The sequence below is a fragment of the Canis lupus genome, chromosome 8 (genome assembly GCF_048164855.1).
Source record: "Canis lupus baileyi chromosome 8, mCanLup2.hap1, whole genome shotgun sequence".
NCBI lineage: Eukaryota > Metazoa > Chordata > Mammalia > Carnivora > Canidae > Canis > Canis lupus.
Genome location: NC_132845.1, coordinates 35,520,378 through 35,589,195, shown reverse-complemented (window position 1 = coordinate 35,589,195; position 68,818 = coordinate 35,520,378). Strand labels below are relative to the sequence as shown.

General features: G+C 49.0%; 1 protein-coding gene across 7 annotated transcripts; it reads right to left on the bottom strand.

Moving 5' to 3' along the window:
* Positions 1–33,691: 33,691 nt before the first annotated feature.
* CSF1 (colony stimulating factor 1) lies at positions 33,692–52,962 on the bottom strand. Of its 7 annotated transcripts, none has more exons than XR_012035321.1 (9): positions 52,755–52,960; positions 49,493–49,615; positions 48,211–48,273; positions 46,513–46,683; positions 42,642–42,789; positions 40,400–41,433; positions 39,777–39,829; positions 39,390–39,490; positions 33,692–35,569 (listed from the first exon to the last, which is right to left on the bottom strand). XR_012035321.1 is itself a non-coding variant. In XM_072834901.1 (9 exons), the coding sequence occupies exons 1-8, from the start codon at positions 52,791–52,793 to the stop codon at positions 39,403–39,405; spliced, it is 774 nt and encodes a 257-aa protein (XP_072691002.1). In that variant the 5' UTR covers positions 52,794–52,959; the 3' UTR covers positions 33,692–35,569; positions 39,390–39,402. The 7 variants fall into 7 exon arrangements, 6 of the variants coding, with proteins under 6 accessions (XP_072691002.1, XP_072690998.1, XP_072690999.1 ...); XM_072834901.1 differs by having other exon boundaries at positions 39,390–39,448; positions 40,400–40,530; positions 52,755–52,959; XM_072834897.1 differs by having other exon boundaries at positions 39,390–39,448; positions 52,755–52,952.
* Positions 52,963–68,818: the final 15,856 nt, after the last annotated feature.

Genomic DNA, 68,818 nt, shown 5'->3' with positions numbered 1-68,818 from the left:
CACCTAACACGCTTAACCATCCAGGCACCCTTAAACATGTAAGTTTATTTATTTATTTATTTTTAAACATGTAAGTTTAAATGATAAAAGTAATGTATACTCGTAAAAAGAAATCTAAGCAAACAGATGAATGTGCAACAAAAATGAAAATCTTCTTTCCCTATGCATGCAAGCACTCCGGGCTTTGTATTTGTTGTATTTTCATAGGTGGGCTTTTTTATTGCATTAAAAAGCTATTCATATTATTCTATAACCCCTCTTGTGACAGCTACCTAGTAAAGTTGAGATTATAATGATACCTACTACCTTGTTGGTGGTTTTGTCACAACTAAATGAGCTCATATATGTAAAAGAGTTAGAGCCAAGAGCCATGCCTGGTATAGAAAAAGCACTACCTGGTGGCACCCGGGTGACTCAGTCGGTTGGGTGTCTGCCTTCAGCTCAGGTCAGGATTCCAGGGTCCTGGGATCAAGCCCTGCATCGGGCTCCTTGCTCAGAGAGGAGCCTGCTTCTCCCTCTCCCTCTTCTTGCTGCTCCCTCAGCTTGTGCTCACTCTCTCTCTGTCAAATAAATAAATAAATCTTTTTTAAAAAGCACTGCCTGAATCTCAACTATTTTATTATGTTTTTTATTTGATTTTCCACACTATTTCATAGATATCCATCCACATTAAGACTATCAACTTAATAGGAAAAAATTAAGAATTGTGGTTTTTTAAAAAAAATTAAAACAAATGAATAGCTGACTTCTCATCTATTCCTTTCATCACTTGGAGAGGGGCTGCATGGTGGAAAGTTGCCCCTTTACCTACTTTCATGTTGATGACCTGGCCGGTCTTCACCTCAGTGATCATGAGCCCTTAGATGGGCAATATATTCAGCTAAATGCATGCTACCTACAGGCCTGGGGTTATCTGAACTATTGTATCTTTCTGGAGAGAAGGAAGCAGAAACTCCCTAAGCCCTCAGGAAATCAATGTATAGATCATCTTCCACTAATGATGGGGTCGTGTCTCAATAAACCCATAATAAGTCAAAAATACCTAAGTTGAAAATGCATTTAATACACCTAAACCACTGAATGTCATAGCTTAGGCAAGCCTACCTTAAACATGCTTGGAACACTTACATTACCTAGAGTTGGACACAATCATCTAACATAAGCCTATTTTATAGCAAAGTGTCAAATATCTCTTGTAATTTAGTGAATAACGTACTGAAAGTGAGAAAAAGAATAGCTGTATGGACACAGAATGGTTTTAAGTGTAAGGCTTGTTTACCCTTCATGATCACGTGGCTGACCAGGAGCTGTGGCTGGCTGCTAGTGCCCAGCACCATGAGAGAAGATTGTAAGGTCTCTAGCTAGCCCTAGAAAAGATAAAAATTCAAAGTACAGTTTCTACTGAATATTGCTTTTGCATCACCGTAAAGTTGAAAGGTTGTAAGTCAGTCAAATCATAGAGTCAGGGACTGTCTGTGGTTATAAATTGTACAGAGCTTACCTGAGCTTACCTGGGCTTACCTGGCTAGTAGATTTTGTACAGTTCCAGGTCTGACTGCAAAAGAGAAGGGAAAAAGAGATCAGGTTGGTAGTGCAGCTGTAAAAAGATATAAACATCTGTTACATCAATCACTAAAAATATGTCAGCAGGGAAAACTAGCTTTAATAATTGGCAATGAGATATTAAGATTACAGAAGTCCCTTATCCCTGAAGATAACATGACTACCATCTGTATTTTGAATTCAGGAGCAAAACATAAAAGAAATTATATCCAATTCACACAGCACAGCAAATGGTACTGATTCAGAATCCAGTAATTGTCTTCTCTGGAATGTTTGCAGAATCCTTGTCATTTCTCAGGTTTTATCCTTTTTAAAATAAAGGATTGGTCCATTATTAGAATAGCATTATACCCAAACCAGAAAAAAGACATCGCAAGAAAAGAAAATAAAAAACAAATTCACATGAACATAGACTCAAATCCTCATCAGAATATTAGAAAATCAAATCCAACAATATAGTAAAAAAAATATACCATGCCCAAATGGGATTTATCCAAGGAATGCAGGGATTGTTCATTATTTGAAAACCAATCAATATAATTCCCACATTTACCATTTCATGAAAAAAAAACCCCACATGATTATTATAGCAATTGATGCATAAAAAGCACCTGACAAAATTCACATCTATTTATGGTTTTAGAATAAAGAAATAAAAGTCAGGGATCCCTGGGTGGCGCAGTGGTTTAGCGCCTGCCTTTGGCCCAGGGCGTGATCCTGGAGACCCGGAATCGAATCCCACATCGGGCTCCTGGTGCATGGAGCCTGCTTCTCCCTCTGCCTGTGTCTCTGCCTGTCTCTCTCTCTCTCTGTGTGACTATCATAAAAAAAAAGAAAGAGAATAAAATGGTTTCTCTTTATAAAAAAAAAATGTCTCTGTTCAGAGATACTCCCAAAAAATTCATGTACACATGCAAAACATCATCTAGCACTGAGTTTAGCAAGATTGCAAAACTTAAGATCAACACATTAAAAATCAATCCTATATCTATATACTAGCAATAAAAATTGGAAACCAAAACGTAAAAAAACCGATATCGACTTGCAATAGCTAAGAAAATCAAATACTTAGATACAAATCTCCTAAAACACATACAGGATCTATATGCTTAAAAGTATGAAAGACTGATGAGAGAAATCAAAGAGGGTCTAAAAAATAGAAAGTCATGCCATGTTTAAATATATTTGATTCTCTCTAACTTGATAAATTTAACTCAATTCCTATCAAAACCTCAGCAGCTTTCTGGTGGATATACACATGCTGATTCTAAAATTTATACAGAGGAGCGCCTGGGTGGCTCAGTTGGTTAAGCATCTGCCTTAGACTCAGATCATGATCCCAACATCCTGGGATCAGCCTGAGTCCTGCTCCCTGCTCAGCAGGGAGTCTGTTCCTCCCTCTCCCTCTGCAGCTCCCCCTCCCTGTGCTCCCTCATTCTCTCTCTCTCTCTTTCTCTCTCTGTCAAATAAATAAAATCTTTAAAAAATAAAATAAGATTTCTACAGAAAGGCAAAGGAACTAGAAGAGCTAAAATAATTTTGCAAATGAACAAAGCTGGGAGAATCACGCTCCCTGATTTGAAACTTACTACAAAGCTAGTAACCAAAACAGTGTACTAGCAACAGGAGAGACACATACATCAGTGAAACAGGATAGAGAATCTGGAAAAAGACACACCAATATTGCTAATTGATATCTCACTAAGATGCAAAGGCAATCCAAGGGAGAAAAGGACAGTTTTTATCAACAAATTGTGCTGAAACAGTTGGACATCCCTAAGAAGAAAAACAAACTTCACACACACCATGTACAAAAATGAATTCAAGATGGATGCTTAGGGGCACCTGGGTGGCTCATCTGGTTGAGTGTCTGCTTTTGGCGAGGGTCATGGGATTAAGCCTCTAGTCAGGCTCTCTGCTCAGCAGGGAGTCTGCTTCTCCTTCTCCCTCTGTTCCTCTCCCCATTTATGGGCTCACTCTCTCTCTCTCTCTCAAATAAATAAATAAAATCTGTAAAAAAATTAAAAACTTTGGTAATAAATGAAACAAGAAGAATGAAATGACAAGCCACAGACTGGGAGAAAATATCTATACATCATTATGTCCAACAAAGGATTTGTAGCAAAAATATGCAAAGAACTCTAAAAACTTGATAGTGAGAATGCAAACAATTTAATCAAGAATGAGTAAAAGACTTAAATATTTTACTAAAGAAGATAAAACAAGTAAGTACATGAAAGGATGTCCAACATCATTAGCCATTAGGAAAATAGTTATTAAAACTTCAATGAGATAACACAACACCGGGATGCCTGCATGGCTCAGCAGTTGAGCATCTGCCTTTGGCTCAGGGTGTGATCCTGGGGTCCTAGGATGGAGTCCCATAGCAGGCTCCCCATGGGGAGCCTGCTTCTCCCTCTGTCTATGTCTCTGCCTCTCTCTGTGTCTCTCATGAATAAATAAATAAAATCTTTTTAAAAAAATGGGAGAGCATAACATATGTTGGAATGGCTAAAATAAAACCCCTGACAATACCAAGTGCTGATGAGAATGCTGTCATACATTGGTAACATGGTTCCAATTCATTGCTGGTCAGAATGTAAAGGGTACAATCACACTACAAACAAATGGATAAATTATTATAAAATGAAACACAAATTACCATATGACCCACCACTTGTGCTCATGGGTGGTTACTCTAGAGAAATGACAATTTATGTTTTCACAAAAACCTGTACAGGAATATTTGTAGCAGCACTATTCATGATTGCCAAAACCCGAAATAATCCAAATATATTAATGGAATAAATGGATTTAAAAAAACGGTGGTTCATCTATACAATGGACTAAAAAGGAATAAACTATTGATACATATATCAACTTTGATGACCGTCAAAGGTATTATGCTGAGTGAAAGCTACTCTCACTCTCTTTTGGTGTATTGGCATGGTATATCTTTCTCCATCCCTTTGCTTTTAATCATATTTACTTGTATACATTATCTACATGATGTTTAAAATGGGTTTCTTACAGACAGCATTTAATTGGGTCTTGTTTTTTGATCCATTCTGAAATGTCTTTCAATTGGCATGATAGATTATGGACATTTATTTTTTTTTTATTTATTTTTTTTTTTAATTTTTTTTTTTTTAATTTATTTATGATAGGCACACAGTGAGAGAGAGAGAGGCAGAGACACAGGCAGAGGGAGAAGCAGGCTCCATGCACCGGGAGCCCGATGTGGGATTCGATCCCGGGTCTCCAGGATCGCGCCCTGGGCCAAAGGCAGGCGCCAAACCGCTGCGCCACCCAGGGATCCCGATTATGGACATTTAAAGTGATTATGGCTATAGTTGTTTTAGTGTCTACCATATTTGTTGCCATTCTCCATTCATTACCCTTGGTCTTTGTTCCAGTTTTTGTCTTCCACTCTTTTTCTGGCTTTCGAAGTTTTAATCGAGTATTTTATATGATTCCATTTTCTTAGTCTGTAAATTATATTTCCTTTTTTTTTTTTTAAGATTTTATTTATTTATTTATTCATGAGACACAGAGAGAGAGAGAGGCAGAGACACAGGCAGAGGGAGAAGCAGGCTCCATGCAGGGAGCCCGACGTGGGACTCGATCCCGGAACTCCAGGATCACGCCCTCGGCTGAAGGCAGGCGCTAAACTGCTGAGCTACCCAGGGATCCCAGCTTCAAATATTTCTTCTGTTCTTTCTCTTTTTCATCCTGTGGTAGTCCCATTATATAAATGTTACCCCTTCTGTAGTTTTTTCAGTCTTTTTTCCCTTTGATTTTTAGCTTTGGAAATTTCTATTGACATATCCTCAAGCTCAGAGATTCTTCCCTCAGCTGTCTCCAGTCTACTAATGAGCCCATCAAAGGCATTCTTTATTTCTGTTACTGTGTTGTTGTGTTTTTTTTTTAATCTCTAGCATTTCTTTTTGATTTTTTTTTAAGATCTTCCATCTCTCTGTTTACATTACCCATCTGTTCTTGCACGTTGTCTACTTTTTCCATTGGAGCCATTAGCATATTAATTGTAGTTGTTTTAAATTCCCAAGCTGAGAATACAACACCCTTGCCATATCTGAATCTGGTTCTGATGCTTGCTTTGCCTCTTCAAACTGATTTTTTTTTTTCCCTTTTAGCGTGCCTTGCAAAGGTTTTTTGGTTGTTGAAAGTCTGACATGATGTACTGAGTAAAAGGAACTCTGGAAAATAGGCCTTTAATGGTGTGGTGGTCAGGTGTGGGGGGAGAAGAAGCACTCTGTAGCCTGATGCTTTGATTGAGGCTGTACTCCTGTGTCTTTTAGTGAAACTTTCTCCAGGGCTGTGAACTTCACATAGGCTTCTCAATTCTTAAAGACTTTTTTTTTTTTTTTTTTTTTTTTAATGATAGTCACACAGAGAGAGAGAGAGAGAGAGAGGCAGAGATACAGGGAGAGGGAGAAGCAGGCTCCATGCACCAGGAACCTGACGTGGGATTTGATCCCGGGTCTCCAGGATCGCACCCTGGGCCAAAGGCAGGCACTAAACCGTTGCGCCACCCAGGGATCCCAGGCTTCTCAATTCTTTCTCCCTTTAGGTGGAATAGGGGGCTGGAGTTGGGTACTTCTTTTCCTCCAGTTAAGGATTAACCTCTGGGAAAGCCCCAATAGGTTAGGCTCTGGTAAAAGAGTTTCTCTTGGGAGCAGGCCTTTGTTAAGCAGAATGGAATGCTCTGGCATAATTCAAAATGGTCACTTTTCCCCTTCTGCCAGAAGGAGACACAAGGGGATTTTTCTCTGCTATTCTCAGCAATAACCTGATGAGGTTATGGCTGATATGGTTTCTAGAGCTAAAACTCCTCAAAGCATGGGCATCCCCCATGATTACCCCCCTGGAATTTTAAACTCTCAGACTTGTCCACACTGAGCCTCCAGCAACTTGTCAGCTACAGCTTCGGGTTTCCTCCCCCTGGACTGAGTCCCACAGAGGTTTCTGCTCCACAAAGTAGTGATTCTTTGTGTCTACCTGTCTGTCTCTCCATTCTGGAGGGCGGCAGTTTGCTCTGTGACCTCACTTTTCTGATAGATCTTAAAAGAGCTGATTTTTCACTTTGTTCAGCTTTTTACTTGGTTGGATGGAGTGATGACTTCCAAGCTCCTCCCATACGGAGTGGAAGCCCAAAGCCAACTTACATTAACTTAAAAAACAAGACTCTGAACATGGTTCAAAGTAACTTTTATGTTAGGTATATTTTATCACCATACTTTTTTTTATTTTTCAGAAAATAACAGTTAAAAAAGAAATGAATGAGACATTTAAGAATGAGACATTATAAATGAGGAACGAAGTGTAAGGGATAAGGTGAGTATTCCAAATGCTTGCAAAAAAATCTCTATGTGATATTGCCATCAATACATCAAACTCAACATAGTTTGAATTTCTTTAACTTACTTTACCTCCTCTGTTCTTCACTTTCATTATAGTGCTACCTTTCCCTTGGTCACCCGTACTCCAAACCTTGGGCCATCTTTGGCCACTCTGTCACTCAATTGCTATGTCGTATCTGTTATGTATCTGGAATTCAGTTGTACATCTGTTTCTCTTTTCCTTCCCTCCTGCCCCTCTTCTAGTTCATCACCACTTGTCAGGATTTTTCAATTACTTCCTAACATCTCCCTCCCTTAAGAGTCCACTTTAGACCAACCTGAGTTTAAACCCTGGCTCTGCCATTTAACACTTTTTTTTTTAAGGTTTATTTATTTATTTGAGAGAGACAAAGAGAGAGCATGTGCATGAGAGAGGCACAATGGAGAGGGGCAGAGGAAGAGGGAGAGAAGAGAATCTCAAGCCGACTTGGTGCAGAGCCCGGATGTGGGGCTCCATCTCATGGCCCTGAAATCATGACCTAAGCTGAAACCAAGAGTTGGACGCTCAACTGACTGTACCACCAAGGCACCACTGCCACTTAACACTTCGATCTTGAACATCATATACTTAACCTCTTTGCACCTCAGGCATTCTCTGTAAAATTAATAATAATATTCGACTCACAGGGTGATTGTGGAGATTGGAAAACTAGGACCCAGGCACTAAGTCTTAAATGCATTATCTGTTACTTTTATTGAATGAGACAATGTGTATAAAGGGCTTGGCATGGTGCGGGGCGCATAGTAAGTACTCAGTCACTACTGGCTGCTCTGTATGATTATTCTTCATAAAATTAATTTTCCTAATGAACAGTTTTGATTACATTCACCTTGCTCAGAATCTTTCTTTGACTCCCTCCTGCCTGTTGAAATAAGCCCAAACTCCTGTGCCAAACATTCAAGGCTCTTGATCTGTTCCTTCCTACCTTTCAAATGTTCCCTTCTGAATTTCAGTACTCACTGGACCCCATGCTTGGTTTCCCCTCTCTTTAGCTTTGTTCAAGCTGTTCTCTCTCCCTGGAATGTCCTTCCTCCTCCTATCTTGCTCAGTAAATATTTGCTGAGTAAATAGATAGCGTCCTTTGGAAAAGCTCCCCCAGAGAAGACAGTTCTAATCCGTGCTGTATGCCCCTCCTGTGGTAGAGACACACAGGGCAGGCTATGTTTATTTTCAGCAGGACTCTGTGGGAGAGACATATATACAAACAAAGAGGTTTTAAACAAGTCAACCCTGTTCTGTGTCTCCTAAACCCCTCCTGAATACTGATGACACATAAAAGTAATGCCAAGAGGTGGTATATTGCTCGCTCTTGCTCAGCTAACCTCTCCATTTGGGGCATATTTATTGAATACCTGCGAGGTGCAACTTATTGGAGATGGTGGCGGGGGTGGGGTGGGGAAGTCAGAACACAGTTAAGACCATCTGGTTGACAGAGAGAAGGCTGGCACAACAATGGCCAACAGGGCCTAGGAATTCAGAATCAGGTTCTACACTCTGTGATGCCCAAGAGAACTCTCTACAGGATGAGCCTGTGCACTAGAGAAGGGGTTACAGAGGCTACGGCCAGAGGAAGCTTTGTGACAGCTGCGCCTAGGGAGAGTCTTCACGACCCCTGTGCTTGGAGAATGTACGGTATGCTAAGGCAAACATCTGGTGTGTGCTGGGGAAATGCAAACCAATGACATTTTCTATTAGGTGAAGAGCCAGGCCCAGGGCAGTTTCCAAAAAGGTGGCTGTCCTCAAACCACGTGACTTGCTGCTGCTGGAGGGATAGGTGCAAGGGGAGTTTTTTTCCCCCCAAAGTCCACTTCCCCACACCCAGTGCAGTCCATGTGGTCCAGGCGAACTCAGTTGTTTAAATACTAAGACATCATTAATGATAAGCATGAGTTCATGAAAAAAATGAGTGTATCTGTTCTTGTAATTTTACATAAATTAACTCAATATCCAGGTTCTTGACAGGTTTCTTACCTAGGTTTTACTCCCAGAATATTCTTACCTCCTGGGTTACTCAGGATAGGGTAGGAGCTCAAACCTAAAGCAAAGCTTTCTTTTTTTTTTTTTTAAGATTTTATTTATTTATTCATAGACACACAGAGAGAGAGGCAGAGACACAGGCAGAGGGAGAAGCAGGCTCTACGCAGGGAGCAGGATGCGGACCGGATCCCGGGTCTCCAGGATCACACCCCAGGCTACAGGCGGCGCCAAACCGCTGCACCACTGGGGCTGCCCTAAAGCAAAGCTTTCAAGATGGATTTGCATTGAACTCGGCTTAATCACCTACTACCTCTGTGATCTTGAACCTTAGAGAAGCCTTTGTGACTTCTCATTTGACAAGAGGGGTGATACCAGTGATACCACCAGTGTTAAGGGGTTTATTGTGAGGATTTAAGGAAAGGATGTGTGTGGAATGCCTGACAGAGTCAGTGCTCGGTATCTGCTGGGTATGATCACCACAGCAATTATCGGAGGTCTCCCCACTATCTGTCCCACCCCCAAACTCTCCTCCAAAGCTACCTAAACTATATATGTAACAGCTTCCTCCATGCTTCCCTCACAACTCTAAATAACCATAGTAGTAAATAATAAATAATAACAGCAGCAGCAACATGGCTATTAGAGAGGGCCTAAGACACACCATGCCCTGGGTCTGGGGGGGGGGGGGTACTTGGCAAATCTCATCTCCAATCCTTTTATATCTACTCTACAGTGCAAGACACCGAAGCTCAGAAAAGGGAAGTGACTTCTTCAAAGAAAGTGGCAGAGTTGGAATCAGAACTCAGCTGTGTTCTCTGTCCAAAGCCTATGCTCTTTCTGCATTTTTCTCTTCCAGAAAAATAATCTCCTTTCTAGAAATGAAGATCAGAGACACCAGCTAACCCTTAGTAACATTCAGAACTTTTCTAACAGTCTTCCTACAGACCATGTGTTCATTCACTCACTCCTTCACTCCGCAAATGTTTATTCAATGTTTACTAGGTGCTAGGGATATAAAATTGATTAAGATAGTTCATGTGTCTAAAGAGTTCACACTGTCATGGAAAAGAGGGATGCATAAATGGATAAATGGGGAAGCCAGCAGTTAAATAAAAGAGCATGGTGGGCCGCCAGTCTAGGTAGGGTTGAAGGGAGCAGTGATGGTGTCAGGAAAAGCATCACAGGAGGTGATCTGAGTTGATTCATTATTCTGCTCTTTATTTCATTCATCCCAGAAACACATTTTAAGTGACAACTATGTTTCAGGCTTTAGGCTAAATCCTGGCATTAAGTATAGCCAGGGCTTGGTTCAGTCTACGCCCCTAAGAAATTTATGTCTAGCCAGGAGGGATGGATCGTAAATCAATCAATGTCACTAAAATTGCATTGAGGGGCACAGGGTCATGGTTAATGCTCTAGGCCAAGGGTGGCCTCAGAGGCCTAGTTTCTTTTAAAAGAACTGTTTTTTCCCCCTTTTTCCTGTCTTATTGGTGTTTAGGCACTTTAAACACCTTTGAGGATATCCCACAGATACGCCAACTAAAAATAGCATATCCAAAACTAAATTTATATTGTACGATATTCTCCAGGGAAGGAAGCCATAATTCAAAGTTCCATCTCCTTCATTTCTCCAAGATGTTGTTAGTTATAGAGATATCACCCCATCTTGACGTATTGTAGTTCAAATCTTTACACAAAATGCAGTATTATGTTAAAAAATAACACAATAAGAAAATAACTGCCCACAATTGCCCTCTCTGGAGTGAACCACAGTACCGGACAAAGTGGAGCTCTGTTAACTGCGTGACTCTCCTCTCGTAAATCATCCCTTCCATTGAGTGAGTCTCAGACCCAGTAAGTGAAAGCAGGTTCAACAAAAAGTCTTCAAAAGTGTGGAAACTTAATATATGATAAAGGTGTCCTTGCTCAACTGTGTGGTCATTTGGAACAAAAATAAAGTTGGATCCAGACTATATGCCTTTATACCAAAAAACAAAACAAAACAAAACAAGACGAATACAGGATATTTAAACTTTGAAAAATGAAATCTAGAAGCACCAGAAGGAAACATAGGAAGGTATTTTTCCTCTTCATAATCTCAGAGTAGGAAATGGTTAAAGCCATAAGAGAAAGTATTGATAAATTCAGTCACATAAAAATAAAATTTTTCTGCATAGCAAAAAAATCACCATAAGTAGTCAAAATCAAATAACAAACTGGGCAGAGGGGAGTATGTGAAATTTAGAATATAGCAAAAATAATATATAACATCATTGATATGTAATATATATAATATATATAATAAAATATGTCCTTATCCTATAGATATATATTATATATCCTATATATATATAATTACATTATATATATATATATATATAAAATTATCCTTTATCCTTTTTGGATATTGCAGGTATATCTAAGCAATTGTAGGGGAACTATATGTATAAGATTTATAATTTTACATAAAATGTATATATAAAATTTTCTTCAGAATTGCTTGGAGCTGCTTGGCTCTCCAAGACCTCAGTTGCTTGCTTGGTGGAGTCCCCTGGCCACTGCCTTCATTGCTTTGTCCCCAACACACTGCCTGGCTTGTCCTCCACCAGCATGAAGGCCGGGCAAAGGCCACAGTTGCACTGGTGTCCAGATCTGGGAGATATGCCTCTGCCCTTTTCTGCACTCAGAGAAACACCAGGCCACAGGATGTGAGATCTGGCTTCCCCACCAGATGTGCTGGGCCAGCAGAGCAATTATCACCCTGTGGGGCAAATATTGACCCCAGAGAGAGACTGCAAAGGGGGGGGGGGACTGACAGGGGATATCCTTTTCTCCTCATTCTCACCAGCTGTGGCCCCTGATATTCACATAACTGTGCAATGGTCTGTTTCCTCGTGAAGCTGTGACCAACTTGGTAATGTGCCACCTTGTATTTCCTTTCCTTCCTTCATTTTTGCTGTCCTGGGATTGCACTCCCCCAGGAAAGTGTTAGCATGTAAGCTTTGTCTCAGCCTGTTTCCTAGGGAATCTGAGCCAAGATCATGTATAAAGAACTATTAGAAGGCAATGCAAAAAATCCCAATGCTACAGAAAAATAGGCAGATATGAATAACTAGTACACAGAAAAGTAACTGCAAAGGCAACTGTAAATAACTCTTTAAAAACATGGAAAGACCCTCAACTCTACTCACAATAAGAGAAACACAAAATAAAATGATAATGACCTATATTTTTTTATCTATCACACTGAACAGTCTGATAACATAGTATGCCAGCAAGACTGTGGAAACCATAGGCACTCTTGCTGCTGGTGGAGATAGATATTACCATGACCTCTATGGAGAGTAATTTAGTAATACCTTTAAAAATAAAAAAAAAAATTCACATGCTCTTTAACTTACCAATTTAAGCTCATGGTTGTTTTCTTTGTAAAAAGATTGGGAATAACCTAATGTCCATCACTTAGAAACCAGTTCAGTAAATTATGGTACAGCCATAATGGGACAATTATACAGCTATTAAAAAGAAGAAAGAGGAGAATTTTTTAAAAAGTGCACTGATATGTAAAGATCATCACTTTTTATTATGTAAAAATACCTCCAGAAGGGTACACAGGAAATTGGTAACAGTGGCAACCACTTGGCACCTTTTGTACCAAATGAATCTATTTTTCCTTGCCTAATTTATTGAGCTTGTTGTACAGCCAAACCACATCCATTTAAAATGCACAATGCGATGAGTTTTGAAAATTGTATATGCTGTGACATCACCACCATAATCTGGATACAGAACATTTACCTCATCCCCCAAAGATACCTCATGCCCTTTTGCTGATGTCCATCACTCTCTCCACCCTGGTCCCCTACAACCACTGACCTACTTCCTGTCATCAGAGGCCAGTTTGCGTTTTACATAAATGGAATCAAACAGTATCTCTTTTGTATCTGGCTCCTGTACACTGTGTAATAGCTTAGGGATTTATTCATGTTATTTTGTGCATTCAATAGACTGTTCCTGAATAGTATTTTCTTGTATGATTTTTACCACATTTTGTTTATCCAGCCAACTGTTGATGAATATTTGGGTTGTTTACAGATTTGGGCCATGCAAATAAGGCTGCTGTGAACCCTTGTGACTAAGTCCTTGGATGGAAATATGTTTTCATTTCTTTTGAGTAAATACCTAGAAGTGGAAATGCTAAATTGTAGGTGTGTGTATGTTCACTTCTTAAGAAATGCCAGTTTTCCAAAGTGATTGGACGCTTCTCCATCTTACCAGCAGTGCATGAGAATTCCACATCCTTGCCAATACTTGATGTTGTTGGTCTCTTAAATTTTATAATGAATGTGTAATGGTATATTACCTATTTTATTTGTTTATTTTTTTTTTTTAAATTAGAGAGATTGGGAGTGGTAGAGGTAGAGGAGAGAGAGAATCCCAAGCAGACTCCATGCGCAGTGCAGAGCGTGATGCGGGGCTCGACCTCATGACATGGAAATCATGACCTGAGCCAAAATTAAGAGTCAGATATTTAACTGAGTGAGCCACCCAGGTGTCCCTTACCTATTTTAAAAGATATAGTTAAGCTCAAAATAAATAAATAAATAATAACTGATAGCCTCTACCCTCGAGTCTGTAAATAATGTGATAAGAAAAGTAGGTGTTGAAATTTTGAGAAGGGAGGTGTATTATTTTTCTATTGCTGTGTAACCAATTACTGTAACGTAGCAGCTTAAAACAACCTGCATTTATTATTTCACAGTTTCTGTGGGTCAGGAGTCCAGGCCTGGCTTTGCTGGGTCTTCTGCTCAGGGTCACACAAGGCTACAATCAAGGTTTTGGCCAGGGCTACATTCTTTTATGGAGCCCAGAGTCCTCTTCCAGCTGACATGGCTATTGGCAGAATTCAGTTCCTTGGTTGTACGACAGAGCTCCCTGTTTTCTCGCTGGCTGTCATCTGGGGCCTGCTTTGAGCATCCAGAAGCCACTCACATTTTCTGGCATGTGGCCCTTTCATAGGCTTCCACGACATGGTGGCTTACTTTGAAGGCCAGTGGGAGACTCTCTCTCCAGTCCTCTAAGAACTTGGGCCATGGTTCTCAGATTTGGGTGTGCTTGAGAACCACCTGAGGGGAACCATTCAATTAAGATGAAGTTAAGATTCCTGGGATATATTGCCAGAGTTTCTGACTCAGTAAGTCTGAACTGGGGCTTAGAAATTTGTTTTCTTAGTGAGCAGTTCCTGTCTCAGATGTGTCTGAAGCAGGTGGCCCCAGGCCACATCTATAGAAACACTGTCAAGGAGGTTACTTCATGGCTTTGGAGAGGGGCACTCTTGGCTCTGAGCTTCCTCTTTGCCAATTAGCAAGTGAGATTGACCGGTTCCATCTTTTCTTCTTGAAGACCGAAGGAGAGGCTGGGTACAATTTACCAGCAGAACCCTACAGAGGAAAAGACCACAACCACAGACAAAGGAGACCAGGAAGCAGAGAAATCCTGAGGACAAGGTAATCTAGTAGGCCATTGCTGAAAGACAAAGACAAGGCTAATGAATCAAAGTAAAGTCAACTGGTAATATAGTAAAATTGGTTACTATGGTTCTATCACTTATTAGATGTAAAACGTTGACGAGTCACTTAACCTCCCGGAGTCTCAACATCTGCAATATGAGGATAATAATACCTGCTTCCTAGATCTGTTACCACATATCAGTGAGATACTGCTGGGGGAGAAAGAAAAAAGGCTGCATTCAAATATCTGTCAAATCTTACCTGAAAAACTAGAAACTCAAAAAGGATTCCAGACTGTCAAAATATTATCACAAAGGTTGGTGCTTCCATTTCTCCACAGAGACAAAGTAAAGAAAATAGTAAAGTCAAAATAAAAAGCAATAAAGATAAATGTAAAGGGCAAGGAAAGATTATACAAGTATATCATTTATATTACATGTCAAGGAGATAAGCCTTCCTATGAGAAGAAAATAAATTTAAAGTCTACGTTACAAATAAATACAACTATTCATTACCTATAAAAGAACTAATTAAAACCAAAAGACTTTTTTAAAAAGTGGACTAAAATGATGGCATATTCTAAGTTCTGCTATGAGTGCATAAAAAACTAGGTGTCAAATAAAGTAGATTTACAGGCACAAATATTAAGGATAATAACATACATCCAACAATGAGTGCCTAACGGTTCTCAAGTTTTAGGTCCTAAATGATGCAATAATAAACACAAGCCCAAAGCTGGTAAAAATTAAAGAGAAAGAAAGAAAAATATGATTGCATTTGAATCCCTTGGCATTTCATTAACTAGTTAATTTCCATTTTAGCAAGAGAGAAAATTGAACAAATTAAATCAGGAGTGAAAAAGAAAAGCAATTTTTATGTACTCGTTTATTAAACAATTGGTGAAAAGACAGTAAGTGAAGGCTAATATTTATTCCTCATTTGGGCTTTGAAATAAGATGTGGAGATTTTTATTCTTCAATGAGAAGAACAATGTACTTCTGAAGAGCCAATGTCACACTTACTGGAGATTGCGGACAGTTCCTTCCTTTGAAAGCAGGAGCAGAAGTTTCACCCAGCACTACTCTTTCAACATGGTATTGGAAATGCTGGTAATAGCTATTTGGGCAGGACATAAAAATATAAGGATAAAAAAGTACTACTTTTTGTAGTTGACATGTCAACTACAAGTTCCAAGAAAAGCAACCCCTAAATTACTAGAAATAATAAATGAATCCAGCAAAGATGTAGCCAAAAGAAACCACATAGAACAATTGCATTTCTAGCTTAATGAAATACAGCCACATATTAATAAAAATATAAAATAAAAAAGAGAAAAAGATTCCATTTATAACCACAAACTAAAAATAAACTTGGTTGAGGATTTTCTTTGAGCCACAGTATTTATTCCAAGATGATTATTAAACCATAACAGGAAAAGGAAAGGAGGATGTGAACAAATGGAGAGATATAATGGATCATTACTGAAAAACAAAGTCTAGTAAACCTAACAGTGTTTTCAAAGTTGATAGATTTAATGCAATATTAGCTTAAGGCCTTATAAAATACTTATAGAAGCTGAATAATCAATATCAATCTTAGAGAACAGTGGGAAAAAATAAGGACTCTCTCAGAGGATTGAAAATGCATTATAAAAAGCACATTTATCAAAACAATAGGTCCCCAGGAGAGAAAAAACAAACAAACAAACAAACAAACCAGAAGAACATCTCCACTTGGTATGTAGCATCTTAAGCTTAAAATAGAACCAATTTCTTTTCTCTTTTCTTCCTTTCTCTTTCTTTCTTTCTCTCTTTCTTTCTTTTTCTTTCAAGATTTTATTTATTTATTCATGACAGACTCAGAGAGAGGTAGAGACACAGGCAGAGGGAGAAGCAGGCTCCCTGAGGAAAGCCGGATACAGGACTCTATCCCAGGACCCCAGGATCAAGCCCTGAGCCAAAGGCAGATGCTCAACCACTGAGCCACCCAGGCGCCCCCAAACAGAACCAGTTTCAAATTCCAACTGTTCCTCCTTCAGTCTGTTTCATCACAGTAAATGCAAAACCACCCTTCCAATGGTCTGGCCAAACTATGTGGAGTCATCTTTGACTTTCTTTATTTCAGGTGAAAACTAGATCGAGAACCAACCACTGCTGGGCCTCCCCTCCCCGCGGCCCAGGCCCCTGGGCCCCGGGTCTGTGCCGCAGTGGGAGCTCCTTTCTCGCCCCGCAGCTGAGCTCTTAAGCATCTTCCTCCGCGCTCTTCTCTTCTGGAACCTGCTTTCCCCCACATATTTGTGTGTTGTGTGTGTGCTTGTGTGTGTTTTAAAGATTTATTTATTTACTTGAAGGAGGGGGTAGAAGGGGAGAGTGAGCCCGCGCCTGAATGGGGAAGGGGCAGAGAGGGTGAGAATCCCCAAGCACAGAGCCTGGCTCGGGGCTCCATCCCACGACCCTGAGATCAGGACCCCAGCAAAAACCAAGAGTCAGTTGCTCAACAGACTGAGCCCCCCAGGACCACCCCCCCCGCCCCATATTTCCATGCTTACTCTCTCCTTTTCTTCAGGTCTCTGCTCAAATATCATATTCTCAGCGAGGTCCTTACGTTTGTCATTGAAAATTTAAACTTTTCAACCCCATGCCAGGCTCCTTAACATTTTTCTTACCTTACTTGTTATTTATCCATCTCTCATTTTTTTCCCTTTTAATTTGTTTCCCTCCGTCCACTCCTGCACCAGAATGTTAGTTCTGTGAGGGCAGAAATGCTTGTTTTGTTCACAGCTGCATCCTTAGTACCTAGAACAATGCCTGGCATATAGTAAGTGCTCAAAAAAAATTTTTTTTTAAGTGGACAAAACAAAATAGAAATTCCTATAGCTCCTATATCGCTATAGGAGAAGCGATATAACAATGCAGAAAGATTTCATTGCTTACTAATTGTTCAGACAATGGAATGATAGGATGATTTATTTATTTATTTATTTATTTATTTATTTATTTATTTGACTTTATTCATTTATCTGACAGAGAGGCACAAGCAGGGAGAGGAGTAAGTAGAGGGAGAGGGAGAAGCAGGCTCCCTGCTCAGCAGGGAGCCTGACCAGGAGCTTGATTCCAGGACCCTAAGATTATGACCTGAGCCTAAGGAAGACGCTTCATCGACTCAACCACCCAGGCCCCCTGCCATGTATTACTTTAGAGTAATACATTATATCATATTCCATAATAAATTTCAGAGTAAAACATACACTAATGTTTTTAAAAATAGGAAAAAATCTTGTGTTTGAAGGGGTGATAAAGGTCTGACTACTGAAGAAATGACAAATATTGAGGATAAGATAGAGAAATACAAATATATAAACATTATTCTTTTTTTTTAAGGATTTTATTTATTTATTCATGAGACACACAGAGAGAGAGAGAGAGAGGCAGAGACACAGGCAGAAGGAGAAGCAGGCTCCATGCAGGGAGCCCAATGTGGGACTCGATCCCAGGACCCTGGGACCTGACCTGAGCTGAAGGCAGATGCTCAACCTCTGAGCCACCCAGGTGTCCCTATAAACATTATTCTTAAGAAATAAAGATTATTTTAAAACTTATGGTAGACACAGGCTATAGAAAAGATATATGTGAAGAACAGAATTTTGGAAGCTTATTCCAAAATAGGAAAGAACTGCCATAATAGATAGTTGTGTCCGATTCCAGTCTGTAAATTGCCATAGGAGATGAGTAGTTTATTAACAAATAAAAAGGAAGAATAAATATCACATAGAAAAATATCACATAGAAAAATACACAGCCTTGATAGTAATAAAGAAAAACATATTTAAACAACTTTAAGATACCACTCTGGAACTATTAAACTAGTAAAAATAAGTAAAAATGATAAATCTCATATTAACAGAATTGTGGGGTAATATGTACTTTCATATTGCTGATGATGATATGTTTGTATAATTCTTTAAACAATCAAATGATATGCACCAAAAGCTATAACAATTTTCATATGGTCCAGTCATATCTTCTGGACTATTTATTCCATTGTAGGAAACTTACCCACAAGGAAGTAAATAAAACATTAAGACTCTTGTCATTATTATGCCCTTGGAGAGACCTGTCCACACAACAAAGTGCCTACAAGCAGAGTTTGGAGTGTCAGGACGGGCTGGATCATGTCAGAGCACCAAGAATTATAGCCAAGAGTTACTAAGCCAACTGAGATTTTACTCAGACACATCTTTTTGGTGTTTGACCTTAATCTGGAGGGAGGAAGAGGGAAGACCTTCAAGGTGTTCATACTGGGGATGCTGGACTGCCTTGGGGAGGTTGCATGTTCCAGGATCCTGGGGCCAGACAGGCTGCCAAGCAGCTCAGCTCCCCTCACCTCTCAGAGTCAGCCTCAGGGCTCTGGCTGGAGGCAGTTCTTCTTGAATTGCTTCCTGGGACAGAAGGCTGGTCCTAAATATGGTCCAAATGGAATGTCTGGGAACTAGACACAATGCCTTGCAGAACCTGCTGTGTGGCAGATAGATCCAGGAACACACCCAGAATTTAGGAAGTGGATAGTGCTTCTTTTCTTCTTCTCTTAGTGAGAGCCTGCCTATTGGTTGAGAATGGGTATTGTCGAAATTGAATCCTGATGGTCCCGGGAACAATGACAAATCTGGCTGCAGTGGATGCGCAGAAGAAGGGAGAGACTGAGTGAAGGGATCCAGAGGGAAGGGAGGCATATCTCCTGGGCATTTTTAGGAAGCTTTGCAATGTACTGTGCTGTGTGACCTCCTCCTCTATGTCCCCAAGAGAATTTTGCTAAAGACTGACTCATCTTTTAAGGCTTTTTGAAGTCAGATTTAGATTTCTTTGGAATGTTGTACTATGATGATCCTAGGGCAGAAGCAATCCACAAATCTGGGATTATTTATTCACATAGTCATTTATGAAGCCTTTACTGTATGTGAAGCCACATGTATGTGGAGCAGAAAATATCAAGGTAAATAAGACACAGTCCTTGCTCTCAAATTGCTCACAGTGTTCTAGAAAGACAGACACACAAAAAACGAAAAGGTAAACTGTCAGTATAATAAGGATAAATGTGGTAGGCTGTATAATGCTTCCTAAAAATATGTGAATCCTCCTCCCTGCGGATGTCCTCTGATCCAGGTGAACTTACATGGAATTGCAGGTGTCCTTACAAGAAAGAGGCAGGCGGAAATTTGACCCCAGAAGAGAAGGCCATGTGAGGGAAGAAGCAGAGGCCCAGGGATACGCTGCGAATGCAGAGGCAGGGCCACAGGGCCAGGGATGTGGGTGGTGTCCCGGCGTTGAAAAGGGCCAGGAAAGAGATTGTCTCTTTGGAGCCAGTAAGGGGCACAGAATGGAATGGATGCTCTGTTGCCCTGTTGACACACAGCGCATAGGCGACTGAGGGGAACTTAGGGGGGCGCCTGGGCGACTCAGTCAGTTAAGCATCTGTCTTTGGCTCAGGTCATGATCGCAGGTCCTGGGATAAGCCCTGCATTGGCTCCCTGCTCAGTGGGGAGTCTGCTCCTCCCTCTTCCTCTGCCTCCTCCCCTCTCCCCTACCCCCTACCCTCCCACTTGTGCTCACTCTCTTGCTCTCTCTCTCTCTCTCTCTCTCTCTCTCTCGAATAAATAAAATCTGAAAAAAATAGTAAGAAGGGAATTCGAGAAGAGAGGTGTTACCATTGACTCTTCTCCCAGCACCCTGAGGTGGGGAGTGATGAAAGCATCGTCCAAGCCCATACACATGCATTCTCCAGGCAAACATTTATTATCTGCTCTGAGCTGGGTCCTCTCTTGAGTTCGATGGGGATCTGAAGATGAATAGACCAGAGTTCTTGTCCTCAAGGAGTTTCCGGTCCAGCAAGGGAGAGTCTGGCATTAAAAGCCCTGGGGTGTCCTTACGTTGAATCAGTTCCTTAACTTCTTTGGGTTCAGTTCTTTCTGTGTAAATCATAAAAAGAGCTGCTTCACCAGATGTTGTGAGGACCAAGCAATAAAATGTGTGCAAAGCTGTTTTGTAACTTATGAATCATATTCTAGGGCTGAATACCAATCTTTCCATAAACCCTTCTAAATCTGGAGATCTCCCCGCTTCCACCACCTTCACCTTAAGGAGGCTCCCAGGTCCTCCTGAGGGTGTCGGGAGTTGAACCCAGGCTGTGTGTCTGCAATCAGGGCTCACCTCACCATCAGCGCTGTCTCCACAGCAGGCACAGTGAGGGGTTGGGCTTCGTTCATCCTTTTTTTCCTTTTCTTTAAAAAAATACGGCTTAGGTGAAAACTTTTTTTTTTTTTTTAAATGAGGAAGTTGCTTATTGTCAAATCATGTGAAGGATGAAGAGAATAGTTCCTGGGAAAGATGATCTGTTATTGTAAGCTAGAAAATCAAATGCTGTGTAAAGTATGCTCCCTTTGGCCCTCTGCTAATATTCCCTTATCAGATGACCTGGTGCTGAAAAATTGATGGTGAATGTTTGCAGTGGAACAAAAGTCCCAGCTCAGAGTTTGGCTCCTGGTGAACAGTAAAGAGGAAAATCATTGGTTTACAAACTGTATTTGCCTGTCTTTCTGTTTTGTTCCTTTCGCCTCCACGGAGGTGAAATGAGTGCCTCCTCCATCCCGTGGTGTGCGGCGCGGTGGGCGGGCTCTGAGGATGGAGTTCAAACCCAGGGAGGCTATGTGTCATATGTGCTTCCTCTACATCGGTGATTGAACTTTTAAATCAAAGGGCTATAATTTTTTTTAAAGATTTTATTCGTGAAAGACACACACAGAGAGAGGCAGAGACAGAGGCAGAGGGAGAAGAAGGCTCCCGGGACTCTATACCAGGACCCCGGGATCACACCCTGAGCCCAAGGCAGACGCTCAACCACTGAGCTACCCAGGCGTCCCAAAGGGCTATAATTTTTAAGGAAGATTCTAAAGAACATCCCAAATCTTCTTCCTCTGTGTATCTTCACTGATCCTTAGCTAGAACAACTCTGTCTCTTTTTCTCTGCCTCTGTTTCTTTAGGTCTCTCTTGCTTCCTCCTTTCCCATCACCCCTTCCTCCAACGGAGGCCTTTACCCTGTATCTCCCTGGACACTTCATATTTCAAATATTTTGCTCCACAATTCCTACATTAGAATGTACTAGAAATGCAAATATTTTGACAACCAAGCAACAACTTCTGAAATACTTTTGCATCCCCCAAATAATAAAAACAGCAAACACTTGCATAGTGTTATTTTCCAGGACACTTGAGAAATAAGTACCATTATCATCCCTACTTTACAGATGAGGAGACAGAGGCAGGGGGCTATTCGATGACTTGCCTGAGTCTCCTTGGTCAGATCTTGTGGACCAATTTCCAGCTCAGAAAATATGGTCTCCACAGTCACCTGTCCTGTCTCTTCCACTCCTCCTTGGCCTTGTCTGAAAGCTTTGCACATCTGTGTTTTCATCTGCTCATTGGGCAGAAACACTATTGTGGTCTCATCCCTCTGAATTCTCCACCGTGTTTATCTTGTCTATAGTGGAAGTTCAAATAATTGTGGATTAGGTGAATCAGCTGAGGAAAAATATAGAAGCCAAAAGAATAAAAGAATGTCTGGGGGCGCCTGGGTGGCTCAGTGGTTGGTCTCCCTTCGGCTCGGGGCGTGATCCCGGAGTCCTGGGATCGAGTCCCACATTGGGCTCTCTGCATGGAGCCTGCTTCTGCCTCTGCCTGTGTCTCTGTCTCTCTCTCTCTCTGTCTCTCATGAATAAATAAACTCTTTAAAAACAATAAAAAAAAGAATATCTGTAAAAGTTATAATGATGTGGGAAACATTTCATGATGACACTATTAAGTATAAAATTGATATAAAACTGAATATACATTATGATATTAACTATATAAAAATATAAATATAGTACTATTAATATTCTGGAAGAAAATACAAGAAAAGGTTGGCAGTAGTTGTCACTGAATGGTGTGGTTAAGAGTAATTTTTAATTTTCTTATTTATACTTTTTATATCTTCCTATTTATGTATATTTGGCTTAGGCTAACTTCATAAACAGAAAAATGAAAGTTTTCAAGTATATCATACACTCAAAGGAAAGCAAGGAGAGCATGACTGGAAGTTTGCTCTAGTGATTTGTGGTCTCCCCAGGGGATTGAGTGGAATTTGGGTTGTGGTGTGGATTTCACAGCTTCGGTGCATGTGTGTCTGTGACATCTGTGTTGCAATCTGATGGTATTCATGTCAGGACATAGTTTAAATGATTACTTATGAATGAGGAAGTGAAAGATCTCTCTCTTTAATATAGTTCAAATGGCCTATAGGCTTTGGAAGAAACAGGTCCTAGAAAAGACTGGAATGACAGAGCTGGAAAAAGGCCACAGAGTTCCTAAAATCTAATTTCCTTCTTTTATACATCAATATCTAATGCCTACTTTGTTCAGGGAATGGATCTGGGTTAACTAGATTGGAAAAAGGAGATTGAAATCATAAATGGAATTCTCACTTCTTGCTCTGTGTGGGTCAAACCTGCAGCCTGGTCCTGCTGTCCTGGCAGAGGTCCCCTCAGGCATGCCTCCAGCGGTGGGCTGCTGCCCTGGTCCAGCCCTGCTCCGAGCACCTGTAGCTGTCCCCAGTTGTCTCTGTTGCTGGGGGCACTGTGTCTCTGTGGCTGTGCGTGAGAGGTCTTGTAATGAGTAATTTGGAGAAGTGCACAGAGCAGTGGGACTGGGCTCTCTGAAAACCCAGGCCCACCGGCCCAGTTGGCTAAGCTAAAGAGTCTGCTCAGTTGGCCTTTCTGATTAAATGTTCTCTACTCTTTTTAGGCCCATGTACACCAGCAGTCTGCTGTTTGTGACCAAAATGACCATTTGGAGACATCAAACAACCAGTCCTCAACCAGCAACTGACCAGTAATTTGTCCTATTGGTCAAATTACTTTTGCATGTTTAGATCTTGCCTCAGAAGATTTTGTGGTCTAGCAGATGGCTTCAGGAAAATCACGTCTACTTTACACACGGAAGTAGACGTTTTACAAAATATTTTAATTATATTTTCTTATCATAAAAATAATATGAGAATTTTATTAGAAATTAGAAAATGTAGGGGTGCCTGGGTGGCTCAGCCGGTTGAGTGTCTGCCTTTGGCTCAGGTCATGATCCCAGGGTCCTGAGATTGAGCCCCGCATCAGGCTCTCTGCTCAGCAGGGAGTCTACTTCTTCCTCTCATTCTCCCTCTGCTCTGTCTCTCAACTAAATAAATAAAATCTTTAAAAAAAAATTAAAGACTAGAAAATACAAAGAAAAGAAAGAAAATAAATCCCTCATAATCCTTACCTTTAGTAATATCCCTTATTAACATAATTGTTTTTCCTTGCAATTAGTGGTTTCTTCTAATCTTCTCCCTCTGTACAGATATATAGCATACGGTATGTATTTTTTATTCCTGCTTTTTTCCCATAAAATTATATGATAAGCTTTCCCATGTCACTCAATATCCTTTGAAAACTACGCTAAGGACTGCATAAAATTCCATTCTGACAATGAACCATCATTATGTAACTGTTCTCCTGGTATCAGACATTTAAGCTGTTTCTATGTTTCAAAAATAAAAATGTCATGAAAAAAAAAGAGACAATCAGCCCTAGATATCTCCTGATCAAAGCACACATCAGCACCTATGAAGAATGCCTGTCAAAAAATTGAACTTGAATCTGATAAGGTCTCTAGATCTAACCTCCAATTTATTAGAAATGAGTGACAGAGGAACACATGAGTGACATTATGACACCAGAAAAATCTGGGTTCCAGGAAACTACAGGACAAATTAACCAGATTTTTCAGGAGGGAAACTGCCTGGGGGAAGAGATAAGGGAAGGGGAATCTATGATGCCAAGAGGCTTAGAGACATGGCAACCAAATGCAGTATATGAATGATATTTGGGTTCATAGTCAAATTCTACAAAAATATTTATGAGACAAAATTGAAACGCTTACTTCGATATTTGATAATAATAAGGAATTATTAATCTTTCAGGAGTGATAAGAGTATTCCTGGTTATATTTTAAAAACAAATCCTTGGGGCACCTGGGTGACTCAGTGGTTGAGCATCTGCCTTTGGCTCAGGTCATGATCCTGGGGTCCTGGGATCGAGTCCCGCATCAGGCTCCCCAGAAGCCTGTTTCTCCCTCTGCCTGTGTCTCTGCCTCTCTCTCTGTGTCTCTCATGAATAAATAAATAATATCTTAGAAAGAAAGAAAGAAAGAAAGAAAGAAAGAAAGAAAGAAAGGAAGGAAGGAAGGAAGGAAGAAAAAAGAAAGAAAGAAAGAGAAAGAAAGAAGAAAGAAAGAAAGAAAAGAAAGAAAGAAAGAAAGAAAGAAAGAAAGAAAGAAAGAAAGAAAGAAAGAAAGAAAGAAAGAAAGAAAGAAAAGAAAAGGGGCAAAGGAAAAGGAAGCCAGCATCTCTGATGGCCAAGGGCTGAGCTGAGCTCTGGAGGAAAGAATCCTACACTTGAATAGGAAGGACCTCATTTTAGTCCCACCTTTCATACACTGGCTCTGTATCCCTGGACTGTTTACCTAACCTCTCTGAGCCCTAGAGCCCTCATTTATAAAATTGATATTATAATGTCTGCCAAAAAGTTGCTGTAAGGAGGAAACATGATCTTATCTGGGAAAGTGCTTGGAAAACTAAGTAACATTGGGTATTTTATCTCAAGAGATAAGTAGGACCTGAAGTCCTGGAGAATGTACCCCTTTCCTTCCTCAGGAAGTTAGGAATCCTCAGTTTTTTTTTTCTTCCTTTTTTTTAAAGATTTTAAAAATTTACTTATTCATGAGAGACACACTGAGAGAGACAGAGGGAGAGGCAGGCTCCCTGTGGGAAGCCTGATGCAGGACTCGATCCCAGGACCCTGGGATCATGACCTGAGCCCAAGACAGAAGTTCAACCACTGAGCCACCCAGGTTGTCCTGGATCCCCAGTTTTTCATTGACAGCTAAGAGTGAGCTTTTCACAGAAAAACACTGGTACACCATTTTAATTCCCTTTTAAAAAATTATTATGGGGATCCCTGGGTGGCGCAGTGGTTTGGCGCCTGTCTTTGGCCCAGGGCACGATCCTGGAGACCCGGGATCGAATCCCACGTCGGGCTTCCGGTGCATGGAGCCTGCTTCTCCATCTGCCTATGTCTCTGCCTCTCTCTCCTCTCTCTCTCTGTGACTATCATAAATAAATAAAAATTAATAAAAAAAAATTATTATGTTTTTGCATTATTTTCTTTTTGGTTTTGGGGGGAGGGATGGTTGAATTTTTTTGCTTTGTTTTTGTTTTGTGTTGTGTGTGTATGCTGTGTGTGTGTGTTTTGAATTGTTTTCTTAATGGTTGTCCTGGGGATTACTGTTAGCATTTTAGAACAATCTGGCTTAGATTACACCAACTTAATTTTTTAAATATTTGTGATGTTTGACTTTTCTCAAGCATTATGATGTGAACAGTGAATTGAATGTACTATATATATTAAAATATTATTCTGAAAATTTTCAAAAATCTGCAAAAGCAGGGATTAGAGAAAACCAGTTCCTATCTGGTTTTCTGGCATCTGTCATTTTACCTTAAAAATTGTCAACTCATAAATGATTTGGGTCCTACTCGCATGGAATGAACCTACAGCAGATTCCAGAGAGTGCATGGTGTTTTTAAAAAGATATTTTAAAATTTATTTATTTACTTATTTAAAGAGCAAGTGTGGGGAAAGGCAGAGGGAGAGGGAGAGAATCTCAAACAGACTCTGTGCTGAGCATAGATGTCCATGCCAGGCTAGATCTTACAACCCCAAGATCATGACCTGAGCTGAAATCAAGAGTTGGATACTCAACCGACTGAGCCACCCCAATGCCCCATGTATGTGAAGTCTCTTTCAATCTCTGTAGCTCATCCATGCTGGGTCTTTACAGGACATTAAATATTTATAGATAAATTCATGCACTCTCAGTGGGCACCAGGGTGGCTCAGTTGGTTAAGTGTCTGACTCTTGATTTCGGCTCAGGTCATGTCAGGGTCCTGAAATGGAGCCCTGCATTGAAATTCTCTCTCTCTCTCTCCCTCTGACCCTCCCCCCACTTGTGTGTGTGCTCTCTCTAAAATAATAGAAAGAAAGAAAGAAAGAAAGAAAGAAAGAAAGAAAGAAAGAAGAAGAAGAAGAAGAAGAAGAAGAAGAAGAAGAAGAAGAAAGGAAGGAAGGAAGGAAGGAAGGAAGGAAGGAAGGAAGGAAGGAAGGAAGGAAGGAAGTTTTCAAGAAATAAAGAGACTTCACATACAGATCAATCACTTGTGAATTATGGAGCTTATAAAAATCTTGAATCAAATGAAATGGCAAACCAGGAAACAAACAAATGAAATAATTGGGGAAATTAACTTAATTTTGATAGTACACCAGAATTTTGCTCCTATACTGCTCCCATACTCCCCCTCCTTAATGCTGTTATTTTCACAAATGACATTTTTACACATTTTTTGCCCATTGACATAGATTTATAATTATTACTTTATGCAGTTTTCTTTTAAATCAGGTAGGAAAAAAATACTGTCTTTTGTATCTACCTATATATTTACCTTTACACACCACTTCTTCATGTGGATTCAGGTTACAATGTATATTTTCTTTTTTTTTTTTAAGATTTTGTTTATTTGAGAGAGAGAGTGTGCACACACATGCACGAGAGTGAGAGAGAGCACGCATGAGTGCACGAGTGGAGTAAAGGAGCAGAGGGGAAGGAAGAAGCAGACTCTGCTGAGCAAGGAGCCCAACATGGGTGCTAGATCCCAGGACCGCAGGGTCATGACCTGAGCAGAAGGCAGAACACTTAATTGACTGAGCCACCCAGGTGCCCCATTATGTAGCATATTTTCATTTCAGCCCAAAAACTCCCTTGGTATTTCTTGTAGGTCACATCTGCTTGGTGGAAAACTTTCAGTTCTTGTTTATCTGGAAAAGTCTTAATTTCACCCTCATTTTTGAAAGCTGCATATAGAATTTTTGCTGGATATAGAATTCTTGGTAGATAGGTTTTTTTTTTCCCCCTTCAGCACTCTGTGTATGTATGTCATCTCACTGTCCTCTAGCCTCCATGGTTTCTGATGAAAATTCAGCTGGCAACATTATTGAGGGGTCCTGGTACTGTTTGAGTCATTTCTCTCCTGCTGCTTTCCAAAGTCTTTTTCTCTTTTGAAAGTTTGATTATGATGAGTCTAGGTTTGGAAGTCTCTGAGTTTTCCTACTTGGAGTCCATTGAGCTTCTTGAATGTGTAGTTTAATGTTTTTCATCAGATTTGGAATGTGTCAAACTATTCTTCAAATTTCTTTCTACTGCTTTGTCTTTCCTTTTTTTAAAAAAGTTATTTATTTATTTATTTGACAGAAAGAGAGCATGAGCAGGGAGAGTGGCAGGCAGAGAGAGAGGCAGACTCCCCTGTGAACAGGGAGCCTGATGTGAGGCTTGATCCCAAGACTCTGGGATCATGACCTGAGTGAAGTCAGATACTTAACTGACTGAGCCACCCAGAGTCCATCCTCTCCTTCTTGGACTCCTATTATGCATATGTTGGTATGGCTTGTTGCTGTCCTGTTGGTCTCTAAGGCTTCCTTGGTTTTTCTACATTCTTTCTGTTATTCAGACAGGAAAATCTCAATGCCTTTATCTTCAAATTCACTGATTCTTTTTTTCTGGCTGTTCAGGCCTACTTTTGAGTTTCTCTGATGAAATTCTCCTTTCAGTTATTGTGCTTTCCTTTTTTTTTTTTTTTTTTTAAAGATTTTATTTATTTACTCATGAGAGACACAGAGAGAGAAGCAGAGACACAGGCAGAGGGAGAAGCAGGCTCCCTGTGGGGAGCCCAATGCAGGACTCGATCCCAGGACCCTAGGATCATGACCCAAGCCAAAGGCAGATGCGCAACCACTGAGCCACCCAGGCATCCCTAGTTATCCCCAGAATTTCTATTTGGATCCGTCTTTATAATTTCTGTATCTTTGTTGACATTCTCTGTTTGGTGAGATATTATTCTCATATTTTCCTTCAGTTCTTTTTTTAAAGAATTTATTTTTAAGTAATCTCCACATTGAATGTGGGGCTCAAACTGACAACTCCAAGATCAAGAGTCACATGTACCACCAACTGAGGCAGCCAGGCACCCCTTCCTTTAGTTCTTTAGACCTGGTTTCCTGTAGTCTTTGAACACACTTTTAAAAAACTTGATTTAATGTCTTTGCCTGGTAACTCCAATGTCCGTGTTTCCTTGGGTATGATTTCTCTTGATTCTTTTTATCCCCTCATGTAAGGACTAACTTTCTTACATCTTTACACACCTTGTAATTTGTTGTTGTTAGAACTAGGTTTTCAAAAGAATATAATGCATCAATTCTGGAAATCCGATTTCTATTCCCTCTCCAGGGTTTGTTGTTATGGCTGCTATAGTAAAATATTCCAAACATAGCATAGGCCTTGGGCCAAATTCTCTTCAAGACTAAAGCTGCTCAAAAAAAAAAAAAAAAATACGAAAGCTGCTCTTTGGGAGAGTATAGATAGAGCTTCTTGCATGTGAGCATGGAGCTCATTTGAGGAAAACCAATGTGGATTAAGTGTCTACAGTGTTTTCTGATAATGATGCCTCTGAAGCTCCCCCAATATCACAGGCAGAGGGAGGGTTATGTCCTCAGCCCTTCCCCTTTCTCCCCAGAATGACTAGAGTGTGTTGAACCTGCAGATGTCACACTCAGTGATCCTGATTCAGCCTTGCTCATGCAATGCCAGCCTATGACAATCTCCTCTGGAGATTTGACAGGTTGTATGGTGAGCAAATTTCCAGTCTCTTCTCCCAAGAAGGTCATGATCAGGCAAAATAAGAATAATATCAAAGCCTGCTGCCAGCTAAAGCAATCAGTGCCCAGATGTCTCCTGGCCAGGGGCCCAGGAGACGCCCAAAGGGTGGGCAGGAAGCAAACACAAGGATCACAAAAGATCTAGCCAAAGGAAGTCAGTGAGGGAATTGGGAGTCAAGAAGGGCCTTTCCCGGAGGCCTAGGCGGTGGGCACATCACCCTGGAAGGGCCCTTCCCCTTTTCCTGGTACATGTGGGGTTAGCAGCAGGGCCAAATACAAATCTGAGTAGGGATCTGTCATAGGTACCCCTGCCCAGTGCCAGACTAAACAATCCTTCTCAGGGGAAGAAGAAGGAAGATGTTAAGGCCCTGGGGGACCCTGAAAGCCTGCCCGACTGGCGCGAAGTGTCCATTTGTGTAACAAGCACCTGTTAGATGCCTACTAGAGTGTGATCTGACAAGACTTTGAAAATAGCCAGATCGGAGTTCAAAGGTAGGCTCTGCCACTTACCACCTGCTGTGGCCATAGCCAAGTTTTAATTAAGAGTCTCTAAATCTTAGTTTCTACATCTATAAAAGGAGCATATTAGCACCCACTCATGGGCTATTGTAGGATGGAATGAGATTGCAATTTTATAGAGTGCCTCACTCACACCAGGCAATTAGTCAGTGAAAGCTAGTCATCTTGTTGGCAGTGTTGGAAAAGGAAGAGAAATAAACCACACTGCACTGCTCGAAATGCTATGGCTTTCTCTGCCTTGACTTTTCTGAAAGCCTGCATGGCCTGCGGCCTTGGTCAGGTCCCCTGTTACAGGCTCTCCCAGCACCTGTATTTGCCCTACCTCTATTTCAGTTTCATGGTTAGATACTTATTTATGTAACTGACTAATGCCTGTCTCCCTCACTGACTCTTTTGCTCCCTATTTTGTGCTCAGTGTCTAGCAATACATGGGGAAACGAATGAGTAAATGAGGATGAGGCTGTAGCCTTCACAGACCTCATTAGATGCACATACTTGAAGGGGCTAATTAGCAAGGTAGCTGGGGGCAGGTGTCCAGGGCATCAGAGCAGTGCTGGGACCTGGGGGCAGGAGCGGCTGAAGTCTAACATGGGGGTGTCACCCAGCTCTCCTCCAGGGGTTGTTTGAACAACTCCCTTGACCCACTCTCCTCTACCACCCCCATCTGTAACCTCTCCCACCCCAATGCCACCCTGTCCCAGAGCCGCCTCAGTGTGGACTCCGCACAGGGCCATGGGGGTCAACCTGTGGGTCTTCCTGTGGTCTCACACCAGAGATGGGGCCACAGCAGCCACAGCCCTGCAGGCTTCAGACTGAGCCTCTCTGTGGGTCAGTCACTTTGCCATGGAGCTTTCCCGAGTGGTGTGCTCCACCGTGTTCCCTCAGCAGTCCCAGCAGCCAGGCCAGCAGAACCTGGTCATCTCCCCTTCCCAGAAAGTGAAGTGGGAAACCAGGGGGCGAATGTGCTGCTAAGGCAGGTGGGGACTTCGCTGGAATAGGGGAATGTGGGCTCCTTCCCCATGCTGACCTGGGCACCGCCCCTGCCTTAATCACTCTAGCACCTTGTTCAAGGGGTCATCAGATGCCCACCCCGACCCCAGGCACCCCGCACCAGCTCCTTCCTCGCCGTGGCCCGCAGTCTGTACAAGGTTAACCTCAGGCCTCTTCCTGGTCGCTGGTCGCCTCTGATTCACTTTCCTGTCTCTGGCCGGATAATGGTTTGAGGTTTGGCTGGGCCATTCTGCTCACTTACTCAAAGACAAAGTTCCTGACCCTGCCTGCTGACTGGCACCTACTGCCTCCAGGGCCGCCTTCCCCTGGGTCTCCTACCTGTCTCCTGCCTCCAATCAGAAATCCCTGAGCTACGAGGTATCAGAATCCTCCCCCAGTTGGGGAGCACCCAGCTCTGCCACTTTCGGCTGAGAGGGGTCCGGGGGTGGTGGCCTCCTGGCTCCCCAGTGCCTGCCCAGAGGGGAGCTGTGTTTAGCCTGAGCCCCGTGGGACTATTTGGCAAGGGCAGCACCAGAACACGCTTTACTTGGGTGCAGCCCTTAGGAGTCCACACTGTCCTTTCCGATGTGTCCTCTCAGACCAGGTAGGCCCGGCTTGTATCCGAAACCAGTTCTAAGGATGAGGAGAAAGCTGAAGGTCAGGGATTTACACGCTTGCCCAAGTCCATACTGCTGGGCAGTAAGGGATCCAAGCAAACTACCTACCTTTTCCTGCTCTGAATCCAAAGTAACTGTTGTTCCATAGATACCCTTCTCAAGCAGCCACTTGCAGCCAGGGAAACCCAGGAAAGCCCTGCTGAGATTCTCTGGCCTTTTTTTCTGGATGCCTTCTGGGCCTTCTGGAAAGGCAGTGATGGGCAAGTGTGTTTTTTCTTGTTTGGTTTGTTTTTTGGTTTTGAGGTGGTTTTCTTTCTTTCTTTCTTTCTTTCTTTCTTTCTTTCTTTCTTTCTTTCTTTCTTTCTTTCTTTCTTTCTTTCTTTCTTTCTTTCTTTCTTTCTTTCTTTCTTTCTTTCTTTCTTTCTTTCTTTCTTTCTTTCTTTCTTTCCTTCCTTCCTTCCTTCTTTTTTTCTTTCCTTTCTTTCTTTCTTTTTTTGTCAATCCTTGCCTTGAAGTATCCATTCCATTCGCAGCCCAGTGATTTGTTGGGGTTCTAACCTAACCTCGTCACCATCAGAAGCTAGGGAGAACCTTCTGGCGAACGTCCCGCTACTTGGCTAATGAATTAGTATAGTTGATTGATATACATTCCATTGGTTGAGACAAGCAAGGCCCTAGAAAAGGACACCTGTGAACTCTGGTTGCAATTTGCGTTATTATGCCCTCATTCAAACGTTCAGCATTAACCTTTTGACATGCATTTATTAAACATTTACACTGTATGCGGGACACTCTTGGGCACTGGGATGCAAGGAGGGTTGCAAAACAGTTCCTGCTACTGTTCATGGCCCAGTGGGACAGACAGACACATTTCCAGGTTCTCAGTCTGTGGAAGCACAGGGGAGGAGGGAACTAAGCCTAGGTGGGTCTCAGGGACTGGCGTTGGGCTGGGAAGGCTTCTCGGAGGAGGTGACTTTTGCATTGGGACTTGAAGGGAAAAATACAAGTAAGTTTCTTCAAAAATCCTTTCTGAGGAGTTTTTAATAAATTACGGGAAATGCTTGAAGGAAATGATGAGGGGATAGGGTGGTTGTAGGGGTTAAGGGGACAAAGAGGGATGACAGGACAGAGGCACCTGGGCACTTAGTCCCTGACCAAGTTTGTTTGAGGTCAGTCCTGGCCCCATAACCTTGGTCTCCTAAGTGCAAGGACCCAACCTTTTGAGTCAGCAGTGTCCAATAAGCTTTTGGCGATGGAGCCAAGGTTCTGTTTCCATACTCTCCAGCACAGTAGCCATGTGTGTGGCTACTGAGCCTTTGAAATGTCGCTAGCATGACCGAAGAACTGGATGTTTACTTTTATTTCATTTTAAGCCATTTGAACTTAAATGGTCACCATGTCAGACATGCACCTCTGTGTGCTTCTCACCCTGGATCACATTTGAATCACTTAAGATGTCTTCCAAAATTTCTGGTGCCCCGTGCCCGAGCCTTACCCCTGAGATTCTGCTTTTGTGGATCTAGGGTGGCATTTGAGTATCAGTATTTTTGAAAACAACTCAAGTGATGCTCACGGGAGCCAGGGTTGAGAACCTCTGATCTGAAGCTGTGTTCCCCACACTCACAGGTGGGGAGGCCCTGGTTTCACAGGGCTACTTAGGGGGAGTGTTTGGGTTTTCCTCAACACCCCTCTACCCCTCAAGCTACAATGCCCAGTGGGAAGATTTAGGCCCTAAGGCCCTTCCCAAAGCCTGCTGGCTCTCCCCCTGCCTGCCTTACCCACTTCCTAGCCCAGGCAGCACTCATCCACCTGAGCCCTGCTAGGACACAGCCACCTGCCTCCGGACAGCAGGGGATAGCAGGGGTCAGTGGTCAAGGAGCCTGGTCCTTGCAGGCCTAGGGCCCTTGGACAGAGCCCCACCAGCCATTTTCCCAGGCTGGGCGAGGCTGGGCTGGAGCAAGGGCCACTGGCCAGGCCTGAGGTTTGGCTGGTTCCTGTCTACTTTCCCCTGAAACAGATCTGCTGTTGAATGTGTTTGGGACAGCAATGATGCGGGTTTTGGTAACGAGACTGACACTTGGAGAGAACCCTCCTTCCCCATGTATCCCGGAAAAAGCTTCCTGAGCTGGGGCTCGCCCAGCAGCTGCTGCCCGCCCACCCCCACTTTTGCCACCCACACCCCAAAAGCACTTTTGCCATGACTCACACGTGGCAGCTTGTGCACTTCTTTTATTATTAAATATAAAAGCAGCTTCCTATTTTTTAAATAGATATTTCAATGACTTTATATAAAATAATTCATCACTTCCAAGTATAAAAACAAAATCTCACAGTGTGTGAGCCAATGTTCCCTCTCAGCTTTCTCAACGAAGGGATTCCTGTGCAGGTAGCCAGGGGAGCCACCCAGAGGGCTGGGGCCCCTCCTATGCCTGTGTCACCAAGTGCCCACAAAGAACTTCTGCAGTGGGTTGGACTTGCTTTCTTGACTTTTAAAATACTATATGTTTGGGGTGGGGGAGGAATGCCTTTTTTCTGTGTTTTTTTTTTTTTCCCCTTTCCCTTTTAAATACATATTTTCTAGCATCAAATATAGAGTCTGAGACTAGAAGGAGCCCCACAGGGCAAGTTCCCGGCTGCCTCCCCTTCAGCTGAGAGCAGCAGGGCCGGGGTGGCAGGAGCCACGAGACCCCCGCTTTTGAGGGCAGGAAGGAAAGTTCATGGGCCCCGGCTCAGCGGCCAGGAAGGGTGGCATCTCTCGGTGGAGGACCCAGGGCAGCAGGAGAGGAGAGACACAGCAGCACAAAAGGACCACGGGCAATCGGCCCCATCGCAGACCGCCAGCTCTCAGAGCAGTGGCCGCGGGCCGGCCCAGGAAGCTGAGGCTTCACACGGACTCCAGCTGCCTGGTCCCTCTCCGTCATGGCTGGCCTGTGGCCCGGTGGGAGACACAGTGTAGGGGCCGGGCTGGGGGGATCCCTGCCTCCCCGGGGAGGGTGGGGAAGAGAGGGCGGGAAGGGGACCGGAGCGGCGCTGTGCTGGGAGGCTGGAGTGAGGCCTGCTGCTGGGATGGGGCCGGGCCGCATGGGGAAGGGGGCCAGGCTGCGGCCCGGGGCGCGGACGCCTCCCCCAGCTCGGAGGATGCCCAGGCCTGCAGAGACCCTTGGGCAGTCGGTGGGCAGCAGAGCCCCTGTGGGCCTATGCGCTCCCGCCTCCTCCCTCCCGCTTGTCACCTCCCCCTAGGGACGTCAAAGTGCAAGATGCAGAAACCTGCGAGCGACATAGCCTGAAGACCAGCTCCGGCCAGGGCGCCCCTGGCCCAGGCGGGGAGCCGGACAGTGGCGCTCGCAGGGCTGGGCGGCTGTTCAGCAGGCAGGTTCGGGGTTCACAGTGCAATGGCCTCTTAGCGGGCCTCGGCGCCCCCGGGGCCCTGGCAGGGCTGGGGCGGCGGCGCAGATGCCAGAGCTGGCCTGCCCTTGGCAGTGGAGCCAAGCCGCACGATCCGGGGCAGAGCTGCGCGGCCGGCAGGGGCACCAGGCAAGCGGGTGGGTGAGCCCAGTGGCGCAGGCCTTCCCTTCCGGCTTTGGGCTGCACGCCTCAGGGAAACCCGGCCGCCAGCCGCCCTGCCCACCTCCGGCTTCTCTCTGGAGACAAGTCCCTGCTTGTTGGCATTGGGACCCCTTGGCACCAGGCGGTCCTCCGAGCCTCGGTGCCCACCCTGCGCTCCCACAGCCTAGGGCCTCTGGGTCCCTGGCCCGGGTGAGGCTTGGAGGGGAGACGCAGCAGGACACAGCCCCCGAGGTGCAGAGGGTCCTCGGCCGAGCTTCCTCGCCTTCCTCCAGTGGGTGGGCGCCTCCAGGGCCCACGATAAATATCAGCAGCGTGGGGAGCATCTCCAGCCCTCTCCTAGTCAGTCCAGTCTGAGGGGGCGAGGGCAGAGGGACCCCAGCCTCGCTGCTCTGGTCTAGTCCTGGCAGGCAGGAGCTCTTGTGGTGGGCAGGCCACACTCCCAGGAGAATGGCTGGGGATGGGTGGTGGTGGACACCCCCATAAGGTCTCCTCCCATGGAGAGACTGTCCTGTGCGCCCAGCTGTACGGGAGAGAAAGAAAGGCCAGTCAGCGAGTGGGAGTGGAGGGAGGGGTCACTGAGGACATGAGTGGGGGAGGCACAGCGTTCCTGTGGGCTGTTGGTGGTGCTGCAGGCAGGACTTCCTCCCATCCTCTCCCTCGCCTTCCCAGCCACCCCAGACACCACAAGGGACCAGGCGGCTTTTCCTGGCAGCAGCCCAGACCTCTGGCCAGACTGGCCTCACCTCCTACCTCCTCCTGGGGAGCAAGGGACCGCAAGGGGAGGTAATGGGACCTGGTAGTGGCCTAAGCAGGGCTGGGAGAGGGGACTGGCCACCGTTCAAGTGGAGGAGTCTGACAGGGAGGGAAGGTGCACCTGAAGAGTCCTTAGACCATCTCACTGGCCTTGGGCCAATGAACCCAGGGTGACTCCTGCTAACTCCAGCAAAGAAGACTTTCTCATTCCCCCCTCTACACCATTCATCATGAGGGGTCATCACACATGACACTCGGGATAGCAGGTCATAGGTAACTAAGAGGAAGAATTAGAGGCAGTTCTGGAACAAGGAAACTCCCATCCTGCCATGTGGTATGTTAACCCTGAAGCAACTCAACCTCCTTCCTGATGGACCAAAGGACTTGCCTCCCTGCATCATCCATGGGAATCAGGGCCCTGCTCTTTCCAACCCCACCCCCATCCTTGTCCTTTGCCCAGCATCCTCAGAAGGCTTTGTTCCCAGAACAGAAATCCCCTGGACTCCATCCAACAGTGCGACTTTGGATCCTGTGTGGAGCTTCCCTCCCTAACCATCCATAGGCCCTACTGGCAAAGTCCATAATGGACGAGAAGGGCAGATGGGACCACAGCTTCTGGCTCCCAGCCCATTCCCATGCTCTGGAGGGGGAAGAAGGGAGAACCATAAACTGGACACGAGCCATGCTGGGTATAGCTGGGCCCTAGGACTGGGCCCTAGGACCTGCTGGGATTAGGTGGAGTGAAGGGCCAAATAGGTGAGCTTCACTGCCCCTATGTCCCAACTCCTGGGAGTAGGGGGCTCGTGTCTGTCTTCTTTCTGACTGTCCCTCTAGCAGGCTCTCTGCCTCTGTGTTTTCCTTTCTCTTATCAGAGCAGTACGTAGTCTAAGGGCTGGCCCTGAATCTCCTGAAGCTCCTGGGGCCTGGGCTGGACCTACTGATCCAAGCGGGGTCTGGATGTGGCCCCTGCCCTGGGTTCTCTTTCTAAGTGAAATCTTGAGGGGAGGAAGAGAAAAGCTTGTCAGGGCTTGAGAAGAGACAGGCAGGGAAAGCAGAGTAGGAGTGTGGAGGAGATGGGGCAGAGGGCCCAGACCAAGGGGCGAGGCTGGCAACCAGCCAGAGGTGGGCACAGCTCTGAGCTACACGGAGTCCCTGTGGACCTTGGTGCCTCCTCTGCTTTACCAGTCCTGAGGAGGTCTGGATCATCCTTACAGCCCTGCCAGTGTCCCATCTGACCCACTCACCCATCTTAGCCCACCCTGTGTTGCTTTGTGTTCTTTTCTAAATAGGCTCCCCTGGTTTTTTGAGCGTTCGTTATATCCCTCTTCTGTCTAGAAGTGGCCCAGACTTGTCACTGCACACATGGAAAGACCTTAAGACACTCACTTGCTTTTGGCATAGGGTGTGACTGGAAACTCAAATGGGTTACCCCAGCTAGTTGGCCAGCCAGCCAATCAGCAAACCAAGCCATTAGCCAGCTAATCAGTTAGCCAGTCAACTCACCAATCAATAACCAGCCTATTAAAAGCAGTTACCAGCTAGTTGGTTACTCAGCTAAAGTCATCTAGCCAGCTGATCGGCCAGTCAGACAGAATCGATTAGTTAGCTGGTTAATGGATGACCCAGAAGGCTGGTCAGTTAGAGACAGCTGGCCAGGGTCAGGTGGTCAGTCAACCCTTAAGCCAATCTAGTCAACATTTATTGAGTTTTTGGCAAGTATGGAGAAGCCCTCTCTGTATTAGAACATGGGATAGAAAAAAATGCAAAATAAAAAAAAGGGGGAAGACACAGTCCCTGCCCTCAAGGGGCTTACAGCCTTCTTAGGGATGCAGAATGTACATATACACATAAAAGAAGGTTTTAAAATGTATAAAAACGACATCCAAATGAGTGCAAATTGATATATATTAACCAAATACAAAAGAACTGAGGGGTAGGAACTGATAAGCTACCAGCCGGTGTTGGAAGCAATCTGGAAGAACAGGAGGTGGTGGTGGTGGGAGCTGTCTAGAATCAGGGAGCTGCGGATGAGGAATGATAAAGGGTACATCCTTACCAACAACATGGGTGAGGCTCATAGAAGGCACTGACCAATGTGCAGGGGACACACCTGGGAGGGCTATGAAGCCAGACTTGGGATTTAAAACAATTTCCACTTGCTCAAGTGATGGGCAGAAACCAAAAACGTGGTTTTAACAAGAACAGACATAAACTCCTGCACCCTGGTTAAAAAACTAAGTTGTCCAAGTACAGGACAGAAAGCCTGGCTTGCCAGAGGTTTATGGGAAATGGAACTAGGGGTTTTAATAGACCACAAGCTCAACATATGACAACAGTATGATGCATCTGTTAAGGAAACAAAACACAACACTAATGCAATCTGAATCTGCATTAATAGAAGAATATTGTCCAGATCAAGGAAGGTAACAGTCCAACTGTACTTTGAGCTGGTCGGACAACATCTGGAGCACTGTGTCCAGGGCTGGGTGCCACATTTTCAGAGGGACATTGACAAACGAGTGTATCCAGAGGGCGACCAGGATGGTGAGGGGTCTGAAAACCATATCATATAAGGAATGTTTGAGGGACTTGGCCACACTTAGCTTAGAGAATTCTTAACAGGGATATGGATAACTGACCTGAGACACTAGAGGGCTCTCATGAGAATAGAAGGGAGGACCATCATGGAGGGGGCAGGGAAGCTCACTCATGGAAAGGTCCTCACAGCACTCCTGGGAGACGGCAGGGAGCTTGCCTGGGACTGAGGGCCCAGGGCCCAGCAGCTGGCTGACCCCATGTCAGGGGCGCAGAGAAAGGAGACCCCTATAGGGTAGGATGCTGGCCAAATGACCTCTAAGAGCCTTTCCAAGACTAAGGCTCTATGGATCCATGAATCTAAAAGCAGGGACATGGTGGGACACCTGGGTGGCTCAGCAGTTGAGCATCTGCCTTCGGCTCAGGGCGTGATCCTGGGTCCGGGGATTGAGTCCCACATCGGGCTCCCTGCATGGAGCCTGCTTCTCCCTCTGCCTCATCCTCTCTCTCTGTGTCTCTCATGAATAAATAAATAAAAGCTTAAAAAATAAAATAAAATAAAAGCAGGGACATAGAAATGATCCTGGCTGGGGAGAAGGCTCAGATAGGGTGCAGAGCAATAGAAAGCTGGCAAGAGGTGGGTGTTAGGGGCGGCTGCTGGAGGAGCCTGGGAGCCAAGCTGAGAATGTCGGGTTTGAAGTGAATGGGGATGCAAATTCCCTAGGAGGGTAAAGACTCTAGGCAAGCTTTTGGTTTCTCTGGAATGGAAGGAGGCAGCAAGACTAGAAGCTGAATACAGAAATAATAACCGGATGCACAGGTGATAGTGCCTGGCCTCAGACTGGCAGGGGGTTGGGGGCAGTGGTGGTGTGGAGACCTGAGGACCCCAAAAGGAGACAGTTGGCGGGATCAGTGATGGATAGAAAAGGGAGTAGGAGGGGAGGGAGTCAAGTGTGGGCCTCAGGGAAGTTGGTAGCATCAGCCAGCCTGAGTAACTGGAAAGGGGGTAGCTAATTTTAAGGGGTGGAGAGAGATCCAAATCAGAGTCTTACCTTAGAAATGCCCCTACACCGGCAGTTCCACCTGTCTCTCCTCATCCTGGGTCAGGGGGCTGCGGGTAGAGCATAGGACTGGCATAAGGCTTCAGCAGAGGCTGAGGAGTGAGGAAACCCCTTAAGTTTGTCCCTCAGAGGGTGGCATGTGCTCCAGCCAGAACTGCCTAACCCTAAGGAGAAATCAGCAAAAATCCCAGATAGCTAGGAAAGAAGAAACGCCCTTCCTCCTCCCTGCCTCCTATCCTGTTCTGAGCTCCACTTCCTCAGAGCAAGTGAAAGAAAGTCTCCCTCAAATCTAGAAGGGAAACAGATGCCAAGCCAGCCCCCCCAGCCCCCCACACCCCCATGCCTTCCTGAGCATCCCCACCCCCTGCGAACTCTCACCTGCCCTCTGGTTGCTCCACGGGAGAATCCGCTGCCTGAGGCTCTCGATGACTCTGGGAACAGACCGCAAAGAGCAGGCTCGTGGAGGAGCCAGGGATCACGTGGGGACTGTGGCCTCACCCCCAGGCAGGGTTGCCCAGGGGAGTAGATGACAGTTATCGAAGTCTCCCCCAGCTACCCAGACGTGGAGATGAGCCGCAGGGCCAGGAGAGCTTCGTAAGGCCTCCCTGCTGGTGGCGCCCCCACTCCACTCCCCACGCAGGCTGCTTCCTACCCCAGGGGTGGCTGGGCCCAGGCTCTGCGGAGCTCCCAACAAGCGCCCCGCCCTGAGGCTGGCACAGCATCACCCTCCTCTGCTGGCTCCCTCACCGGTGGGTTCTCTTCCACTCTCAGCCCGAGAATATTCTCTCCTGGTCCCTTCCCGTTGGCCTTATAGCCTGGGTCTCCCCCAGTTTTGAAGAAACCCTCCATTTCAACCTCCTCTGTCCTGTGTTCAGGTGGCCTCCTGTCTTGGCACCTGAAGAATCCGGGCAGAGCCCAAGGAATCCCCTGATGCGCTTGCCCCGCTCCTCCGCCTGGGCTGTGCCCCCCTTCCGCCCTCCTCTCTCGGGGGCTCCCCTTACCCGCCGTCTCCGCCTGTACAGCAGGAGGCCGCCGACGGCCAGCAGGACCAGGATGACGCTGGGCACCAGGAGGCGGAAGGCAAACCTGGGGAGCTGAGGGCCAGAAGGTCCCTCCTGCTGCTTCTCGTGGCCTGCGTCAGTCAAAGGAATGGCGTTAGAGTGGGCCAGGGCCCCGGCCGCCCCCTCGCTCGCTTGTCCTCCTTCCGGCTGCGCGGGGCTCCTGCGGCCCCGGGTGCTCCTTCTGCCCTCCACGTCCCCGAGGGGCAGCGCACGGCCCCAGGAGAGCCTTCTGGGGAGCCCTGGCTGCTCGGAGCGGGCTGCGGGGCTGCTGAGGCCTCTCGGGGGCCGCGGCGGGGTCCTGGCAGGGCCTGGCTTCTGATGGTCTCCGGGCGCGGCAGACGGTCGCTCGGTCCTCTCAGGCGTGCGACTCTGGGCCGGGCCAGCGGGTCTCGCGGGGCCCGCCGTGGGCGGGGGTAGGCCGGGCACGTCCCCTGGCTGCCGGCCCCCGGCTGAGTAGGACAGCAGAAAAGATGCTGACGAGAGGTCCCCGGGCCTGGCGGTCGTCTGGGCTTGGCCTCTGCCTCCTCCCAGCCTGGAGGGAGAAAGCTCTGCCCCTTGCGGCGCGGGACCCTCACTAGCCTCTCCGGAGGCCTCCTCTAGGGTCCAGTTAGTGCCCAACGCAGAGTCCAGAACGTCTTCCATCCCAGGGACGGGGGCCCTGACAGAGGGCAGAGCCTGAAGTGAATCTCCGGCGGGGCTGGCCTCCACACCTGGGGGCTCCGGAGAGTCAAAGCTCTGGCAGGTGCTTCTGGGTGGTCGCTGCTTGGCACTGTCCGGGTCCAGGTCCACTGTGCGGAGGGGCTGCTCACTGGGCAAGAGGGAGCTGCCCTCTGTCCCCTCAGAGTTGGCCCAGGTCAAGCCAGCCATAGGGGCCATGGAGGGGGCAAGGGGCTGCTGAGGGGAGACAGAGGCCAGGTCACTGCTAGGGGTGGCTGTGGGGTACAGGCAGTTGCAATCAGGCTTGGTCACCACATCTGAAAGAACCACAGAGAGAGGGAGAGAGAAAGACAGGGAGGAGATAGAGTCACCAGCCTTCAGCACAGCTTTCCCGGGGGAAGGGGGGTGCCAGGGGGATGTGGGTCTGGGGGTCCCTCATGCCCCAGTTCAGCCCTGGGGCTCAGGAGAGGACAGGACTGGAGCCAGTGCTCACGACACAGGCCTCAGGCAGTGAAGGGACAGACACTGTAGGGTCACAGGCAGAGAGCAAAGAGTGGGGTTGAGAGGCACAGTCTGGGGGCCAGGGTGAGTGAAGACCAGGGAACGGCCTTTCCTGGAGTTCCAGCTGGCTAGGCGCCATGCCAGGATCGAGCAGCAGCTAGCCAGGAGGTTGAGCAGTGGCCTCCGGGACCACCACAAGTCACCCTCAAGTCGCACAGACAGTGTTGGTTGGAAAGCAGCAAGGTGGTTTCATGCACAGCCAGGGGCCACACAGCCACAGCCACGGGCGAGATCAAGCTGGGGCTGGAACGTGCCCAAGACTTGAGGCCTTGGGATTGAAGCCACGAGACTGGACTCGGCCACTGGCAGGTCGCAGGGCCTCAGCCCCTGCCTCAGGGAGCAAGGTTGAATGTAGGAGGGTAACGTGGCACAGGACGCAGAGACGAGGACACGCAGGGTACCCATGTGTGCGGCTGAGCCTGCACTGGGAGACTTTGAACGATGCTCAGACTTCAAATCCAGCCTTTTCCCTTGAGGGGACACTCAAGGCATCCTGGGGACGTCTGAAGCCAGGGTCTCCTGGTGCTTCGCAGCAGGGCTCCTGGTGCAAGGGCCCTGGCTCCCAGATCGAGCCCGGCTCTCTCCACGGAAGCCCCTGTACGTTCAGCCAGCCTGCAGTGCCCGTGGGGAAAGCCTCTGTGCCTACAGGGCTCTCCGAGAGGGGCCCCATTCCCCATCCCTCATCTCACAGCCACCAGCAAGATCCTTCTTGATGCCTCCACATGCAGACATATTCGGTGTGCATGCACACACATGTCAGAAAAGACATGTGCTCAGGACTGCCCACAGGTACATGAAGCCACACGTGTACACAAGAAAAGCACATCTACACACACAGGAGCACGAGTAGCAGCCAGGCTGCCTCCCCAGGGTCCCTCCGGCCCCCACATCTCACCTCCTCATCCCGGCTCGGCTCCCTACACCCTCCCCTTGTCCTGCACTCACTGGGCCCTCTGGTGCTTACCTTGGCTGGAGCACTTAGCAAAGCTGTTGTTGCAGTTCTTGCTGAAAATGTTCCAGTCCTTTTTAAGGAGATTCTTTGTTTCATTAAAGACATTCTTGATCTTTTCCAGCAACTGCAGGGGTGTCTCATAGAAAGTCCGGACACAGGCCTGGAAAGAGAGAAGCACCCCACCCCTTCAGTGAGGATGGGCCGTGGCCCATGTCTCTAGCATATTTGCCAAACTCCCTTGGCCTTTCTCACATCTGTCTTCTTTTTCATTTTTCCCTCCCCTCACCCTTGGTATGTGGTGGAATCAGTCCTGAGATCTGGAGATTTGTTATTTATTCGCAGATCCATTTAACACATATCTGTGTGCCAGGCATATGGCAATTATTTGGGAATCATGCAACGAACACCAGGGACGTGGTCACTGGCTGAGCTGGACACGGAGTCCAGCAAGGCACTGGCATTAAACACACTGTTACAAGTGCAGTGAGTCACATGGAAAAGTGTGGAATGATCTGAGAATGTACAGCAAGGGGAACAGGGGACGCCTGGGTGGCTCAGTGGTTGAGCGTCTGCCTTCGGCCCAGGGCGTGATCCTGGAGACCCGGGATCGAGTCCTGCATCAGGCTCCCTGCATGGAGCCTGCCTCTCCCTCTGCCTGTGTCTCTGCCTCTCTCTCTTTCTCTCTGTGTCTCTCATGAATAAATAAATAAAATCTTTAAAAAACAATAACAAGGGGAACATAGGGCTCAAGGGGAGTTTCCTCATGGAACCAGCTGAAAAATGAGCAGGAGTCAACCGGAAAGGACATGGAGTTGGAGAGAGCTGTCCCACTGGAGAGGAAACAGACTGTGCAAAGGTCCTGAGGCAGGAAAGAGCCTATAATGTCAAAAGACTAAAGGCCGGCTAGGGGGGCTACAGTAGTGCCATCGAGGAAGAAAGTGGCAAGAGATCCTGAGAGAGGTCAGCAAGGACCAGGTTCTGCAGGTGTCAAAACCTGTTAACTTGATCCACAAAGCAAATATAAAACATCTGAGGGGCTTTTGGGGGAGGTGGTACGGTAAGACTTAAGTTTTAGAAGACTCATCCCGCTGTGCTGTGGAGCAGGCCACGCTGACTTCTCTGGCCTCTGAAGCTGTCCCAGTCCTGCCTGTTGAGCTGTTCTGTTCTCTTCCGCGCGTAGGACCCAGGCTCCCTACACCCACTGGAACTCTGAGAAGCTTCGCATGCTCCTGGTTTCCCTCCCACCTCCTGAGCTGCTCCTCTGTCTCCTTCCCAGGCTCCCCTCCTCCACCTGATTTATAAATTCTGGCATTCCTCCGAACCGTCCTGGAACCATCTCTCCTTTCACACCAGAAGGTGCCACACATGCCCACCGCTTCATCTGCGGCCTCCTTGCCAATGACTTCCAAGTACCAAGTTTCCCTTACACCGAGCTGCACAGGGAAGGACCCCAAGCGTCACCGGCCATGGAGTCCCAAGCCATCTCTGAATGCTCACGGCCTGTGCACAGCAGGCCCCTGATCGATGGTGACCCCCCAAATGAATGAATGGACACAGGCGTGAGAAGACTGGGCTCAGCACCACCACCAGCTAGGTGGCACTGGCCAAGCAGACCATGAGAAAGCGGCAACCATCAGATAGACGCACCTGCCAGGTGCCCACCTATGACACGGAGGCGGCGCCTTCTCTCCTCAGTGGCTCTGAACCCCGGCCCAGCCTTCTCCTCTCGGGGGGGCTGGCTCCTCTCGCCTCTGGGGCTCCCTCCCTTCTCAAGTGCACCTCACTGCTCTCACACCATGGGCGGCTGGTGAAAATGCAGCTTCCCAGGCCCCCCCACAGACCCAGTGAATCCGACCTTTAGGGGTGTAGACTGGGAATCTGGAATTTAAACAAGCCCCCCAAGTGATATGTCCGAACCTTAACACCTCTCAGTGAAAATGTTGTCTCCTGTGATCCCACACCTGCTCTGGGGACCTCTCCCTCCTCCGCAGGTGCACTCGCCCCCCCCACCCCCCCACCCCCCCACCCCCCCCCGCCCCCCAGCTGCCACCTACCCCAGCTGCCACCTGCCCCTGGCGGCGACCGCACACTACTGGATCCGCAACGCTGACTTCCCGGGAGAGGGACTGCTCTTCCATCCTGACACCCTCGCCGGGTTTCCCTCCCTCCCCCAGGCGGTTCCCTCCGGGTCCCCTTGCCGGGTGCCCTCCTGTGCCCGGCTGCTGAGGCCGGGGCTCTGGGCTGCCCCGCACAGGCGGCCACGTCCTACACCTCCTGGCTTTGCAGTGACTTCGGGGCCCCTCCTCCGTGTGCGCCCAGCTGCCGGCTCCGCATTTCCGCTTGGCTGCCTCTCTAGCATCTCGGGATTCCTGTACCCCAAACTTAGCTGCTGCTCCCCGCTCCCCATTCGGCCCTCAAGCAGGGCTCAGGACAGAGGGGTCCTGGGGCCGCCCCTTCCCTCCGCTGCTCACCGCCACCTGCCACCGAGTCCTGTGGGGCCTGTCTCCTGGGGCTCCCCATGCACCCCCTAGACCTGCACCCCTGCTGGCCTCCCAGCCCCCATTCCTGTGCCCTGCAGGGCTACCACACACCTCAGACAACATTGTGCATCCCTCCAGGCTCCCGCCGCCTCCCCTCTCTCCCAGGCTCTCCCATGCCTCCAGCCGAGATCGGGTGCCCGCCTTTTGAGCTTCTGAGTGTGCACAGCTGCTGCTCACCTCAGGGCTTGGTGTGCAGGCTCTGCTGGGCTGGAATGCTCTGACCAGCCTCACTGCTTCCTCTTACTCCTCTTTGGACCTCAAATAAATGTTCTCTTACCCAGAAGCCTTCTCTCCTTCCCTTCTTCCCTACCTCCCCTTTTTTATCTTTTTAAGATTTTATTTATTTGAGAGACAGAGACAGAAATAGCGAGAGGGCAAGAGCGGGGAGGAGAGGGAAGAGCCCAGCTCCCTCAGCAGGGAGCCCAACATAGGCCTGGGCTGGATCCCAGGATGCTGGGGTCATGACTTGAGTGAAGGCAGCCACTTAACCTACTGAGCCGCCCAGCACTCCCTCTCACCTCTCCTTTTTATTTATTCATTTTTAAAGATTTTATTTATTTACTTATTCCTGAGAGACACACACAGAGAGAGGCAGAGACAGGCAGAGGGAGAAGCCGGCCCCATGCAGGGAACTCAATGCAGGACTTGATCCCAGGACCCCAGATCACGACCTGAGCCCAAGGCGCACCCTCAACCACTGAGCCACCAGGGTGCCCCCCACCTTCCCTTTTTAAATGAGAGTGCCATTTATCTCTCAGAGCACCAGGAGGCCTCCTTCATGGCTCCCTCCCTCACCCCTTTCAGGTCTTCTCTTGCCTGGTGTTCCCTTCCAGGGATGCACTTATTGCCATCCTAAATCCTCCCTGTTTTACTCATATATTCTGTTAACTGTCTCACGCCCTCTCCCAAAGTAAGCTCCATGAATGCGAGGGGTTTTGTCTGGTTTGATCCCAGCTGCTTCCTAGTGCCCAGAACAGTACCTGGCACACAACAGGCACTCAGTAACTATCTGTTGAATGAATGAATAGTCCTCACGCTCTGGAATTCTATATAGTTGTGTCATTGTTTGTTTAATTGTTACCAGCCTCCCCTAACCCTAAGCTCCACGAGGGCGGGAACCATGTAGTTTTTGCTCACGAAGACATCGTCAAGGCCCAGTACTGTGTCTCCCGCATGGTATGTCTTTAGCAGAGGTGTGTAGGGTGAATAAATGAATGGGAGAGTGAGTGAACAATGACACGGGGTGAGAGGCAAGCAAACACACTCTGCGTGTATGGGCAGGGATGGTACCCCCAAAGCCACCCGAGGCTCTTAGAACTCAGTGCTCCCCAGGACACTCCTACCTTGTCCTGCTCTTCGTAGTCCTTCGTGAAGCAGCTCTTTAGCCTCAGAGAGAGTTCCTGGAGCTTAACGATGACATTGGCGTTGGGAGTATTGTCTTTGAAGCGCATGGTGTCCTCCATTATGTCTTGCATCAGGACAAACGCCTTCTTAAGGTAGCACACGGGATCTTTCTGGAAAACCAGAAACGGGAGTTGATAGTACGCCTGATGTGGTCTGAGAACCCAGGCTCTGTGACAGATGTCCCCAATCCTGGCAGATGGAGGGCTGCAGCCTGCCTTACACCTGCCCCTGAGGTGAGGGCCAAGCCACTCTAGTATAAGAAGGGAGGTGCTGACCTTGGCTGCTCTTTCACTCTGTCTCTTTGGGATCTGGAATTGGGGTAGAGGGAAGGAAGTGGCGGCTCTGATTAGAGACCTCCTCAGATTTCTGGAAGATGCGGCTTTAATCAGAATGGGGGTGCATGGGTAGGGTGGGCTCTGGGGAACTGCTGTCTTTTTGCTTGCTCTCACAAAAGTCCTTCTAAACCTCCAGGCTGCAGGGGAACTAGAGGACACCAGAGGGGACAAAGAATAACCTCAGTGTTTTGTCTTCCCGAGGGATGGTGGTTGCCTCAACAGACAGCCTGCTTCAGCTCTCTATCCTAGTACCTGGCCCCATCATTTCTGCGTGAGTGATCGAGTGAAATACTGAGGTTAGTCTTTGGGCCGTGAGGTGGTCAGGGGGTCAGAAGCTCAGAGATGGGAGCCCCTTCTGGGTGCACCGCGGTGATTTTGTATATGGCACAAGGATGAGCCCATGTGCAGTAAGGGACAGGGTCCAGGCAGTTGGAAAGGCGTCACAGGCACGGGAGGAGCGTGTGCACAGGCTGGGAGGCAGGGAGGGGAAGGCAATGGCGGGGGCGGGCCAGGTGATGTGCCCCCAAAGCTGAAGCTGACCCAGCTGGGCTTTCTCCCCCAGCGAAGCTGAAGCTGACCCAGCTGGGCTTTCTCCCCCAGCAAGGGGGGCCAGAACAGGTTCGGGAGAGGAAGTGAAGGCAATAGGCTGGAGTTCCGAGAGCTCCCCCTACGGGCTAGATGATGGGTGCAACTGGAAGGGGAGAGGCCTCTTAGGAGGCGCTTGGCACTGTCCAGGCAACTGGTTGGGCAAGGCTGGGGCAGAACCCAGAGCTGCTGGGAGACAGAACAGCAGCTCACGGGGGCTGGCTGGGTGTGGGGTAGGAGGAGGAGGGAAAGGGCTGGACCGACTCCCTGGCTGCTGTGCTGTCTGTTGGATGGAAATGACATCCTTAAGCAAAGCATGTGACGCAGAAGGCCTATTGGTGTGCCTTAGGCCTTAGAGCCAGCCTGCCTGGGTTCAAATCAGGCCTCCACCACTTAGTAGCTGTGCTCCCTTACCCTCCCTGAGGACAATAACCAAGATTAGCAGATCACATAGTTGTACCGTCAGGATTAAATTAGAAAGTGCCTGGCACATAGTAAGAGCTTGATATGTGCCAGGGCAGGAGAAGGGAGCAGCAGGGGACTTGAGGCCTGGACCTTGCTCAGCCCCAGACCCTGGCATCCCAGGACTGAGAACCGGCAATCCTCCCACCCTCAAATCCTACCTGCCCAGGTAGAGGATTTCTACCCCCTCCGTGCTCCCACATATACCCACCTCGGAAAGCTGGCACCCGGGCCTTGTAAATAACCAGAACTCACCAATAGCTCCTGGTCTACAAACTCAAAGGCAATCTGGCACGACGTCTCCATCTGACTGTCAATCTGTAAGAGAGAGCAGGCCAGTGGTGGCAGGGTGTCTGTAGCTCCACTGGGCCCACCTAAGAATGAGGGCTAGAGTCCCTGGCTGGATCAGGCTTTGAGCCTCTTCTACCTTCCCACCAACCGCACTGGGAAAGACAGAGCCAAGGGAAAGACTTGTGCCTCCCACATGCCCAGCGTGGACTGTAGAAGAAGTCTCTTCCTTCCACCTCCTACTCCATGAATCTGACAAAGACCAGTTAGTTATAAGGAAGAACTATCTCAGAGGATATTGGGCATAACCTTCCATGATAGGTAGTGAGCTCCCTGTCGTGGTGGGAATTCAAGCATAGACTAGACAAGATCTGGGGGTTCAGAATATATAGGGGCTGGGGCTAGATGTCCATCAAGCCCTCACTGGCCCCCCCAGAGCAGTGGTTCTGTGATTCTAAGGCTCAGAGAATGCTGTGGCTCTTGGTCTACCTGGGAGAGCTGTAGCAGCTGTGTGCAGGAGGAAAACCATAGCGGTAAGAGAGGCAGCAGGCCCAGCCTACAGGCCCCAAGGAGCTGGCCTTAGCCAGTGCTGCCCCACCCGGCCTGGCCGGCTAGAGGGACGGTAAATTCTCTTCTGAGCAGGACAGTGGCCATCATGGTAACCTGACTCTGCCTCCCTGAATCACATTTGGAATTGTTGACATCCCTGCCTGCCCAATTAGAACAAGGCACGGGCTCCTCCATGGCGGCCTGGGTGAGCAGTCCTTCCCAGCCCCGGGGCTCAGGCAAGAGCCAGGAAAGTGAGGGCGGAGGGCTGGGAGGTAGGCTGGAGCCTCCACTCCAGATCTGGCTGAGGCCCTGGTGCCAGGTTGGCGGCATATCTGGGAGTCCAGGAGTTAGAAGCAACATCTGGATGCAGCAGGCAGACACACTGGGCTGGCTCCCTAGAGGAAGCATCTCAGCGAGGGACTGCAGGCCTCACAAGCCTTTTCTAAGTCCATGGTTGACACCCTGGGCGATCATTAACCCAGGCCAGCGGCTGGAAGCCCACCCTGTCCATGGTCTGGACAGGCCCTGACCCCGAGAAGGTCACTGAGGAGAGAATCCGTGGGGCTAGGTGGGAGCCACAAACCACATCCTGCACAGCCATACCTCACTGCCTGCAACCCTTGCCTTTGACCCTGCTGCCTGGCTCCTGCCTCAGTTTCCCCAGTGAGGAGAAGGTAGACAGTCACGGCCCCACACTCACCAGCTGCTGGAGGAACTGCAGGTGCCCGTTCCCAATCATGTGGCTACAGTGCTCTGACACCTCCTCGGTAGTACTCCGGCTCGCCAGGAGAGAGACCAGCAGCAGCAGGGGCATCAGCCATGTCTATGATAGAGAGTGCGTCATTATTCCCAGCTCTCCGTCTCCCCAGGAACCCCCATGCCCTGAGGAGAGGGGAAAACCAAGGACCTCATACCTACAATGCTCCAGGTTCTGCCCTTTACCCCAGGATGCAGTGGTCCCTGAATCCAGCTTTCTCAAGATTTCCTCACTGGCATGCACTGTCTTGCTCTCCCTTGACAACCCACATGTCATCTTCTTCAAGAAGCCTTCCCTGATTAACCCAGGCCAAGCTTGATCCCACACTGAACTTCTCACGAGGATATGGAAGGTGTTCCTACCAGTCTAAATTTCAATTACACAGGACACTCCTCGAGCACAGGACTTGCATCTGCTCATTGTTGTGTCCCTGTGACATGCAACACCGAGCCAGACATCTTGTGGGTTGTCCACTCCTCTCAAGTTCATGTTCATGCACCCACTTCCAGACTTCAAGCCAGAGACGATTTCCCTGGGCCCAGCCCTTCCTCCCACCTGGTTCCACACAGGTCTGGCTCTGCTACTGGAAAAACCAGGGCCCCAAACTCAGTTTCACTGGGAACTTATCCCATGCTGGAGACCTTTTGGAGCTGTGGGTGTGTATGTCAAAAGGAGCCCAACTGCTTAATCAGGGGTGGCAGTGCCGGCTCGAGGCCATCCTGCCTATCAGAGCCCCATCAGGCTCTGCCTCCAGGCTGCCAGCTCTTATCATGACCAGGAAGTTTCCTGAGATCTCTCCTCCTTCAGCTCCCACCTGGCCCATGAGCTGTCCACCCTCAGAGCACTGGGACTGGCCCCTGACGACCCCCTGCCATCATTCCCTTCCTTCCTCTCTCCCTCCTCCTCAACCGGGGTCTCCTTAGCCCTCTCCCTGGCCCAGAGCTCCCCTTCTCTGGGCAGGGACAGAGGGACTCTAGAGCTTTCCTTCCCCAGCTCAAGGTTCCCTCCTGGCAACTGGATGTCCCCAGATTCAGGGAAACGCTGTCAGGTGGGGTGAGAACTGGTACCTTCCTGTGCCCTGGGCTCTGCCTCAGTAATCAGATGATGACACAAATGCCACAGATAATCAGTACATTGGAAAAACAAGGAGGGCTAGGAAACAGCACAACATGCTGGTTGACATAAAACCCCAAAAGTCTGTTAGCTGCTACCAGAGGGGAGAGGCCCTGGCCGGGCTACCAGGGAGGGTCAGGGAGGAGAGGCCACACTGAGGCCTTGGAAATGATAAGATGTTGATGGCAGAGAGAGGGAAGAGGCATGGAATGGTCCAAGGCCATTCCGTAACAGGGATCTGGTGAGGGTCCTGGCCTGATCTAGGGGAGGGAGGGTGGAGAAGAGGGAGGACGGTCATGGGGGGGACTTCAGGCCCTGCTGGGCAGTAGAAGAGGTAGCCCTGGGTGGGAACAACTGCCCAGGCTCTCCGGTACCTTTACTGCAGGACCCGCTGGAAACCAGATGGTGCAGAAGATGTGTCTCTGTTCCCGGCCGGCTGCCACAAGCCTGTGAGCCCCCAGTTTTAGACAGTATGGAGGACAGAACCCGCGGGAAAGGGGATACTCAGGAAGACAGCCTTGTCATAGACACTTCAAGATATTGATGTCTGAGGACAGCTTAACTCAAGGGCTGCCTGGCTTTCTGAGCTACGTCAGGCATTACTGTGAAGAGAGTGTGGCCACCACGTGGGAAGCTGACTTTGAAGGTGGCTGAAGAGGCCCTCCCCTGGCCTGCCCCTAAGGTCCTCGTTTTGCCTCTGAGGAGGAGCTGGATGGGCACCCAAGGGTTAACATTCTAGCTTGCAAGTGGCTGGGCTGGCTCTTCTCCCCTCCATTCTTCCTCCCACCCACCGGCCTCAGCCTTGGGGACAGCCAGGAAGGCTCCTTCTTCTGTAGGCCCACAGACATCTCAGCCCCACTGTCCAGCCTCACCTGTCCCATCGTCCTCATCAACGGGGGCTCTGGAGGGACCTCTGCCTGATGGGCTTGATCAGAATTTCCAGCTGCTCCTGTCTAGAACCAGCCCCCACTGCCCCCCCCTCCCATCTGCCCATCTTTACTTTCCTCCTGGTCTCCCTGGAGCCTTTATCTTCGTCTTGTTGCCTATCAGTTCCCCTTCCACAATTTCCTCTCCCATCCCTGTCTCCTCTCTCTGAGTTGGGCTCTTCCTCCCCTGTGGACTTGCTCTTCCCCTTCTCTCAACCCCACCTGCAACCCCCTCCCATTCCCTTCCAAATATCTGTCTGCTTCTCTCCCAGCCAGGTTTCTCCTCCCATTCTCCTCTAGTGCTCCTCAGAAGTAAACCTACTGGGAGAGCACCGGACTATTCATCAACAGTGCCACCCTGCTTCCTAGGAGCCACCCTGCTTGTGCTCACAGTTGGGTCCAGACATCACCCAAGCAGCCCAGAGCAGCCCCTAGCACACCTAAGACTGCACCATTGAACCCCCTTCCACCTTCCTCTGCACTGCTAAGCCCGGGACCTCCCCAGCTGACGGAACCAGATTTTGCAATAAAAAAATTCAAAATTAGCCCCAGGCAGCCCTGGAGTCCAGTCCCCTGCAAAATAGACTTGATCGGGCCACCCGAGTCCCCCGGTAGCTCCTGCCCCTGTGCTGGAACAAGTAGCGGCTTGCCTGGCTCCGTCCTTCTGCCAGCAGGTTCCCGGGCACAGGCCTTGGCCTTCTGGGTGACCCCGGGACGGCCCCCGCCCAGAAGCGATAGCCAGACCTCGAAGCGTGTGTGTGGCCCACGGGGAGGGTGCCCCCGGGAAGGTGCCACACTCGGCTCACAGCCAGGGCGCCCGTCTCTTGGTGGTGTCGCACAGAGGCGACAGGGGCAGGGGCTCGTGCGGGGCTGGGACAGAGCCCTGGCCGCGCGAAGCCCTCTCTGCTGCCAGCGCGCGGCTCAGTGTGCGCCTCCGTGCAATGGGGCGAGCAGCCTCCGCTTCCCGGGGAGCTCCCGCAGCCCCGGGAGCCGCCGCGGGGAGCCCCGGCCCTCGACCGGGGCGCGCCCGGGACCGGCAGCCGGCAGCCAGCCCGGGGGGACGTCGGCGCCCGCGGTCCCGGCGGGGGAGCGTCGCGGGCCGGCGCGCGGGCAGGGCCCCCAGCAGCCGCCGCCCCGCCGCCCCCCGCCCCGCGGCCGCCGCTTACCGTGGGGGGGCAGCGCCCGGCGGCGCCCCGCGCGGTCATGCGGGCAGCTGGGTCCCGGCCGGCGCGTCGGCCGCCCCGGCTCGTCCGCTCGCTGCCGCCGAGGAGCCCGCGCCCCGGCCGAGGGCCGCGCTGCCGTCCGGGGGTGCGGGGAGCGGCGGCGCCCGGCGCCCAGGCAACTTTCACTTTCCAGTGGCCCCGCTCCGCCGCCGGCTCCTCGGCACAGCCTTTTAAGCGGACTCGCGGGGCATGTGGTTTATGGGAAATCACCTTGGACAGGCGCCAAACAGACACACAGACACCGACACGCGCGCGCGCACACACACACACGCGCGCGCGCACGGCCGCACACCCGACGCAGACACACTCGGGAGCCCCGCCGCCCCGCCCCGCCCCGCCCCGCCGTCCGGCCCCGCGCTCCTCGCCGCGCCTGCCCGCCGTGCTCCGCGCCCGGCCTCCGCCAGGGGCGAGGCCCCCCGCCACCCCGCGCCCCGCGCCCCGCGGCCCCGCGGCCCCCCGCCCCGCACCCTCCCTCCCCACAGCCCCCCGCCCCCGCCCCCGCGCCCTCCCTCCCCCTCCCTCCACCCTGCCCCCTGCCCCCAGCCCCCCTTTCCCCTAGTCCCCCGCCGCGCGCGCCCCCCCGTCCCCCGGCGCCCCCCCGCCCCCGTCCCCCGGCGCCCCCAGCCCCGCGGCCCCCGCCCCGCGCGACCCCCGCCCTCGCGCCCTCCCTCCCCCATACCGCTCCCCCCCCCCCCCCCGCGCCCCCCGCCCGGAGCCGCGGCTCCCCTTTTCCTTCCTTCCTCGCTCTCCAGGCAGATCCTGCGCTCGCTCGCTCTCGCCCTAATACTCCTCTCGAGGGACTTTCCCTCCAGGCCTGAAAATTCCCAAAGCTGAGCGGGCGGTGGGCTGAGAGTAGGGGCGACGGCTGGAGCCGGGGCCTCCCCAGCCTCCCCAGCCGGGCTGCGGCCGCCGCACCTGGTGGCGCCTGAGGCCGGGGTCGGAAGCAGCTCCTTCCTCCCGCCGCCCGCCGGCCTCGGCTCGCGCTCCTTCCCGGGCAGGGCACACGCGGGACGCGAGACGCGGCGGGAGGGGAGGGCCCGCGGCCGTGGCACTGAGCTGGGAGCCTCTGCTCCGTGCCAGGAGACACTCCGGGCGCTTGACCTGCGCTACGGGTGATGCACACGCTGGCTGATCCCCCTGCTCCTTCCTGGCCGCCAGAACCCGGGGTGATTGGCACCTGGGCCCTAGATTTCCACCCATGCTTTTGGAAATGCATTTACTGAGATGCTTATCACACTGTCTCTACAGGAGAGCGAATCTAAATGAAGCCTAATAGGATGAGCCTATTAATTATAACTCCTACCTCAGGCTCTTTTTCTCTCTCTTCGATTCATTGTGATTCATGTTCCAATCCCTCTGGGAAGCCACCCACCCTCAGCCCCTGGGAAATACGTGATATGTGGCCTGGTCCCAAAGGGGCATCTTTTGTCGCTGGCTCCAACCCCAAACAGTAATCCTACATCCTCATGCCCTTGCTCATACTGGCCCCTCTGCTTGGAATGCTCCTCTTTCCTCTTGTCTTTAAGGCAAACTCTTCATCCTTCAGGCCTGAAATAATACCACATCCTCCTCCAGCAAAGCCTTCTTTGACTCGCCAGGCAGATCAGTGGTTCCTATTTCTGTATTCCCACCGGACTCGCCTCTTTCCTTCATGGTGGTCCTGAAAAGTTGTTACTCATTCATTCTCCACATTATTCTCAGAAGTATCTAAAGGGGAACTGAGAGTTTTATTGGGCCCCCACTCTCACTGAGACTCCCTTCCGGCTGGTCCTTTGCTCGCTTACCTCAGGACAACAGTGCATAACACATAGAAAGTACCCAGTTAACCATGATTGAGTCAAAGGAGACCATTCGGGGAGTACGCGTCATGTGGCTACTGCGTGCCAGGTGCTGTGCTGGCCCCAGGGATATGATGATGGACATGCCCACATGTCCCGGACATGTCCCGGCTTCCCTGGCCTTGGGGGCAGCCAGAGCTCAGGAGTGGGCCAGCGATGGGTCCTCAGAGCCTTGCGGAAGGAAGATAAGAGACAGGGCTCAGCCAGAGGAAGGAGGTTAAGGATTTACTTCCTCCGGGCATGTTTTGTCAAGTGTCTCTGTACAAAAAAACAAAACAAAACAAAACAAAAAAACAGAAAAAAACCAACAACCAAAAAATCCCTACACAACACAATAGTGCTTAGGACTGATAAGTTAGAGGAAGTAATGTGAAGAGAGAAACCTCTTGACTTGTTGAAAGGTTGTCAAATTTTACCTGCTCCGTGTCCTTTACCACCTCCACCCTGCCTCAGGCTCCCTGGAGGGCCGCTGTCCTCCCTGTGGGTACGAAGCTTGGGTCCTCCTTCTCCCTCAACTGAAATCATTTGCATGATCCAGGTTTGAACCCGACCTCTGCCCCTGAGACATTAATTTGCCTTTCTTACCAAAGTGGTGAGGATTGAAAGGGATGGCACACGTCAGTGTTCCCAGGAGGCCCGCAGGGAGTGAGTCCCACTGTTGTAGTTACTCTCGTTACCATTTTTGTCTGTCCCCCCACGGCAGCCTTAAACCATGACACAGCCGGGGCCTGTGGACCTAGGAGCCCCAGCGCCAGATTTCAGTCCCAGCTCTGCCACTGCTTTGCGGTGTAACTTTAGACAAAGCCCTTAATTCTTCTGAGCCCTTCTTTCCTCAAGTGTACAATGACCATGGCAAGCCCTTTCCCCAAGGAATGGTTGTGAGGTCAAATGGGCGACACATGGAGGTCTCTAGGGCAGCTGACAGCACAGAACGAGGGCTTGGTTATGAAAGAACAGTTTGGAATCGAGGGCTATGGTATGGGGGGGTGGGGTGGACAGCTCTGTCCACGTGGAGCTGCAGAGGGATGAGCAGGCCCTGGATCACAGGACTCCACAGCGGGACTCACGGCCGGCTTGTCTGTGTTACCTTCAAAGGGAGGTACTGGGGCGCCTGGGTGACTCGGTAGTTGAACGTCTGCTTTAGGTTCAGGTGATCCTGGGGTCCTAGGATCCAGTCCTGATCAGGCTCCCCACAGGGAGCCTGCTTCTCCCTCTGCCTATGTCTCTGCCTCTCTTTCAGTGACTCTAATGAATAAATAAATAAAATCTTTAAAAAAAAAAAAAAAAGAAAAGAAAAGGAGAGGCTGTGAATCTGCTTGACTTCAGATGTGCTTTACCACCAGACATGGGGAAATTGAGGCTACAAGAGCTTATGTTACGTCTAATGGGCTTCCCTGGGCTGCATCTCCTGTGCTTTTTCCTGCACTGGGCCAGTACTCCTGCCCCCTCTCCTTGCCTGGCCTGGGATGCCTTCGGTAGGCAGGTCCTCATTGGATATCAGGGCTAATCCTACAGAACAGTGTCCATGTGCATCTAGCTTCTTGGCTGTTCACACCCGTGTAGGCCTGCATGTGCCCAGCCATGGGCAGGGAGTGTTGGAACCACAGCACTAGAAGCATTCCCATCCCATGCTGCCTTGAATGAGCAAGTGAAGGCCCAGACAGGCCAAGGCACCTCCTCCAGAGGATTGCATGAATTGGTGCAATCCGGGGTGGGGTCTACAATCAGGAGTGAGACTCGAAGTGAACTAACTCTGAGTCCCGTGTGCTCTCCCTGGTCAGATTAGCCACTGTTCTCCACACTGACTTCTGGGAGAGTCATGTCCGGAGCTGGGTCACTGGGGAGGCAAAGAGGAATTTGGAACAGTCCAAGATTTTGGTCTCGATGATTTCCTAATGTAGAATCATCAAGAGGGCAGCACTCAGCTGACCCTGGAGGAGGGCAGAAGGGAGTATGAGAGGGACCCTGCTGGCCAGAGGAGTGAACCAGGGGTGGGAGGAGAGAGGTTGAAAAGAGAAATGGAGGTGGATGGCAGGAAGTGGGAGGAAAGCCTCATTTGCTGGGCGTTGACATGTCATTTCCCTGAAATTATTTGACAGGCGATATCCCCTTGAGATCCTTGAGATCCAAGGAGTTGACTTCTATCGCAAAGGGCTTCCTTGCTGGTTCTTTCTTCTGTCCCTTTCTTTCTTCTCCTCTCCTCGCCGCTCCTCTCCTCCTTCCTTGTTCCTTCTTTCCTTCTTCCCCTCAACCTTTTTTTCTCCTTTTCTTTCTTTCCTCCCTCCCTTCCTTCCTTCCTCTTTCCCTCCTCCTCCTCTGTCTCCTTCTCTCTTTCCTCCATCAAAGTGGCCCCCGTGCTGTGGCGGGCCAGGGTGTACCCAGACCCCTGGCTAACCAGGTTAGGGAAGCTAGGTATCCCATCTCCCGTCCTGCCCCCTGCAGGTCTTTGGTGCTGCCAGCTGCCTTTTTAAACATGTCTTCCCCCTCTTTTAAGAGGGTGGGTGGGCACGAAGGGTGGTAAAGCAACCATGATGGACAGATCTTGGGCTGGATTTCTCATAAGTTAAATGGGAATGGTAGCTCCCTGCCAGCTGGCTTCCCAGGGCTGCCATGAAGAGTTTGTATCTGATAAACTACCAAGGGGGATGGTAAGACCACTCTTTATCTGGCTGGGGGGGAGAGCCAGCTGTCCCCCCTGTCCCTGAAGCTGGGGAAGTTCCTGTGCTGGTTTATGGCATGCCACCAGGAGTCTTGCCCCCCAGAAGGAGGGCATTGCTGGTAGGCTCTCTGCATCATTTTCGGGGCTCAGCTCTGCCCTCTACTTCCTGCCACTACCAGGCTGGGCACCATCTCCTGGATGTGGGCAGGAATGGGCCCTCTCAGATTGGTGTCACAAACTTCTCAGAGCTGATCAGTGTAACCTAGAAACAAAGCAACTTACCTTCAGTGAGTTTGGGGTTCCCAAGTGCCCTCCCTGCCCCCCCTAGAGTCACAATCCCTCAGCTGAGGAAACATCTAGAATGAAATTTTGTTCCAATACTCATTGGAAAAAAAGAACCACATTGAGGATGATGTGTCTGCTGGTGTCCAAGCAGCTCACAAGCCCACTTCCTATCTTTGGTACTGTATGACTTCAGAGCGAAGGAGGCAGAGAATTACCTGGAAACAGGAAGTTAAAAGCCTACGCTCTCCATGTTCATCTGTTAATGCAATAAGCTTGTTCCCTGTTGAGTGCTTCTTGCATGCTGGGCCCTGCCTGCGCTCATCCAGTCCAGCTGAATTGCATGCCCCTTGCTCAAAGACTGCCAGGGACAGTCCAAAAGGAGGCAGGGCGAGTAGTGATGGGGAAAGGTCTGAGGTGCGCCAAAGACCAGAGTGGCTTGGCTTCTGGAAGTCACTGCAAGGAGCCAGAAACCTGGAGAGAGAAGAGCGTGAGGGTTGGAAGAGTTCAGGCGTCAGATACCGCTGGCTACAGACCCCTTTCTTCCACTCCACGTGATTTAAGAGGATTGCTTGCCTGAGGTCTCTATGTTGGTTTGCCTGAGGCCACCTGGGAAATCTCAGAGGAGCCTTTCACAATGGGGGTGGGGGTAGGCTGGCCAGGCTGGGGCAGCCTGGATCAGAGGGCGTGAATGTGGAGGGAAAGCCTTTCCAGAGTTCCCCTGGGTGAGGGAAAGAGAAGCATGAGTGACTCCCACTCTGGCCTGAAACATCATCTCTGTGTCTGCCCTAAACCCCAGGCCAGGCCCTCCCTCCAGCCTGGTGGCAAGTTTTCCTGTTGGCAGGTGCTGTGCACCTCTCCCCAGGGAGGAGGAGGAGTCAGTTCAGAGTAGCCAACACCAGGGGAGCCGTGGAGGGTGGGGAGCAAAAGATTATTTCTGTAGCCATATTGTTTGGATTGAAACTCAGCTCTGCCTCCTGCTAGTTCTATGACCCTGCATCATAACTTAACCTTTCTGTGCCTCAGTTTCCTCATCTGTCAAATGGGGATAATGATGGCATTTTCCACAGAGGGCTTCTTTAAAGTTGTTATTATGTGTAAAATATTTAGAACATTGCCTGGACTCCAGCAGGTGCTCTATAGTGGGGAGAACTCCTCAAGCCGAGAAGGCAGTGCATCTGTTGACCAGTCAGCACTACCCCGTGCGAAATTAAAAGAGGACTCCAGAGTGGCTGTGCTAATGCCTCCTCAGCAGTGCCTGGGCCCAGGAACAAGAGGGGGTGAGTAGGGAGGCATGGCCAAGGCTGCCTGCTTCCACCTCAGGAAAGCCCTTTTCCACTGTGGGCGCCACGGCCCTGTTCCGGAGCCCCCAAGAGGGGGGCTTAACCCTGAATCCCGGAGGATGGATGGGCCCGTGCTCCCACTGGGTCCAGAGCACCGGGAGTTGCTGACGGGAGCAGGAATGCAGTGTTCCTTGGGAGCCTCTTCCCTCTCCTAACCACAATTGGCCCAGTAACCGCAACCACCAATGGTCCATTCATTGGAAAGCCTCCTGCGCGGCAAGCCGGCCAGGGCAGCTCCCCCCCGCCCCACATTCCTGCTCTCAGCTGGGCTCCTGGCCCTAAAGCAGATGCTGGCAGGCCTGGAGGCCCACACTCTCTCTCTTCCCAGGAACAGCATCTGGAGCAGAGTCCAGGCAGGGCCACGGTGTGGCACGAGGGCTCTTTCGGGCTGGTAGGTGAGAATTCTCTTCCTAGAATTAAATTATTTTCCTAGAATTCTGGTGCTGTGCTAGAAGCTGAGCAGGGCCCAAACCCGATGATCCAGTCCCCCATTCAGTGTAGCAGAAGGAACACAGGATTTGGCTGCAGCTCAAGTCCTGTAATAATTTACAACAGGGACTTGTGGCAAGTTGCTAGAACCCCCAGAGCCTCTGAGCCTCTGTTTGCTCATCTATAAAATGGGCATTATAATGATTGGGGCCCATAGGATACAGTGATAGGATCCAATTAGACATTTCCTGGAAAATATTCTGTACCCTTGGAAGACTCCTGCAGATGTTGGCTGTCACTACTAAGGACTTTGGGTCTAAAACTAGAGAAGCCACTTTCAGATCCCAGATCTGCTACGCTCCAGCTATGAGATCATGGGCAACAGATCTCTGAGCCTCAGTTTTTCTCATCTGATAAGTAGAAATAATGCTACCTGCCTTAGAGAATTTGTGAAAAGTCAATAGAGGATAAAAGCAGACCCTTGTCGCAGGGCAAGAGTTGCACTGAATGTTAGTTCCATCATGCATAGGAGTAGTAGTGATGATACAGCCCGAGGAACTTGCCATGGAAAGTAACCCAGGCTCACAAGCCTCTTCTGTTCCACTCAGCTGCATCTCCCCATGCTATAATCACTCAATAAATATTTGCTGATTGATTGAAGATGACTGATCCTGGACTCTGGTGCCAAAATCTCTCAAAAAGCTGGAAACTCCAAACCCCCTGGGTGCCAGGCCCTGGGCTGCTCTACGGGAGATGGAACTATCTTGCCTGGAACCCCCCACCCCTCCCTGCACCCCAGCCTTAGATCAGATACTTGCTTCCCTGAAAGTTCACGAAACACTATTTCACGAAATTGTATTTTCACTTATGCAAGAACATTGTTATGCCAAAGCTATTTTATTATGAAGAAGCAAAAAAAAAAAAAAAACCCATAGAAAAAATATTTTTAGAACACAACAATAAAAATCGTATTCCGGTTCTTCCTTGGATGTTAAAAAATAAGACCATGGGCTATACACCTGATGTTTTTAAAGCCAACTTCAAAGAGGGATCTTCTTAGAGTTGAGTTTTGGGGGATCCTGGATCATGGGCTCATGTCATCCAGGATAATGTGTCTTTGGGGGAATTTGTCCCCTTTCTGCCAGTGGGAGCCAGGGCCAGAGAGAAAAATTAGACACGTGCCTCTGAAATCATTAGCATTTCTTCAGGCATTAATTAAGTCATTCATTTAATGAACATCCGGGGAGCACCACCAACTGGTCAGCCCTTGACACTAAAGCTAAAATCATCAAACAAGGCTCGTCCCTACCCTCAAAGAGCTTGTAAACCCACAGTTCCTATAAAGAACAGCAGTGCCCTACAGTGTTAGGAGAAAATGTGAGTGGGAAGAGAGCCAGGAAGGCTTCCAGGAAGAGGAGAGCTTTGAGCTACCTGAGAGCAGAAGTGCCCCATGTGCAGAAATGAGGAAAGGCCATTCCAGAGGGACGAGCACACACAAAGGTCAAGAAAGGTAAGCAGTGGACTTTGGCAGTATAATTATTCTGGAGTGACTGGAGCTTAGGTGGGAGAACACAGTGGGAGAGAGGCAGACCAGACCCGTTCCTCAGGTGCCTGTAGGTCACACGTGACATTTGACTTTACCTTGAGGAGCCACCGAGGAAGCTGGACTGGATGACAGGATCAGATCCATCCATTTGATGACTGTTTTTTGAGCTTCAGGTGCTGTTCTTAGTTCTGGGGGGCCTAGGAAGAGGCACATGTTGTACCATGTGGACTCTTATCCTCAGGAAATGCAGCATCTAATCAGGAAGCGAGGGGATTTGGGGGGTGTGTGTGTGTCAGAGACCTGACCACATATATTAACAACTACAGGGGAAGGGAGCCAGGTTGCTAAACAGATGAAGTGAGTAAGGCCACGGAAGGAGAAAGGTCCTAGGGGCGGGCAAGGTAAGATCGAGGGCACAAGGAAAGGTTCTTGAGAGGTCAGGAGGAGGGATGTTTCACTTTCCAGGCCTAAGCTCTGGGTTCGGCAGAAGGAAAGGGGCTCAAGAGACTAAGTGCTACTGAGAGAGAAGTGATCAGTGGTGGGTGATCAGTGGGGAGGGGAGGAGGAGGGTCCGAAGTTCACTACCTCATTCAACAGGGCAAATGATTACTGAGTATGACCAGGGGGCCAGGGACACAAGCCATGGCTGTGGGCTGTGCCCCCACCTCTGGGAGCTCCTGGCCTCTTTCTGCCCAGCTTGCTGCCCCGACCCACCCCTCCCAAGTCCTTTTGTTGAAATCACATCTCTGAGGGTGCCTGAAATGGCCCCTCCTCAGAGAACTTTCCCATTTGCCATCAACACGGATGTTTTCTCCCTCTGCTGGGCCCTGTGGTGCTTTGGTCTCTGTCTCTCCCTTTTGTGTGTATGCTTCTCCTCCTTCCTCCAACTCAACTCTGAGATTCTTAAGGATAGAGACAGCAATTTGTGTCTTGCAGCACCCAAATAGATGAGGGGCTCCATAGAAGTTTGTTGAATTGGATGACTGACTGAATGAATGAATGCATGAATGAATGAATGGACTTCAAGAGCCCAGGTCACTCCTTAGATGGAAAAGGCCACAGCTCCCCCCAAACCCAACCTTTAACTGAGCTTCTCCTTTCCATCCGGCTGCTGCTTGTCCCAGGGCTGGCTGCTGTGTCACATGCTGTCACAGGCCCTCTGCACTAGGGTGAGGTCAGGGCTCTGGCAGGAGGCCAGAGCTGCTGGGTTTGGACTCACTCTGTCCATGAGCCCAGGTGACAGTAGAACCCCGAGGGTTCCTGCAGGCTCACCTATGCCCCCTGAGACCTGCTGACCAGGATGCTGGAGCAGCCCTCAGGCCTTCCTCCCCATGATCTCCGCTTTCTCTGCGCCTGTCCTCATGTCCCTGCAGGACAAGCCTGTCAGTGGACACCATCAGCTACCATGCTGGCCTCGTGCTGCGCTGGCTCCCTGCGCCACCCATCCCCACCCCCACCTTGCCTGATGGGAGGCCTCCCTCCGGTTGGTCCCAGTCTTCTGCTTGAGCTTTGGCTTTCATTATCCACCTGCAGGTCCCCCCCCCCAAAAAAATTAGATACGTACCCACTCTGTGAATCTTTTTTTAATGTTTTATTTATTTAAGTAATCTGTACACCCAACATGGGGCTCAAACTTATGACCCCGAGATCAAGAGACGTTACTACTACTACTCTGGCTCCTTCGACTGAGCCAGGCAGCCACACCCACTAGATGAATCTTTATTCAATGTTTACTACGGCCCAGCTCATGGTTAGTTGCTGGAATTTCTAAAATGAAAGACAGTCCATTCTCAAGGAGCTCATGGTCCCGCAGGACTGGATGGGGTTAGGCAAGGAAGTGGCCAGTTCCAGTGTCGCCTCATCCCATAGTTAGAGCCGAAGGTGGGAAGCCCAGGTTGCCATGGGAGCGCTAGGAGGAGGGGGTCTGGAAGGCTAATAGGGAGGGGAGGGGCATGCCCAAGGGAAGAAGAGAAGGGAGGGAAGAGAGGGTGTTCCAGCTGGTAGGAGTGGTGACAGCAGAGGGCCGAGGGGAGACTGGTTTGGTATGGCTGAGTGTGGGCAACTGGGGGTTTGATGGTCAGATAGGCTGGACTGGGCCACAGGACTGTCACTATGCGCCCATGCCCACCTAGGGAAAGAAACCCCTCCTTCAAGCCCTCTCAGCTGCCACCTCCTCCAAGAATTCCTATTTCCCCAGCCCATATGGTTTCTTCCTTTACAGCAACCAATGGCTGTGTATCCGAGGGCCCTCTTCATGTTCTAATTTATTTGAGCCTTATATGTGTACCTGCCCCAGCTCTCCCACTGGACTGGGAACTCCTCCAGAGCAGGGACACATAATTTCAACATTCTCCATAAACATCTAGAGGGGATATACTCTGGGCCAGGTCTAGGGTCCCTCGAAGGCAGCAGAGATGTCCACAAACTGAATAGAAATGCCAAAGTCCCCACCCAGATCACCTCTGTCCCTTTATCAGGCTTATCGGTGAGTCATCTGGAGGTTGCTTGATGAGCAAGGGACCCATCCAAAGGAAGGGCAGTCATCTGATGCCACTTGCTGTGTGACTTTTGGCAAATCCTGTAGCCTTTCTGATAGGAAAAAAAGTAACTCCTCCTTCAGGGACTTGTCAGGAGCAAGTGCGCTAACAAATATGGAAGTGCTAGGTGAACTGTAAAGCAGCCTCCAAAGGCCAAAAGTTTGGGAGTACAGTGCTTTTCCACTATTCCTGTCCTGCCTGGACAAAGCTGGCTCAGCTCAGCTTGGCCCTTGGCTCACTACTCCTCTCTCTCTGGTTTGCCTTCCTTTTTTTTTTTTTGCATTTCTTATCAGCAAGGAAAAGCTTCCAGTTCTGCTAGGAGGCCTCATGTGTAAGGCTGTGATTTCCAAGGCTGCAGAGCATCCTCTGTTTCTAGAGGCTCTACTTCTTGGTTTCTTTAATCTCTGTGTTGAACTAATCTGCATTTCAACATCGGGAGAGTGGGAAGTTCTCAAACATGTTCACATGGTGGAGCCTCTAGAAGCCAAAACCTATTTCGTGGAACTTAAAAAAAAAAAAAAAAAAGTAGCACGTGCCACCTCAAATCATCCTTAGCTGTGCTAAACCAGAGACCATGTGATCTTTGGTTCTCCTGGAGCAAAGCAGTAGCAGGGCAACAGGTTTAAGGTTGAAGAAGAATGTCAGAACCTCAAGTCCTAAGTGGAGAGCACTCTACACTCAGCCTTCGGATGGGTCTTTATGTTTAGGGGTAGGACTTCTGTTCAAGGGAACAGAATTTGAGAGCTCTGAGTCTCAGAGTCAGACCAAACCTCAAAGAAACGGCCGAGCATCCTGAGAGCTCTCCTGGCCTCTTGGCTGCCCTAGATTTCCTTACTTTCCATTTTCCTTTCTTTTCATTCATTTCCTTTTTTTTTTTTTTTAAGATTTTATTTATTGAATCATGAGAGACACACAGAGGCAGAGACACGGCAGAGGGAGAAGCAGGCTCCCTGCGGGGACCCCAATGCGGGACTCGATCCCAGGACCCTGGGGTCACGCTCTGAGCCAAAGGCAGACGCTCAACCGCTGATCCCCCTCAGGTGCCCCAGCTTTCCTTTCTTAGATGCTCACCCCCATGATGCTCAAGACTATCTTGAACTTGCATCTCTTCTTGTCTCTTCCTGGAAAGGTAATGGCACATGGCAGCTAGCCAAGGACAAGCGTCTCGGTGCAAGACTATCTGGATTCAAATCCAACCTCTGTGCTCACTGTGTAACCTGGGACAAGCTCTGCCGGTGCCTCAGTTGCCCTATTTGTAAAATAGCAATAATAATAGTGCCGACCTCCACAGTCCTGGCGAGGACAGTTAGCGCCGGGGCCAGCGCACCCTTTCCGTAAAGGGCCAGCAAGTAAATCGTTCTGGCGTGCGGGCCTACGGCGAGCCCCAGCTGCCCAGCTCGGCCGCCGCCCCCAGGACGTCCATGATCGGTGAAGTGGGCCCGTGAAACTTAATTTCTAAAAGTAGGCGGAGAGCCAAGTGGCTTGCTGACGCCGAGTTAATGCATGATGAAAGTGTTTGTCAGAGAGTAAATAAGAAATGTTAGCAATTATTTTTTTTTAATTTATTTATTTATGATAGTCACACTGAGAGAGAGGCAGAGACACAGGCAGAGGGAGGAGCAGGCTCCATGCACCGGGAGCCCGACGTGGGATTCGATCCCGGGTCTCCAGGATCGCGCCCTGGGCCAAAGGCAGGCGCCAAACCGCTGCGCCACCCAGGGATCCCCCAATTATTTTTTTTAAGATTTATTTATTTGAGAGAGTGTATGTGGGGCTGGGGGGCGGGGCAGTCAGAGGGAGAGGGCGAGAGAGATTTCTGAGGGGGCCCCCCCGACTCTCCTCCTGTCGCCTGACTCAGAGCCCTCAGTGCCCCTGGCCAGGCACCCAGTTCTGCTCTTCACATCTGCCCCGGGGTCCCAGGCTTGCCATAGCCCCCTCCCCACTACCTGCAGCCAGAGGTGCTCTCTTCCTGCCAACCAGCAGGGCAGCAGGAGGGTCGGATTCCACTTCCTTCTGTGCAGGGGAGGCTGGACCTCCAGGCACAGGGAATGGGGTGAGCTTCCCTGGAGCCACTCCCAGAGGCAGACCCTGGAACTGGAAAAAACCTTGGGAATCCTGCCCTCGGGTGCGGGTGCGTGGTTCCCTAATTCTTTGTTGGTTGACAAAACGCCCGTGCATGTATATTCTGGACAGTGTTCCAAGTCCCCTCTCTTCCTTTCCTTCACACCCCAACTTGCAGCTTCTCTTTCTCTATTTTTTAAAAGTATTTTATTTATTTATTTGAGAGAGAGAGCATGAGTGGGGTGCTTCTCTCGCCCTTTCTTTCTCTGTCTCTTTTATGTTTTAGTTTTTTTAAAAAATATTTCATTTATTTATTTGAGAGAGAGAGCACAAGGGGGGTGAAGGGCAGAGGGAGAGGGAGCCCAACATAGGGTTGGATCCTGAGCAGAAGGCAGACGCTTAACCAACTGAGCCACCCAGGTGCCCTGTCTCTCTCTCTCTCTCTCTCTTTTTTTTTTTTATCTTTATTGAGGTATAATTGATAGAGAAAACAAACTGTGCATAGTTAATGTATACTACTTAGAGAGTTTAGACCTAGGCATGTACCTGTGAAGCCATCAGCACGATTGGGTAGTGGACAGATCCACCACTTCCAAATGTCTCTTTGTGTCCCTTTGTGTTTTGTGTTGCTTTGCTTTATTTTTGTGGTAAGAATAGTTACCCTGAGATTCACCCTCTTCACAACATTTTAAGAGCACCACGTCGTGTTGTTGACAATAGACACCGCAGCCTTCCCTTACTAGACGCTGTGGGCCGTGTGACAAGACTCTTCTGCAAAGAACACAGTCTAAACCCCAACAATGTCTGGAGCTGGAGCCAGCCTGCCATGGTGGCAGCTGCAGTAGTTTCGCTCTTGCCAGCCTCTGTGTCAGAGGGATGGGTTTCCTGACCCAGTCTCAGCTCCAGGTTACACCCTTCTGGGGGCCTGTGGCCCTCTGTCCCCTCTTTCAATGCTCACTTCCTTAAGAAGCCTTGCCAGACATTGTCCCCAGCTCCGAAGCCCTCACTGGCGCTAGCATCTCCCTCAGAAGGTATGCCTCAGAACCCAGGCCCAGCCGGTGTCCCCTCCTCACCCTGACAGGCCTGGGAGGGCCAGAAGGGTGCCTTCTCTCTCCTTCATGGCCTTCACTACCTCCCTAGCTGGCTGGAAGAGGTTTCTAGAACTGCCTGACTCACCCACAACTGGTGTTGTCAGGCTGGCTGTCATGTGGCACGGTGGGTCCCAAGCGGGTAGGCGGGCAGCACGGGTTGGGGTGGGTGTGCTCCCAACCCATTCGGGGGCCTCCCCCCTTCTCCATGTTGTCCTGTGTTGCTGTCTTGGTGCCCAGGAAGCTGGCTGAAGAGGGGAAAGTCTGACCCCTCTTCCTGTCAACAATGACTTTCTGCTCAGAGCTGACCCCTCTGCGGTGAGTCACCGGGAAGGGCAATCAGCCTCTGCCAATGGAGGAGGAAGCATCAGTGTTAGAGCTTTCCTTCCACAGCCCAAGATAGCCAGAGGCCTGCGGCTTAGTCGGCTTAGTGCGAGGAGGCTCGCAACCCCTCCCCCAAAGTGGGGGTGGTCTCTAGTCCATCTGGGGTTCTTAAGCATGGCTTTGACCCGCGTCAAGCTTGCTTGCAGTCTTTGGAGGCTCTTCATTTCCTCTAGAATAAGGTCCAAATGCATTAGGTTGGCCCCAACCTTCCTTGGCTTCATCGCCCTTCACTCCTTTCATGCCCTCGGCTCCAGTCTGGGTGGCTGGCCTCCTTCACTCCTGCACGTGAGAGAGCCCACAGCCACCTCCATACCTTTGCCTTTTGCATGCCCCTTCCATGCTCTAATGTCTTTTTCTTTCCAGATGTACCTATACTTTAAACCCCACTTCCACTCTCACATCATCCATCCATTCAAAAAATATTTGTCGAACACCTTTAACTGTCAAGCGTTGTGCCAAGAGCTGAGGTTTCGGCCACCAACTAGCTAGACAAGCTAAGCATTCATGGGCCAGCGAGGCTTGTGGAGGGTACAGAGACATAAACAGGCACTTGCAATGAAGCAAGGTGGGCTTAGGGGGCTAGGGAAATACCTGGGAGGAGCACCTGGCTCCACCTTGAGATCACCGAGGACTTGCCAGAGGAGGTGACACTGCTGATGTCTTGATGAGTGAGGAGGAGTTAGGTAGGCAAGGGAACCAGGGAGTGAAGGGGGCAGCCAGGATGTTGAGACCAGCAGAAGAGGAAAGGAAGAAGGTCCAAGGCAAGCGATGGTACATTCCAGGAACTGAACGTTGGTCATTAAGTCTGGAGTAGATGGTGCAAGGGGGTATGGGGGGAGAAGAGGTTGAAAGCTACCTAGTGACTGCACAGTTTGGATTTTATCCTCAGAGCCATGAGAAGCTGATGGAAGGTTTACAGCAGAGGCTCACAACAAGCAGACTTGCACCTTAAATGGTCCAGGTGGTCCACGGGAGGGCTGCAGATCGGATGAGGGCAAGCAGCAGGCCCTGGACACTGGTTAGGAGGCAATGTCTGTGGTCTGGGCTGGAGGCTTGGTGGCTGGAACCGAGTGACAGCCCGGGAGCTGAGCACAGAGAGGAAGCTCCAGCGCTCCTTCCAGCCACCAGACTTGGTGATTGCCTAGCTGGGGGTGGAGGGGAGGGGACTCAGCCTGGCTGTTAGGTTTCTGAGGAAGCAGGGGGGAGTTTGTCTGCAAGAAGCAGTCTGCGGTTAGGAGGATGATGAGCTCAAACTTGAACCCGTTCCGTTTGGACTTTCCGAGGGGCAGCCAAGGGCAAGCAGGTGCCCCAGAGGTGGGCAAAGCTAGATCTCTGGAGAGAGGTTCCTGTGGAAGGACAGACTTGGAGGCCCCGGGTGCATATGGCCTTTGAACTGGGAGACGATGAGATGGCCTCTTCCACGAAGCCGGCCTTCGCCCTCTGGCCCACTGTACCCAGCCCTAGGCCTCCCTTGACATAGTACGTGCTGCCTGTGGGAGTAGCTGTTCTCTAAGTATGTGCCATCTTCCCTATCAGAGTTCTCAGAGATCAGCCAGTTAGGAGATCCCTGCAGTAAGTCCTCACAGCAGGGGGGAGAGCCTAATCCAGAGACAGAGGACAGATACAAGAAATATTTGAAAAGGGGTTTTAGTGGGACTCATTCATGATTTGTGGGGTATGTGGGGTGAGGGAGAAAGAGAAGTCCCAGCTACTCCCAGTTTACTGGCATAGGGGTTCCTCTAGAGGACAGGAGGAGGGACAGGTTTCAGGAGGAGGAAAATAGGTTCAGTTTTGGACTTACTGATTGTGTGGTGATGCCTGCAGAAGGAACCTCTAGCTA

Bases quoted from the DNA above. Each gene is read 5' to 3' on its own strand.
- CSF1 (XM_072834896.1), bottom strand. From the start codon at position 52,793: ATGACCGCGCGGGGCGCCGCCGGGCGCTGCCCCCCCACG. The intron at 48,274-49,492 runs GTGAGTGTGGGG...TCTCTCTTACAG, and splicing joins TGCAGTTCCTCCAGCAGCTG to ATTGACAGTCAGATGGAGAC. The intron at 42,790-46,512 runs GTAGGAGTGTCC...CTCTCTTTCCAG, and splicing joins ACTACGAAGAGCAGGACAAG to GCCTGTGTCCGGACTTTCTA.